Genomic DNA, 71,025 nt, shown 5'->3' on the forward strand with positions numbered 1-71,025 from the left:
ATAAATTCATAAAAAATCCTACAATGTGATTTTCTGGATTCTTTTCTTCTCATTTGTTGATGAAAATTACAGGCCTCTCTCATCTTTTTAAGTGGGAGAACTTGCACAATTGGTGGCTGACTAAATACTTTTTTTCCCCACTGTATATATATATATACACATATATATTGTGTAACCATTGCCTGATTTATGAAGGTCTACAGCCATTTGTCTCTCTTCATTTGTGAGTGCTTTGCCTTTCCCAATGGTGATGGATGATAAAGGGATTTTACATGTGTGTTACCTCATTTTTATACCCCACTGAAACAGGAAGCCATGGAAGATACAGTTCCTTAAACTGAGATTAATTTTTGTAAAAGTAGAATGTTAATGCAGATTTTATTTTGTTTGATTTTATTTATAAGAATCTTTAGTGGTGCCAATAATTGGGACACTGTCACGATCGTCTTGAGAAGAAGCGGGCCAAGGCGCAGCGTGATATGCGTACATAATATTTATTGAATGTACAACACAACGAACAAAACAACAAACGATATGAAACGTGAAGTCCTACGGTTACACAAACCAAACGGAACAAGATACCACACCAAAACAATGCCAAACGGCTACCTAAGTATGGCTCCCAATCAGAGACAACGAGCTACAGCCGTCTCTGATTGGGAACCACCCTGGCCAACATAGAAATACCAAACTAGAACACAAAACAATGAAAACTCACACCCTGGCTCAACATACAAGAGTCCCCAGAGCCAGGGCGTGACAGACACCTACAGTATCTTTTTGAGATTTTGTTTTACTTGGTAACCCTTTCCTGCAGTGAAATGACCTAGTGGCCTCATGGGTGGAATGTTATTAATATTTTTCATAATTTCATAATGAATCAACATAATAAACATCCAGTGTTTTTATGTCAAACGGTTTTGTTATATTTCAGTCTTCTGTGATGTATATAAAGTGTAATAATGGGATGCAAACTCAAAATGTAATACATTTCAACTCTATATCTTGTTTTTTTAAGCACATAACCGTGTGTGAGGTGTATACTTTTGTTTCAAAGTAGATTAATTTAAGACTACTACCAAGAAACACTGTGTGACCCTGATTTAGCCCACTGCAGTAAAAGGTTCAACAAAATCTCTTTCAACAGTATTAGTATAAAATAAAGTTTAAAAAATCTGAGCATACAATAGACCTCAGTATTTGTATTATTTATTTTATAGTCTTGTTTGCTCATCTTTGTCAAGGGCGCCAATAATTTGGGAGGTGATTGTATCTGTGGATTCAATTAGTATTATGTATTTATTTATTGGAATACATTTACAAAATTATTAAAACAAGGCATGTCTTTGAGACTGTTTTTCCCTAAATAAGGTTATATTCCAGTGATCCATCCCCATCACAACATGAGTCCTACTTTCACTGTGCTCAGCAGATTGTTATGAAAGAAGGTGTAACACCCAATAGTAATACACTCATATCACCCCAGACAGTTATCTTACTTCCTGTCTGAGATTGTCGAAGCAACTCCTCTGACTCATGTTCGTAACTCTGTGTGTCACTGCAAGCTATGGAGTTAATGGATTGCCCAGCAAAAGCACACGTGAATAAACAGCTCTATCCAAGTCAGTTTAAATTGTTACGTTCTAACTTTCTGGTACAAACTCCAGGCGGACACAAAGAAGGCTCAAACTAGATTTATTACACCCAATTGGATGCTTCAGCTGAATAACATAATGATACAGAGTCACACAGTCTTTTAACTACAGTACAGTACATGAGGTAAATATCACAGTAGGATGATCCAGGCTGGGTCAGATGGCGGTCTGGCTCTGTCCTCCCTTCTTGAGATACGATTCCGCTATCTGCATCCTGTTATCTTCACTCCACTCCCCAGCTACGACATTGAAAGCCATCTCCTCACTTCCCACAGAAACTAAACAGTTGGACAGTAACTTAACCGCGACCTTATCATAACCCAGACAGGTGGTTTCTATTAATTTCTGCAAAACATGTTCTAACCCCAGATAAATGGCTCCTATCCGACCCTTATGGAATCATTCTTGCACTCAGAGACAGGCCCCTTTTGTACTTTCCCTATGCCTAAATACAATACACATAGATTATTCAACCTAACCCATAACAGAATAATTACTACTGATATGCTAATCATACAAGAAAGGGTGCTCAGGTCATAACGGTCTCCAACAAAACTCACTGGGCAAATACATCAGACTAACGTCCAATTTAAATCGATATTAGACGTTGGAGTTGTCAACAAATGGGTGTTCAGTTTGAAATCAATCTGTTGATTTTTGGATAACAATTCTTTGATGTTGGTATTGATAATGGTAACAATGTTGACTGGACCAGTTGAGTCACTCACTCCTCATTCCTGACATTAGCACTGACAGATGATACGGAGCTGAAAAGGAAGTGACAGTTTAACATGCAGTCTGATGTGACAAATAACTGGTCTAATGAACTGAACTCTCCTCTCCTCATCAGAAACCTATTAGAGAGTCTGTATACAGTGGCTTGCGAAAGTATTCACACCCCTTGGCATTTTTCCTATTTTGTTGCCTTACAACCTGGAATTAAATTTGATTTTTGGGGGGTTTGTATCATTTGATTGACACAACATGCCTACCACTTTGAAGATGCAAAATATTTTTTCTTGTGAAACAAACAAGAAATAAGACCAAAAAACAGAAAACATGAGCGTGCATAACTATTCACCCCCCCAAAGTCAATACTTTGTAGAGCCACCTTTTGCAGCAATTACAGCTGCAAGTCTCTTGGGGTATGTCTCTATAAGCTTTGCCCATTCTTCAAGGCAAAACTGCTCCAGCTCCTTTAAGTTGGATGGGTTACGCTGGTGTACAGCAATCTTTAAGTCATACCACATATTCTCAATTGGATTGAGGTCTGGGCTTTGACTAGGCCATTCCAAGACATTTAAATGTTTCCCCTTAAACCACTCAAGTGTTGATTTAGCAATATGCTTAGGGTCATTGTCCTGCTGGAAGGTGAACCTCCGTCCCAGTCTCAAATATCTGGAAGACTGAAACAGGTTTCCCTCAAGAATCTCCCTGTATTTAGCGCCATCCATCATTCCTTCAATTCTGACCAGTTTTCCAGTCCCTGCCGATGAAAAACATCCCGACAGCATGATGCTGCCACCACCATGCTTCACTGTGGGGATGGTGTTCTCGGGGTGATGAGAGGTGTTGGGTTTGCGCCAGACATAGCGTTTTCCTTGATGGCCAGAAAAGCTCAATTTTAGTCTCATCTGACCAGAGTACCTTCTTCCATATGTTTGGGGAGTCTCCCACATGGCTTTTGGCGATCACCAAACGTGTTTGCTTATTTTTTTCTTTAAGCAATGGCTTTTTTCAAGCCACTCTTCTGTAAAGCCCACCTCTGTGGAGTGTACGGCTTAAAGTGGTCCTATGGACAGATACTCCAATCTCCGCTGTGTAGCTTTGCAGCTCCTTCAGGGTTATCTTTGGTCTCTTTGTTGCCTCTCTGATTAATGCCCTCCTTGCCTGGTCCGTGAGGTTTGGTGGGTGGCCCTATCTTGGCAGGTTTGTTGTGGTGCCATATTCTTTCAATTTTTTAATAATGGATTTAATGGTGCTCCGTGGGATGTTCAAAGTTTCTGATCTTTTTTTATAACCCAACTCTGATCTGTACTTCTCCACAACTCTGACCTGTTTGTAGAGCTCCTTGGTCTTCATGGTGCCACTTGCTTGGTGGTGTCAGAGCGTCAGTGAATGCGGTAGGCGAAGTCAAACGCAGGACACAGAGCTTACTGGAAACGTACTTTACTCGAAAGTAACCAGAGTATAAACAAACTCCACACAGGGAGGAAAATAACCCGCACACGAACTACTGCCGATGACGAATACAATCACACACAACACACACTGAAAGACAGAGGGTTATATAGGGAAGACAATACAACCTAATGGGAAACAGGTGTGCACAATAAAGACCAAACAAGTCAAACACAGAAACATAGATCGGTAGCAGCTAGTACTCCGGGGACGACGAACGCCGAAGCCTGCCCGAGCAAGGAGGAGGGGCAGCCTCGGCTGAATCCGTGACAGTACCCCCCCCCCCCTTGACGGCCAGGAGGATGCGGAGCAGGGCGAGTCGGATGAGTCTGATGGAAATCCCTCAACATGGAGTGATCTAGGATGTCCCTCCTAGGGACCCAGCACCGTTCCTCCGGACCGTTCCCCTCCCACTCCACGAGATACTGCAGGCCCCCCACCCAACGCCTCGAATCCAAGATGGAACGGACTGAGTACACCGGAGCCCCCTCGATGTCCAGTGGGGGTGGAGGAACCTCTCGCACCTCAGAGTCCTGGAGTGGACCAGCTACTACCGGCCTGAGGAGAGACACATGGAACGAGGTGTTAATACGGTAATTAATGGGAAGTTGTAACCTATAACAAACCTTGTTCAATCTCCTCAGGACTTTAAATGGCCCCACAAACCGCCGACCCAGCTTCCGGCAGGGCAGGCGAAGGGGCAGGTTTCGGGTCGAGAGCCAGATCCGATCTCCCGGTGCATACACCGGAGCCTCACTGCGGTGGCGATCGGCGCTCGCCTTTTGTCGCCTGATAGCCCGCTGCAGGTGGACATGCGCAGCGTTCCAGGTCTCTTCCGAGCGCCGAAACCACTCATCCACCGCAGGAGCTTCAATCTGGCTCTGATGCCAAGGTGCCAGGACCGGCTGATAACCTAACACACACTGAAAAGGCGTAAGGTTAGCTGAGGAGTGGCGAAGTGAGTTTTGGGCTATCTCTGCCCAGGGGATATACCCCGACCACTCCCCCTGCTGGTCCTGGCAACAGGACCTCAGAAACCTACCCACATCCTGGTTCACTCTCTCCACCTGCCCATTACTCTCGGGGTGAAAACCTGAGGTAAGGCTAATCGAGACCCCCAGACGTTCCATAAACGCCCTCCAGACTCTAGAGGTGAACTGGGGACCCCAATCAGACACCATATCCTCAGGTACCCCGTAGTGCCGGAAGACGTGTGTGAACAGGGCGTCAGCAGTTTGTAGGGCTGTAGGGAGACCTGGCATAGGAATGAGACGGCAGGCCTTCGAAAACCGATCCACAACGACCAAGATCGTAGTGTTCCCCTGTGAGGGAGGAAGGTCCGTGACAAAGTCCACCGATAGATGAGACCACGGCCGTTGTGGAACGGGTAGGGGTTGTAATTTCCCTCTGGGCAGGTGTCTAGAAGCCTTACACTGGGCGCACAGCGAGCAGGAGGAAACATAAACCCTCACGTCCTTAGCTAAAGTGGGCCACCAGTACTTCCCATTAAGGCAGTTCACTGTCCGACCGATACCAGGATGACCAGAGGAGGGTGACATGTGAGCCCAATATATCAATCGATCACAAACCTCGAGCGGCACGTACATCCGACCCTCTGGACACTGGGGGGGAGTAGGATCGGTGCGTAACGCCCGCTTGATGTCCGCATCAACCTCCCACACCACCGGTGCCACCAGACAAGACTCCGGAAGTATGGGAGTGGGCTCTATGGACCTCTCCTCGGTGTCATATAGTCGGGACAGGGCGTCTGCCTTAGCGTTCTGGGAACCTGGTCTGTAGGTGAGCGTAAACACAAATTGAGTGAAAAACATAGCCCACCTTGCCTGACGCGGGTTCAACCTCCTCGCCGCCCGGATGTACTCCAGGTTACGATGGTCAGTCAAAATGAGAAAAGGGTGTTTAGCCCCCTCAAGCCAATGCCTCCACACCTTCAGGGCTTGAACCACAGCTAACAGCTCCCTGTCCCCCACATCATAATTGCGCTCCGCCGGACTGAGCTTCTTAGAAAAGAAAGCACAGGGACGGAGTTTTGGTGGTGTATCCGAGCGCTGAGACAGTACAGCACCGATCCCAGCCTCGGACGCGTCCACCTCAACTTGGAATGTCAAAGAGGGATCCGGATGTGCCAGCACCGGAGCCGAGGTAAACAGGTCCTTCAGATGCCTAAAAGCCCTGTCCGCCTCAGCCGACCACTGCAGACGCACCGGCCCTCCCTTTAGCAGGGAGGTAATGGGAGCTGCTACCTGCCCAAACCCCCGGATAAACCTCCGGTAGTAATTGGCAAAACCCAAGAACCGCTGCACCTCCTTCACCGTGGTGGGAGTCTGCCAATTGCGCACGGCCGAAACGCGGTCAATCTCCATTTCCACACCTGACGCGGACAAATGGTGTCCCAGGAAGGAGATGGACTCCTGGAAGATCAGACATTTCTCCGCCTTCACATACAGGTCATGCTCCAACAGTCTACCAAGCACCCGCCGAACCAGGGACACATGTTCAGCTCGTGAGGCGTAGTATATTAGAATGTCATCGATATACACCACTACCCCCTGTCCATGCAAGTCCCGGAAAATCTCATCCACAAACGATTGGAAGACTGAAGGAGCATTCATCAAACCGTATGGCATGACGAGGTACTCATAGTGGCCCGAGGTGGTACTAAATGCTGTCTTCCACTCATCTCCCTCCCTAATACGCACCAGGTTGTACGCGCTCCTGAGATCCAATTTTGTGAAGAAGCGCGCCCCGTGTAATGACTCCGTCATACTAGCAATCAGAGGGAGTGGATAGCTGTATTTGATTGTGATCTGATTGAGACCACGGTAGTCAATGCACGGGCGTAAACCACCATCCTTCTTTCTTCACAAAAAATAAACTCGATGATGCAGGGAAGGGCACATCAACTGGAACAATAGGAATCCCTTACTTATAGGTAAACTGACAATCGATAAAATTCCCAGCTGCGCCTGAATCGACTAGCGCCTTATGCTGGGAATGAGGAGAAACCTCGGGAAACACAACATTAATACACATATGCGCAACAGGGAGCTCTGGGTGAGTTGGGTGCCTACTCACCTGGAATGGCTCATCAGTGCGCTGCCTACCGCCTCGACTCCTGGGAGACCCTCCCCAGCATCGACCAGCAGTGTGTCCTCTGCGGCCACAGTTGGTGCAGGGGACGGCCCTTCTCCTGGTCTCCCTCATACCAGCACCTCCGAGCTCCATAGGGGTCGGCTCGGAAGTGCTGGGGGATGGAATGGACGGCCCCGGAACCGGACGTCCGCGGGTAGCCAACAGGGTATCCAGGCGAATCGAGATGTCCACCAGTTGGTCCAGGCTTAGGTTGGTGTCCCTGCAGGCCAATTCCCGACGCACGTCCTCCCTCAAGCTACATCGGTAGTGGTCGATGAGGGCCCTCTCATTCCATCCCGCGTTGGCAGCCAGAGTCCTAAAGTCCAGTGCAAATTCCTGCGCGCTCCTCATCCCCTGTCTGAGGTGGAATAGACGCTCACCCGCCGCTTTTCCTTCTAGTGGATGATCGAATACCGCCCTAAAGCGGCGGGTGAACTCCGCATAGTTGACAGTAGCGGCGTCTATTCCCCCCCACTCGGCATTGGCCCACTCCAGCGCCTTGCCGGACAGACAGGAGATGAGGGCGGACACGCTCTCGTATCCCGAGGGGACCGGGTGGATGGTTGCCAGGTAGAGTTCGACCTGGAGCAGGAAACCCTGACACCCGGCAGCTGTGCCATCATAAGCCCTCGGGAGCGAGAGCCAAATCCCACTGGACCCCGGAGGTGAAGCGATGGGTATCGATGATGGTGGGGGTGTAATCGGAGAAGGTGTAGGCAGACCTCCTCTCTCCCATCGCTCCATGGTGTTCACTACACGTTCCATGGCGGTGCCGAGAGCCTGGATCACGGCCGCTTGTTGTTGTACACGTTCTTCCATTGATCCTGCTGGCACCGCTGCTCCTGCTGACTCCATGTCAGGTGTGTGATTCTGTCAGAGCGTCAGTAAATGCGGTAGGCGAAGTCAAACGCAGGACACAGAGCTTACTGGAAACGTACTTTACTCGAAAGTAACCAGAGTATAAACAACCTCCACACAGGGAGGAAAATAACCGAACTACTGCCGATGACGAATACAATCACACACAACACACACTGAAAGACAGAGGGTTATATAGGGAAGACAATACAACCTAATGGGAAACAGGTGTATACAATAAAGACCAAACAAGTCAAACACAGAAACATAGATCAGTAGCAGCTAGTACTCCGGGGACGACGAACGCCGAAGCCTGCCCGAGCAAGGAGGAGGGGCAGCCTTGGCTGAATCCGTGACAGGTGGTGCCCCTTGCTCAGTGGTGTTGCACTCTGGGGCCTTTCAGAACAGGTGTATATATACTGAGATCATGTGACAGATCATGTGACACTTAGATTGCACACAGGTGGACTTTATTTAACTAATTATGTGACTTCTGAAGGTAATTGGTTGCACCAGATCTTATTTAGGGGCTTCATAGCAAAGGGGGTGAATACATATGCACGCACCACTTTTCCGTTATTTATTTTTTAGAATTTTTTGAAACAAGTAATGTTTTTCATTTCACTTCACCAATTTGGACTATTTTGTGTATGTCCATTACATGAAATCCAAATAAAAATCCATTTAAATTACAGGTTGTAATGCAACAAAATAGGAAAAACGCCAAGGGGGATGAATACTTTCGTTTACAGTGTAGAGTGCCCAAACCCCCTGCTAGGAAAGTATGCAAAGTCACATGATCTCTAAGACTAAGAATGTGTTTGATAAATAAAACAACAATCTAAGACCTTGCATTCATCCCTTGGGTAATGAGAAAAGGCAGCTCCACTGAAACATCTATTTCTTCTGAGGGCTTTGAGATCCATTATACAGTACATGCAGTTGATCATGTATTCATTCATTCTGTGAGACTCCATAGAACTGAAGGCTGAACCTGAGTAAATGTGTGTGTTTGTGTAATCAATCATTTCGTCTCTGCAAGGCTTCAGTATCAATGGAGATTGCAATAGAGGTAAATCTCACTGCAGCAACAATGGACAGTGGTCAGACAGAACATTATCCATTCCAAACGAATATCTGACCTCAGTTAAAATTAATTGGGCCCTCTGCAGAGTATGTTTTAATAAAAAGCACAAATTAATCAATTCAAGTCAATGTGAGAAATTAATTTAGTGCATTTATTGGGGAATTGCCAGCTAATAAAATGTTGGAAGAGGGGATATTAATATTCTGTGAACCTAAATTGAGTCTGTCTACTCCCCTTTAGCGTATTAAAAATAGAGTTTGGCCATGAGCAGAAAGGAAAGTGCTTCAGGGCTTCAACCTCTGACTGGGTGACTCATGGCAGGGAAGCAGCCTTCTCCAATTGGTTGTTTTCTTTTTATTCTTGCTATTTTAAAACCCTTAACTAAACTCTGCACACAGAGAGGGTTGTCAGCGGTCAATGGTGTTGTCCTCGGGTAGAATGTAATAAGAATTATTTTTATATTATATTGTGTATAGTAATAACCTAATTGTCTTAGTTGATATTTGTTGTTAGGTCAAGCCAACCTGAGAAACCAGGACTTATGCTGCTTCATTTCCCCTATGCGCTTAACTCAATACTCCAAACAGTGGAAAATCACTGAAAAGTCCCCATAATTAAACTTGAAAGTGTTTTTTCGACGGTAACCTCACACATCACCAGGTGCGAACGTAATCGTCTGTGGCACCATAGGACCTTTTCACAAAAAGATTGTTAATAAGGAGCCGGTGGAGAACATTGGCAGAACCGGGGACAAACCCCACCTCCACCATCACTCCACTTTGATCAGGTAGCTAGCCTTGTCACTGCCATTCTACAGGGACCCATCAAATGTTCTCTCAAAAAGTACAGCACTGAACAAATCCCAGTTCTCAAGTGCGCAAACCTGTCATCCTATGTAGTGAGCAGTTTGAGCAGTTTGAGCAACTTTAGGCTTATGTTTACTGTGAACACTCGGGCTGTACCCTGCACCCATTCCTACACCGCCAGACATGTGGGTGACCCCTGTCTCTCCATCCCCTACTCTGCCACATACAAACTGCATGCCCCACGTCTGTAAACAGCACCATGCAGAGCTGAACACAAGTGGACTCTTTTAAAGACTACAGGGCCTAGCACCCATCCTCTGCCCTATCCCTACCTCAGAAGGGGGTAGCAGCCTGTATTGCCACCAGGGAGAGAGGGAGACAGAGCTGTCAAAATAGCTCATCATCGTCCACAGTCAGAGACGTTTAGTGGCGCTGCACAGTGACTCACCTAGCTGGGTCAGCTTGACACTCAGAATAAACTAATTCATGCAGCTACAGACACCTTAGATTAGAACCTCTCAGACAGCCATCTGGACAGGACAGGACACTCTGTGATGTGACTATGAACAAAACTGGAGTGCCACAGATCAAAGACCACTCTGATGTAGCATCTCCTCTCTTTGAAGTTATAAGGACTCTGAGCACAGCAGGCCAGTGGCAACTTAATTGGGGAGGACGGCTCATAGTAATGCCTGGAACGGAATCAATGGAATGGTATCGACCACATCGAACACATGGTGGTTTCCATGTGTTTGATACCATTCCATTCACTCCATTCCAGCCATTATGAGCCGTCCTCCCCTTAGCAGCCCCCTGTGACTCTGAGGGACTTATTCTGAACCACTTTAACCCAACTGGCACAGAGAGTAGGCATTCCACATAGTAATAATGTCACATAGAGCTTTGTACTGTTGGGCCAGTCCACTTCACACAGTCACCCCAACTCCCTTACATCCACTGGCAAAACACAGCAAGACAAAAAGTTATGCCAGGATTGACAAAAGCCTCAAGCTCCTGAGAGTTCCAGGAAAACATCCCATTGCAATGCTACAGATCTACACAAGACAACAGTGTCAAACAAGCATCCCTCTGCAGGAACCTGGGCCATGTTCTGCCAGCACAAAACTTGGGAAACTTCCTGAAACGGAGATTCCACTTCAAACTTAGTTGAAGTACACTTATTTTTTTTTATTTTCTGTTTGTTTCAAGGTATTTTCAAGGTCGTTGAATGAAACCCTGCTCCCTTGGCAATGGGTCCCTCAAGGCTTAGGAGACTAGTTTCTGTGGAGACAACAAACCCAGTTAACCTGTTAGAATGTTGAATGAGGATTATTGAGTGGGTTGAGACATCCTGTGTCTGTGTGTAACCCTTTACCTGCCTCATCCACTGAGGCATCCATATCAGTCAAGCTTCACTGTTCATGTAGTAATCTACCCTCTAGTGGCAGTACTAGCATCTACACTGCACTACCAACTGAGTTCCTTTGATTACAGCAGCACTGCTTCACTTGACAAGATATGACAACACCAAAACAATTACATCTCTCGGAAATTAGCCACACCAGAACTTCAATTAGAAATATGTCCTTTATTAGACAGAAAAAAACATAGGCTATTATCTGTTTTATGTGACAAGATATACACTTGCTAATCAAAGTTAGTATCAAACATTCTTCAAACAATCCTACAGCACACCTAAGAGGATGAGCAGTGAGCAGGTCACTGTACAGTAGTGTTAAAGCCATATTTTAGTATGGTGGAGTAGACAGGCCTAACTTCCATCCATTATAGATTGGTGAAAACAAGCTATAAGACAGGAACAGCAAATCCACCCCCTTTCTCTCGTTTATCAAAACGTCTTCTTCCATCACCAAGATTCAATACATTTTCATCAAATTAAAAAAACCTTGAACTAATTTTAACAAAGACTATATAAATTGAGAAATAGGCATGTTATGTGTACATCGTCTGAATATACTTATAGAACGGGAAGGCCTCTGATGATGGTCAATGCAGTGTGGTGCACAAGACACACATACATAGATAACATACTGAATCACACTATAAACCTCTCTTACACAAAGAGGAAGAAGAACCCATGACATTTTGAGGGACGTATTTACATCACAAACTTACATGGTCAAGTGGTTTTTCATATAGACTATAATTTCTGTCACCAGTCAAATCATGCATTCCCTTCGCCAATTCATTGCATGGGTTAGATTACACAAGCATGGAAAGTGCATGTATAGTGTTAGACTAAATCAGCTTTAAAACAATAAAAGTTAATTTTATTAGGAGAAAAAATACACCAAATTATTTCAAGTCTGATTGAATCCCTCCACCGCATGTAGGGTAACAGATAGGTCATAGAACAGGTTTCAGACGTCACCAAAGGTTCAGAGCCAGAGTAATGAGGGTAAAACCCGACATGGACAGGGTGCTACGGCCTTGAAACTGTCCTAGGCCTTAATACTTTCGACACAATGGGTGTGTGCCAGAAAACAGGTTTTTCTACTATGCGATTCAGTGACAGTTCAAAACCAGTTTCATGAAACTCACCAACAAGTAACGATTGAGATTCTGTATCACTCGATCCAGTCTCTGGACGAGAGACACGATTAGTTAAGACTATTTGATTATTAACCAAATATTGGCTCATACTGTGAGTCAAGGGGATACGTGACAACCATAGCAACAAGAACGCTCGAGAGGTTACATAGAATAGTAGTTACTATCAGGAAGGCCATTTTATATCCAAAGTGCTCATATAAAGATGACATCTATACGGTCCAGTTTTGATTGGATGTAGTCGATAATAAAATGTACTGTCAAATAGCCCTCTAAAGGGCCTTCACCTTCAGTGTGCCAGACAGACACGTGGTTGAATGAGGTACAGTTAATGTTAACATCAGTAAAAACTACACAGTGGAGAGTTTCACTGCAAAGGGTGCCAATACAAATATTTCAATATTTCCTGATACTGTAGCTGCGGTGACTGACAACACAGAGGAGCATGATGGGATACTGGAGGACTAGGTCTTCTTCTTCAGATCCTCAAAGCGTCGTGACAGGTCATCAAAGTCGATGTCATCAGAGCTCGCAGTGTTCCGTCCAACTCCAAAGGAGGAAGTGGGAAGCGTGTCGGGAACTGAGGGCAGCTCAGGGAGGGCGTTGTTATCGTAGATCTGGGATGAAGGCCCGGGGCCTTTGGAAAGAACATAGGTTTAGATTTACATTACAAATACACCCCAATGCAACTGTTATGCAAAAAGCAAGCAATACTATCGTTGAAGAGATTGACGTGTAGGAAAGGATATATTCATTGAAAACAACTTACCAGAGACCTGGGATGGACCAGAAGGTTTAATAGACAGCTCATCAATCTGAAAAACACACACGCATGTGTTAAGACGATCTCTCTACCCTGCCTGCATGTTGAAATGTTAAAGTTCTATAGATACATGAGAAGGCAGAGGAAAACAATGTTTTGTATGTTAGTATGTGATTGGGGAGGAAGAATCATTGAAGTAGTGCATTGCTGAGAAAGCCAACACCGCTGGGGTAAGAATGAGCAAAAAGCAAGAGCTAATAATATAATTCACCTCAAAATTGCATTCTTCACTGTGAAGAACTTTGCTTCCCTACTACATCCAGTAACATACTAGTTTGACAGCAAGCAGATCTCTCTTTCAGCATATTATACTCACTCAGAGCATTCAAAGACAGTCGTATGCAGTTCAGCACAAGGTTAGTGATTAGCAGTTCATACCAGCTATGGCCCGTTTCCACATTCTATCTGTTCTTATCCAATCCCTATCATGTCGCTGTAGCATAGCACTGTGCTGAAAAGAGATGGCACAAGCAAACTATAATGAACTCCTCTTCCCTGAAAGGTGAACTGGCCGTCTGTCCATCTGTCTGGAGAAGCAGAAGGTGCAGGGGGCTCTGACACTTACAGACTCGTAGGTGGGGGGGCAGCTCGGCAGCTCAGGGGGCTGCCCTCCTCTCATTGGAGGCTGGAAGTTGTTAAAGGCATCATAGGTGCCAACAGAGGGGCCGTTGAACCCTATGGGGCCGGGCATCTGAAGAAAAAAACGAATATAAATAAAAACATCCCATTCATATCAACATCTCTATTTTTCAGTCTTAAAGCTGGAATCCTTAATGGTGAAACAGCCATGTCTGTTAGCGATATTACAACAACAACAACGAAGTTACAGCAAACAAGTAACACTGTTTTCTTCCCCTCTGACATCATTGCACGCGCGATAGAAAAGCACAATATGTACTGCACTTTTTTTTTACCCTGCTGCACGAAGCACCTCGGCAACAAAAACAATAACGTCAGTGGCGTTGTTTCCCCCTACTGCGGACTCGCCAAACAAGAGTTAGGTGTCATTTATGCCACTATTGAAAAGAATGGTCTTACTGCTCCTTTGGGTGTTGGGTAGCTGAACGCTGATGGGGGGCCCATGGGCATGGCTCCAGCGGTGAAGCCGCCTCCACCACCTCCTCCACCGCCTGGCTTCTTGAAGTCAGAGTCCACGTCGATGAGGTCAGCCTCCTCGCCTGTACACACCTCTGGCTGCGAGGGGGAAATAAAAATCCAATGTTATTCATCACGATTCGTAAACAATAGGTGTAGACTAAAAGTTGGTGCATGGTCAATCCAACGTCTGCATTGGCCATGCAGCATTTATGGTGATACGGCCTCTGCAGAAGTCAGGGCATTCATACTACTTGCGCGTCGCGGAGCAGCGCAGAGCTGATGTCAAGGAAGTGAGTTTGTGTTTATAAAGGACCTCCCGCCCCCACATACCGTCAAACAATCATGTCAATGCGGAGCTATACGGAGCCCTCTGCATTGTTAAAAAATTCACGAGGCGCACAGCGATGCTGTACAGAACTTGATTTGGCCTCTGCATGCCTCCGGAGGCTGCACAATTGCGTCACACCCTCCATACGAAGCCTCCGACCACATTTTCGGATCAAGCATAAATTGGCTTTAACAGTGAAATGCTTACGGACCCTTCCCAACAATGCAGAGAGAAATAAAATAGAGAAAAAACTGAAAAGTAATAATCAAAGTAATAATGAATACACAATGAGTAACGATAACTTGCTTATATACACGGGGTACCAGTACCGAGTCGATGTGCAGGGGTACGAGGTAATTGAGGTAGAGATGTACATATAACCAGGAATAAAGTTACTTGGCAACAGGATAGGTAATGAACAGTAGCAGCAGTGTATGTGATGAGTCAAAGGTTAGTGCAAAAAGGGTAAATGCAGATAGTCTGGGTAGCTATTTTGTTAACTATTTAACAACCTATTTAGCAGTCTTATGGCTTGGGGGAAGAAGCTGTTCAGGGTCCTGTTGGTTCCAGACTTGGTAGTATATAAATAGTAGAGTCAGTCAGGGGGTCGGCACAGGGAGACAGGCACACAGGTGAATGGTGGGAGGCAGACTGGTTTCATCATCAGATACTCACTCTGACCATGGCGTCTGACTCATAGGGCACGTTGTAGTTCTTGGCAATCTCAATGAGGTAGCGCTCCACCAGGATCTTAGGAGGAGCCTCTACACTCAGTTTATGCATGAGCTATGGGGTAAAGTAGAGACAGAGAAATATATTTTAGGCACACAGAAACAAACACATCAACATATATCTTCAAGCAGGACATCTGAAAATTCATACCCTATCATTGACAGTCCCGATTTGGTTTGTCCTACAGAGCTTGCCATACTCCTTGCTGTATTTGGCACACAGCTGGTCAGACACCTGTATGGAGAAAGCACAGTATCAAGGATCATAATACAGCAAAAAGTGTACAAACTGCATTACATTTTTTTACTGAGGACTAGTTTCAAGCTTTATTAGTCGTATGTACGGAATACGCATCGTATACATGGTCCAACGAAATGCTTACATGCAGGTTCCTTCTTGACAAGGCAACAACAATAAGAAATAATAAAAGATAAGAATTCAAACAAAGTATATGGCAGTACAATAGAATAATACATTGTAGCATAAGTATAATACAGGAAGGCACAATTTCTAGTCCAATAGTTATATGTGTATTTGGGAAGGGGGGTACGCAAGTGTTTAAATTAGGCAGTATAATAAGACTAGTCCAAGCAACTAGGCATGCTATCTCCAGGGTCAACGCAGCAGCACATTGCATACTACTCACAATTTTGAGCTCGTTGACCTCAGACTGCAGACGTGGGGCTGCCCAGATGAGCGTGGACACAGCCTCCTGCAGACCAGGGTCCAGCTCCCTGTCAAGAAATAGACAAATAGGTGTTAAGGACAGGGCTTGACAGATTTTTTACTGTACAGGGCTTGACAGATTTTTTACTGTCTGAAAGCTCAAATAATTTTTCCAAAAATGAAAAATTGTCTGTAACACCATGGGCCAAAAGGGTGACTTAAAATGGTATTGTATGATGCAACGAACAACTTTACAAAATACAATTCTCATTAGAATACAGAGAATCAGAAAAATGTAGGCCACCCTCTGCCTATTGACTTCTATGCATATTCAGATTGTCTCAAAATAGAACACTGCCCCTTAAAAAAATACAAATATGTCTTCTTGTCACATACACCAGATAGGTGCAGTGAAATGTGTCGTTTTACTGGGTCAGCCATAGTAGTACTATGCCCCTGGAGCAAATTAGGGTTAAGTAACTTGCTCAAGGGCACGTTGACAGATTTCTCGGGTATTCGAACCAGCAACTTTTCGTTACTGGCTCAACGCTCTAACCTCTAGGCTACCTGCCGCCCTTTAAGGCTCTCCTGGAGGATGGTTGGCAATTCTTAAATAGCCTAAATAATATTTTTGCATTACAATTACAACCAAATATGTATGTCTTTATTAAATATTTTCCTTATTTAATAAATAAGGGATCAAATGGCTTAGGCAGGCTACTTCAAATCAAGGCTAAAATATTAAGGTTTTTGTGGAGATCTATTGACAGGATAGGAGGAATTTCACAATTAGGCTACTCTTAGGGCCGGGGCGATACCAGTATCGCGATACTCAGTAGTATTGTGGCAAGGAAACAAAACACTAAGCGGATTTCACTTCTTTAGGAAAACAGCCTTAATGTTGGAAACAAACATTATGTTGTCATCCAGAGTCACATTTATGTATTTTCCAAGCTATAGCACACAATATTTTACACATAGCAGGTTTTTAAAGGACCAAAGAGTTACTGGTATAGTCTCGGCCCTAGCTATTCTAAGAATATTTTTAACACTGTCAGAATGACATGTCCAATGTTGAATTGAGGGGAATAGAGTCAACTCCCAATTTTGAGTGCTTGACATGCGGTTTTTATAACTGGAGTAAGTTAACGCACCCGTTCATCAACTGTGTGTCGGTCATTTATTCAAGAGCGCTGGACAACATTTTTGGGGGATATCGGACATGACAATGACATTAATTTATGCTATTAGCTAAATACTTAACTACCAAGATAACTAGCCAGGCTACACGATATGTTTTGAACTGGCTAACTAGTCAGTCAATTAGTCTAACATTATTTTGTAGGCCATAGCCTACCTGCTGCAATATCTCTCCTCAGGCCCAATCACACTGGCATAAATGCATGGGATGCACACTTGACTTTTCCAGGATTTTCATGGCTGTATGATCCCTGTTTGCTAACCAAAAATGTACTGACTGCAAATAACTAACTAGCAAGGAATATCAACAAATATGCTCTGCGCTTTGATCATCTCGTGACCGCAAGACCACCTGTCAATGCAATAATTCTACTACGATGCGCTCTGCAGAAATTGGGAGAACAGTGCGCAACACATTGCTTGCGGAGGACACTGGTCCAATTCTGATCTGAGCAATTTTTGGATATAGGGATTTTTATTTATTTTTACTTGTCCATCCAGACAACTTACAGTAAATCTATATTCTTCTTGTCCAACTATTTGTCCGGGCCAGGTAAAACAAGCGTTAATGTCAAGCCCTGAAGGATAACCTCAAACACCCATAATAAGGCCAGGAGTTTTTCCTTGACTAGGAGAAATTCTGGCTCTTCTTTCAATTGTCTTTAATCGATTCCTTGCATCCGCTCTCGTCGCTGTCTCAAAACGCATGGGAAGAGAAGTCCCAAGGCTCCTCCCCTCTCTAACCTCATCCAATGTGTTTTGAGGAGGCGGCAAGGAGACATGATGCAAGGAAATAAACAATTGAGAAAGAGCCCCCTTGTCCGAGTCCTCTAGGCTGGCTCACTCACTTCATGGACTGGATGAGGCCAAAGCGAGCCAGCAGCAGGTCACAGTACAGTTCTAGGATCTCCATGGCCTCTACCAAGTAGTCCTCTCTGATGATGTGCTCCACACGGATCCTTGCTCGCTCATCCTTCCCTGTTGACAGATAGTCTGCAATCTCCTTCCGCGCCTTCTGAGCTAGCTCAGCTACAAAGAGACAGAAGATCCATTCTGTAAGCATGTATTTTAAAGACAACCCGAGACACAAACATTTCAATGAACAGAGACTAGGCTATAGCTTGCACAGTGTTTGTGTGTGTATGTAGTTGCCAGGCTCACTTTTCTTTTTCTCCATGAGCTTCAGGCGATTGATCACCAGTCTGAGATTGACCCGGAGTCTTTCTGCTTTGAATCCTCCCCCAAGCATGATGGCCAGCTAAGAAAACAAAATACGTTGGTATTGAAAAGAGGAGCCAATACATACTGGCAAGTCTGACAATTACTTTGCCACACTGACATGCTGTCATCACCCACCATATTGTTTTCACCTATCCTTTGTTCAGAGTAGTGATGGGTCATGCGCACAAGCATCGGCTCTGAGAGCCGGCTCTTTGTAGTGAATCAGAAGAGCCGGCTCGCATCGAGTGAGAGCCGGCTCCCAGTTTTTTGCCCATTCGCTGCTTAGGTTTCACTTTCACAGAGGTCTGTTATGATTGGCCAGCATGGCGACCAGCATGCGGCATTCACGTGAGAATTAAGGATGTGTAAACAGAGAGGGGGCGGGGCAGACACACCACTTGACTCCACTGCAAGTGAAGAGAGAGACAGAGCGGACTGAGGAGCGTGTGTGCGTCTTGCATTGTCGTGTCGTTTAACTATGAGTGACACTAGAAAGCGAAGCAGCATCTGGCTGCAGTTTAAAGATATTGGGAACAAGAAAGCAGAGTGCCTTCACTGCAAAACGAAGGTCACTATAAGAGCAGGTTCCACCACAAACCTGCATAGACATACAAGAACTGTCCATCCTACAGTGCAGTTAGAGGAGAGAGGGCAAGCCAGCTCACCATCTACTGATCCTGGTGTGTCTCATACCAGAACAACAGCTGCTGTAACGTCTACTGCCATCCCCATGCGTGCAAGTATAACCTCTCCTACTGCAACTCAAAGCAAAATAAGTCAGTTTTTACCTAAACTGATGACCCCAGCCAAACAGCACAGTATTGATGATGAGTTGGCTAAAATGGTAGCTTCTGATTTTCAACCCTTTTCCATTGTGGAGGACAAAGGAATGAAAAACTTTGTCAAAGCCCTAAATCCCACATACACTCTACCCAGTAGAAAAACACTTTCCCAAACAATGATCCCAAAACTATATGACACAGAACGTGCATTATGGCAAGAAAGGGTGACAAAAGCTCCATCAGTTTGCCTGACAACTGACTGCTGGACCTCCAGAACAACCTGCTCTTTCATGTCTGTCACTTGCCACTTTATTGAAGATTACAAGATGACATCTTGCCTTCTGGACTGCTTCGAGTTCACCGACAGACACACTGCAGAAAACTTGGCAGTGGAGCTACTAAGAGTGGCAAAAGAGTGGCAAGTAGAGGACAAAGTGGTGTGCTGTGTGAGTGATAATGCTGCAAACATCACCAAAGCCATAAAAGTTTTGAAGTGGACCCATCACCCATGTCTGGCGCATACACTAAACCTGGTGGTTAGAGATGCTCTGAAGGTGATCAAAACAACCGTGGATAAGGTGAAGGCTGTTGTGGAGTTTTTCCACAAAAGCACAGTAGCAGCACAGAAGCTAAAGTCCACACAGCGCCAAATGGGGATTCCTGAACTGAGGCCCAAACAAGAGTGTGCCACCAGGTGGAACTCAACATTTGATATGTTGAAACGAATGCTTGAAATAAAAGATGCCATCATCTCCACCCTGGCCCTCATCAACGCATCTATTGAGCCATTAAGCCAAGAGGAATGGGAGCTGGTGAAAGAGGTCTGCGCCGTCCTGCAACCATTCCAGGAGGTGACTGTGGAGATAAGTGCAGACAGGTACCTAGAACCATTGAAGCATTGTTTTCTCTACTACTATTCAGTCACTATTATACATTGCAAACACAACACATACAGTATAATGCATCACGTATAATATGCCACATACTTTTAAAAAACTAAATTCTAAAAGTTGCTGTTTTCTCTCCTTCAGCTATGTCACAGCCTCGAAAATGCTCCTGCTTTGCAAAGGTCTGCAGCTGGTGACAGCCGAGAACCAATGGACAGTAACTGTGCAGAAAGTGAAGGAATTAGTTGCAGCTCTTTGTTCAGCCATGGACCGCAAATTTCTGCGGATGGAGTACAACACTGTCCTTTCAGAAACTACCTTATTGGATCCAAGGTTTAAAAAACTTGCCTTCAGTGATCGTAGAGCTGTTGATGAAGCTCTTCAGAGGATTAGTGCAGCAGCAGCAGCAAAATGCACCCCCAGCAGCCAGCCAGCTCCACCATTACAGGGCCAAGTGGAGGAGGAGCAGCAAACCTCTGCTGTTTGGAGGCTTTTTGATGACAGAGCTACAGGAGATGCTTCAAGGAGAAATCCGACAGCTGATGCTATAATGGAGGTGAGGAGCTACCTTGAGGAGCCCCTCATCCAGAGAGCAGAAGACCCACTGAGCTGGTGGCAGGCCAAGGCCTCAGTCTTTCCACTCCTGGTGAAGGTGATGGAGGGGAGACTATGTATTGTTGCCACATCAGTTCCTTCTGAGAGAATCTTCTCCAAAACAGGGCAGATACTCACGGAGAGGCGAAATCGTATCAGGCCTATCAGCCCATCCAAGCTGAGGCATCTGATCTTCCTGAATGCCAACCTGCCCTGAGGACTAATGCTGTTTGCTGGAGTTTGGTTCTGGTTTTGATTCTGTTCTGTGGATTTGTTTGAAGTTTATTGTTAATTTGTGCAATAAAAAAGTTTAATTGAAATAAACAAATGTAAGAGTGGTTTTGTCACAGAATAAATGCACAGAATTAGGCATTATAAGGTCTCTCATAAAAACACTGAAAGCAAAAGGGTTTTCAACACATAAACCATGATTTTTTTTCAAAGTTAAGGTAAAATATAGGCTACAAAAGATCCTAAATAAAGAGCCGTTCGGGAGTCGAAAGAGCCGGCTCTTCTTTGGGAGCCGAGTCAAAAGAGCCGGCTCTCAGAAAAGAGCCGAACTTCCCATCATTAGTTCAGAGAACGTGAAGATGACGCAGATGAGGGAATAAGGAGAGGGAATAAGGAGAGGTTTCGACCCTAGTGAGTCATCACCATCATGTGAGCTGGTTGATGGCCACACCAGTAACTACAGCCAGGTAGGACTGAAGCGGACATATAAACAGACAGCCATTGAGCCATGTAGCTAATTTAGCTAGCTAACTAAACTGACAGTAGTATCCACCCTCTGAAACCAATACCACTGGCTAACTAGCTTACATAGCCTCTATCGGAAATACAGAAAGTACACACATTACTTTGTTGAATTAACTAAATCCATGTTGATGGATCACATAGTAAAGGAATTGGTTAGCTAACTAGCTAGTTTGCACAACCGGGATGAAGAAATCTAGTTAGCTAACTACTAGTAACGTTATGCTAGCTAACGTTAGCTAGTTTGATAAACAAAGCAGTGCTGTTCGATTCAAAACGTATCCAGCTAGCTACAGTAATGTTACCTGTAAAAACGATCAACCAATAAAAGCCATAGTATATATAATTTACATTTTATATCTAATGAATACAATTTTTTGACATTACCTGTTACGGTCGTCAGCTAGGTAAACAGCAACTTGTCGATTGTTTGACTTCCGTGAATGTGATCCCTTGCTTCTTCAATCACAAAAAGATTACTGAGTGACGTCACGGGAATCTTTCAAAACGTGGGCGGTTCACATCTGCTGTTTACACCACTAGAAGGCGATGGTGGATTGGAGAGCCATAAACTAGATTTTAAATAAATTAGACCCAATGCCAAAAATGTACAGTACGCTAGCTCCATAGCCAGTGATGTTTTGAGGAAGACGACCACAATATATCTGGTCAAACTGCACAGAGCAGCAAGGCTGAATTTCAAAACTACACCCCACAGCTAAATTTTTTAAAACCAGAAAAACCCTTAATACTCACATGAAAAATAAGCTGCAAGTAGTAGTGTGAACCTTCAACAATAATCACTAATTGAATCAACGATTTAGCTAATAATAATAATACATGTTTTTGTCACGTAAACCGGATAGGTGCAGTAAAATATGGTTTTACGGCATGGGTCTACTCATTCCACGGAGAGCCGAGTGTCTGCGGGTTTTCGCTCCTCCCTTGTACTTGATTGATGAATTAAGATCACGGATTAGTAAAGAACTCCCCTCACCTGGTTGTCTAGGTCTTGATTTAAACGAAAAACCAGCAGACACTAGGCCCTCCATGGAATGACTTTGGCACCCGTTTTACAGGGTCAGCCATAGTAGTATGGGGCCCCTGGAGCAAATTATGGTTGAGTGCCTTGCCCAAGGGCACATCAGCAGATTTTTCACCTGCTGCCCCAGATCGATTAGCTGAACAGATCAATAGTGTGAATCTAATTGGTCACAAAAAGTCTGAATAAATTACATAATGACAAGTCTTGCTTTTTTTATTATTGCAAATTACAAACTTGTGAGCACTGGTTAACATAAATTACAGCTTTCTCGTTTAAAAAATCTGTACAAAGAAATATGCATCATCATAACACATACATCATCATAACAATCTAAATTCCCACGGGGGCCAGTATGGAAAACCCCCGAAAAAAACATGTATGCACTAACTGTAAGTCGCTCTGGATAAGAGCGTCTGCTAAATGACTAAAATGTAAATGTAAATTTACAACTTGAGTTTGCTGGCTGAGACTTCTTTGTGTTTCTTCTTCTTGGAGCCCGGGTCCTTGGCTCCTTTGATCTGGCTCTTCACTTGGTCTTGTAGTTGGGAGAAGAAGGCAGAGGAGGAGCGGAGAGCTTTATCCTTCCCCTCATCCTTGAACAGAGAACAAATAAAAAAAGCTCAACATCTATTTTTAAGAAACTATTTGCAAGTGTGACTGACAGCTGAATCCTAGCTATTGTAATACTTACAAATGAAAATGTGTGGAGCACACAATGGCCTTATCAGTCTATATTGCTCACACAGAAATATAATGGAGGGGCTTGTATTTGAAAGACAACGTTAACTAAATATAAAAAACGAGACATGCAGAGAGAAAGAAAACACTGACCTTCAATAATGTTGCTTTGCCTCCCTTTGTGAGTTTCTTGAGGTTTTCTGCCACCTCTGCCTTTGATTGTTTCTTATTCTCTCCAGTTCTGTTAGCCTCCTTCAGTTTCTGTCTCTTCTCCTTCTCCTGGATCTTGATGCGCTTCACCTTCTTCTTCTTGCGTCTGTCTCGTTTCTTGTCTGTGGAGGTCTTTTCAGAGTCACCCAGCACGTCGCCAGCCTTGTTCTTCTCCTAAGATCAGAAAGGAAATGGTGTTACCCTGTCCTCAGAAGCATCTACTAAAAGGCTACTATGATGGACAGCACAGTAGTTCATTGGTTGTCTTCAACCCTTGAATGCTTTTGTATGCGTCAGTGTCCTCTACTAGAATATGATTTCCCATAACGCCTTCATGAAATGTTATGGAGAGGTATGCATGACAAACCTTGACTTCCTCTGGAGCCAATAGAGTGGCATTACTAGCACTGACTGGAGCGACTTCCTCCATAGCAATAGAAGGCAGATTGGAGACAACTTTCACTTCAGGAACAGGCTGCATGACAAAGAAAAAAACATCAATATTGTGCAAAAAGCGTTTCCACATTTGTACAAAATCCTTCATTATAAACTGGGTTGTTCGAGCCCTGAATGCTGATTGTCTGAAAGCCCTGGTATATCAGACTGTATACCACGTGTATGACAAAACATTTATTTTTACTGTTCTAATTATGTTGGTAACCAGTTTATAATAGCAACAAGGCACCTTGGGGGTTTGTGGTATATGGCCAATAAACCACGGCTAAGGGCTGTATCCAGCCATTCCACGTTGCGTCGTGCATAAGAACAGCCCTTAGCCGTGGTATATTGGCCATATACCACACCCCCTTGTGCCTTATTGCTTAAATATACCATCTTTAAAGACAAGCATAAATTCTGGTTGTCATGCAAATGCTAGTGTTTAGTTAGGGGCGGCAGGTAGCTTAGTGGGTAAGAGCGTTGTGCCAGTAACCGAAAGGTCGCTGGTTCTAATCCCCGAGCCGTCTAGGTGAAAAATCTGTCGATGTGCCCTTAAGCAAGGCACTTAACCCTAATTGCTCCTGTAAGTCGCTCTGGATAAGAGCGTCTGCTAAATGACTAAAATGTAAATGTAGTTTATTAGGATCCCCATTAGCTACTGCACATGCAGCAGCTACTCTTCCTGGGGTCCACATAAAACGTATAAATACATGACATGTACAGAACAGTAATAGACAAGAAAATCATAAGATATTACATTAAAAATAAGAGTTATATATAGGAAAGAGAGACGACAAAAATACTACTTACACACTATTCATATATACAGTACAGTTAAATTGGATCTTTAGAAAGAGGAGAGGCGCTGTGACACAATGTTTTTTTAAAGCTAAACTTGCTTTTTAGCATTCCACGATGACATGGTTCTATACATAACTGAGCGACGCATTAAATCTGTTTTTGGTTTGGGTACCGTGAAAAAACCTATAGTGGTGTGTCTGGTGGGGTATGTCTGTTTGAAGTGTATGCAAATAGATTATACAAGTGGTTAGGCATTTTCAACACACAACTGTTTCTTAAAAAGACTAGAAGTGAAGTAGTCAATTTCTCCTCAACCATGAAAGACTATCATGCATGTTGTTGATGTTAGTTCTGTGTCTGCAGTTAAGGGCAAGGGCAAGGCGTGCTGCTTTGTTTTGAGCCAGCTGCAGTTTTGCAGTGTCCAGGGCACAAGGAAACATTGACAGGAAAACTCACCGGTTTGGGTGTGAAGTGGAAGTTAGAGAGAGCGTCAAGTTTAAGGAATAGAGAATCCATGAGCTTTTGAATTTCTACATGGGCTGGGTTTTCTTCTTCCTCTGTCTTTTGCTGAAATACAAGGGAAATAGATCGAAATAATAAAAATAATAAATTCAACAAACAAAAAATGCATTCATTGCAATATAGAGAAAAGCCAAGTATGTTCACACTAAAATATAATGGAATAACTACCTGATTCTGCTTGAGGTACTCTTGCTCATAAACCTCTGCAAGGCTCAGCTTGCTCTTCTCATGGTCCAGAGTCAGCCTCTTCTTGTACTCAAACACCTCTTCCTTAGGCTTCTCCTTGCGCACCACATCATCCCACACCTTGGAAAAAAATACATGTCAGAAAATAAAAATTGCCTTTGAAATGTGCCAATGCGGTTACATCGGAACTAAATACTGGATAGACCTATATTTGTTCCACCCATTTACTCAGAATGAAACGATGATGACACATTCAGCTGGATCCAACTGAGAATAGTTGTTCAGTTTGTTGTCAAGATGGAGTTAACAGTCTCTAAAGACGCGTTAGCTGACAACGTCACGAAAATGATCCATGCGATTCAATGGTGCAGACGTTGGTGTGTTGTTGAGATTCTGAAGGGCCAGATACTGTAGCATTGACAAGAAGCTGCCATGTGGGGAATCTTAGGTGACTCTTCTCAGCTAGTTTGATCTTGTTCTTGATACTATGTCTTGTTTTTAGGTGTTTTGACTGATGTCATGTCTATGCTAAAATGGCTCAGATTCACTAGCTAGCTAACCAACAGCTATGACGATGTACTTGAAAGACAAGTTCTCATTGTGCAAATGTATGTTTTCAATAAACATTGGAGACATATAGTTTAAATGTTGTCAGCAATCTAAGCCAACCCGGTCTGTTTTGCCCCATAGTTGAGCATGCGTTGGTTTTGTTGCTATACACTGACCTGGTCTTTAATTCTCTGCTTGATGATGTCCTCCAGCTGCAAAGTGGTTTCCTCTGTTACAGCAGGGGCTGAGAGAAAACAGAGTAAATGTTACCTGACTGAACAAACCCCCTCTCTCTCTCACACACACAGCCGACACAAACTTGCAGTAAGTAAAATACTAAATAATCTCCAACAGGAATGACAGCTAAACTGAACAGACTGACAAGTATGTGGTACGTACCCATCCTGGAGGCCGAGTCAAATGCCACATCCACCTCCAGAAGGCTGTTCTCTGGACGAGTCTGAGCAGACACCTCTCCTGTCAGTTGCCATGGCTTCTCTCCCATGGCAGCCTTTTCCAAATCCTGGATCTTTTCAGCCATCTGTGTAAGGTAAGAATTTACCATTTCATTAGTGTGCTACATAAAGTTCTATATACGGCAGATGAAATGAGAGTAAATGAAATTACACCCAACCCAATTTAGATATTCTGAAACAACCCTTGAGGAAAAGCTTGCCTTGTCTTGTCGTTTCTCAAAGGATGATTTGGATTCAGGTTTTGTAGCATTTTGAGACTTTCCTCCAAAGATGTCCGCCATCTCTTCTCCCTCACTGTCGTCACTTTCTCCAGGTAGGTTAAAGGTCACCCGTTTCAAAGCCTCCTTGGCTTGTCTGCACTCTTCATCCTCAACGAAGTCCCTAAAACAGCAAAGGAACAAACACAACACGTATCTTAAGTACAAAATGAATATCCCTCCCCTATATTCCCTATTGATGCAATTCCAACCATGACATTAATATGAGATTCCTGCATCAGCCACTTACTCATTTTCTTCATCATCATCTTCATCTTGCATCCCATCCATACTGTTGTCCTCATCCTCTGCGTCTGATTGGTCAGCTGTTTGTGCAGGATCATCATCCACAGCATCAAAGAAGTCTTTGTACTTCAGATTCCTGGAACTTTTCAGCTACAGAAAGAACATAGTACATTAATAGGAATTTAATCAGTGTGTTGGTCTACAGTAATGACCAGAAACACCAAACACATGTAGCTGAACAGTAGCTAGGTCTGGCAGAGAGAAAAGCAATATGATACATACTGTGCTTGTCTTTTTGTTTTCTTTGGAAGAAACATTTTCACCGAAGAGGTCTATGTCTTCATCTTCATCTCCAGAGGGCAAGTCCTGGAAATAGTCTACATCATCATCCCCCTCCTTCCCCTCCCTTTTGTCCATATCGTCCAAAAAGGACTCCATCTCTGAGAGCTTGAAGAACCTGTCATCAACCTCTGATGGAGGACCCAGTGGTTTTGACTCTCTCCCCGCTGAGCATTTCTTCTGTTTAGCTTGTTTTTCTAATGCGTCCACATCAAAATCTACATCAGAGTCCTCGTCTGTGTTATCCCCTCTCAAGGCATCCATAGCAGTTTTAAGCATGGGTGGTTCTTCTCCTTCCCCATCTTCCAAATCCCCATCTCTCATCTCCTCTTCTATGTCGTCACCATCTTGTTCATCCCCTTCATCTGGCTCCTCGTCAGCATCCTCTTCATTAAACAGGATACTCAGAGCTGTATCCAAGGCAGCCTGACTCACTGCTGTCTCAAAGTGCTTCAGCACTGCAGTATTCTGGAGCTCCAGCTCCTGCCATATCTGTTCCTCATCAAAGTTCTCAACCACCAGCTGGTCCAGAGGGCTTCCCTTTGAGTCTTCTGGCTCATGGGTTTTGTGTAAATCATACAGGGTCTTAGTGAGAGAAGTGAAGTCTGTTGCCACTCCATCCTGAAGACTATACACACAAAGAAAGAATACAACTAGCAATGTTTGTTAACAGCATTCTTCAAGTAGTACAGTGGTTAGTAGCAGTCTTCTTCAACCAACCCTGGCTTTGAAAACCCACAGGGTGTGCATCGGTTTGTTCTAGCCCAGTACCCACACCTGGCTCAACTAATCATGGGTAGCTAAATTATTAGAATCAAGTTTATCGGTGCTGCTGGGCTATCTTTAAGAATATTTGATGACGTGTTCTAGCTAACTAGCTATCCAAACAGGGAATGCTTGCTAGATGCTAGCTAGCCTTAGCATTGTGTAACGATGGCAGCAAGTGAGTGAATTGATTTTAAGTTAAACATATCTGGATATTATTATAAAGATGTTGCACTTACCTAAGAAAATTTTCTGGATGTGCAGTTTTTATGTTTAGTAGGTTTAAACAGCTCTCCAACGTGTTACCTATTTCCCCGGTAGCCATCGTTTTTCCCTCACATGGGAACATGTGTGTAACAAGAAAATATGCTCCCCCCGGAAACAAACCTCTGTTGTGCTACAAAGATCCGGATAGCAGGTCCGGTTTAGATTTAGCTAGCTGGATAGACAACATTCATATCCCAAATAACTGTATTTACAAGTGCAACATACGTTTTTAATTGAAAAGCAATATACGTGTGCTCTATCCCATTGTCTTGACATTCAAACCGATTCGCTATCCTACGTTGCACGAATCTTCGAAAATATGGCGGCGTCCGTGTTGAAGGTTGCATGTAAGTATAGATATCTAGTAACTATCTGTTGTTGTTAGCCAGCTTGCTAACGTCAGGTTATAAATAGTGTTTCACATGTCAGAAACAGTCTCTTTAGACGTTTTTATCTCGGGCTACACAACAAAAGAAGCTAGATCCACCGTTGTTAGTGCAGAATTACTTTTAGCAAGTGTTCCCTGTTGCTAGCTACTTGACTTATCCAGGTAGCATATTCAATCAAACATGATCCGTACTCCGGAGGAGAAAAAAAAACGGTTTGGCAGTATGGCAGAACTAAACACTCTGTTTCTTTAGTTACAGGTCTCTCAAAGTGTGTTCGTCACACTTGTTCTCCAATGCTGAGGACACTTTCAACCTCAACACCACTCTGCCAAGGTATTCCAGGATCTGTCTGGAAACTGGGAAGGCTGAATCACATTGCTATAGCTGTACCAGACATGGAGAAAGCCACTGCTCTTTACAGAGATGTGCTGGGGGCTCAGGTCAGCGATAAAGTTCCCCTTCCTGAGCATGGAGTCTACACTGTCTTTGTGGAGCTGGGTAACACCAAGCTGGAACTGCTGCACCCACTCGGGGAGAAGAGCCCCATTGCAGGCTTCCTACAGAAGAACAAATCTGGTGGGATGCACCATATCTGCATTGAGGTGAGTCAGTCTTAGCAATGCTGCATGTGCTGTTCAGCCCACATGAATGGGCTGTATTCACTCACTCTATCCTTATCTCCTTGTCGGTTCTCTAATGTAATCATATTGTATGTTATTTTTGTGATTTCAGGTTGATGATATCAATGCGGCGATAGTGGATCTGAAGGCTAGGAACATAAGAACCCTGTCAGCTGAACCACGGATAGGTGCTCATGGGAAACCTGTCATGTTCCTCCACCCAAAAGACTGTGATGGAGTACTCGTGGAACTGGAGCAAGCCTGAATACCCACAGGTCTCATAAACTCTGTAGTTCACAATTAGCCGGTTTGAAAATTGATTCATTATTGCACTTTTTCCACCAGTAATAATGATAGCAAATGTAGATTTTTTTAAATATGTGTAATACCAGGGTTTTGAGCTTGGAAATATAAAACAGTGGGGAGAACAAGTATTTGATACACTGCCGATTTTGCAGGAGACGGAATCTAAAACAAAAATCCAGAAAATCACATTGTATGATTTTTAAGTAATTAATTTACATTTTATTGCATGACATAAGTATTTGATACATCACAAAAGCAGAACTTAATATTTGGTACAGAAACCTTTGTTTGCAATTACAGAGATCATACGTTTCCTGTAGGTCTTGACCAGGTTTGCACACACTGCAGCAGGGATTTTGGCCCACTCCTCCATACAGACCTCCAGATCCTTCAGGTTTCAGGACTGTTGCTGTCGCTGGGCAATACGGACTTTCAGCTCCCTCCAAAGATGTTCTATTGGGTTCAGGTCTGGAGACTGGCTAGGCCACTCCAGGACCTTGAGATGCTTCTTACGGAGCCACTCCTTAGTTGCCCTGGCTGTGTGTTTCGGGTCGTTGTCATGCTGGAAGACCCAGCCACGACCCATCTTCAATGCTCTTACTGAGGGAAGGAGGTTGTTGGCCAAGATCTCGCGATACATGGCCCCATCCATCCTCCCCTAAATACAGTGCAGTTGTCCTGTCCCCTTTGCAGAAAAGCATCCCCAAAGAATGATGTTTCCACCTCCATGCTTCACGGTTGGGATGGTGTTCTTGGGGTTGTACTCATCCTTCTTCTTCCTCCAAACACGGCGAGTGGAGTTTAGACCAAAAAGCTATATTTTTGTCTCATCAGACCACATGACCTTCTCCCATTCCTCCTCTGGATCATCCAGATGGTCATTGGCAAACTTCAGACGGGCCTGGACATGCGCTGGCTTGAGCAGGGGGACCTTGCGTGCGCTGCAGGATTTAAATCCATGACGACATAGTGTGTTACTAATGGTTTTCTTTGAGACTGTGGTCCCAGCTCTCTTCAGGTCATTGACCAGGTCCTGCCGTGTAGTTCTGGGCTGATCCCTCACCTTCACCTTTTATACAGGTAACGAGTTCAAACAGGTGCAGTTAATACAGGTAATGAGTGGAGAACAGGAGGGCTTCTTAAAGAAAAACTAACAGGTCTGTGAGAGCTGGAATTCTTACTGGTTGGTAGGTGATCAAATACTTATGTCATGCAATAAAATGCAAATGAATTACTTAAAAATCATAGAATGTGATTTTCTGGATTTTTGTTTTAGATTCCGTCTCTCACAGTTGAAGTGTACCTATGATAAAAATTACAGACCTCTACATGCTTTGTAAGTAGGAAAACCTGCAAAATCGGCAGTGTATCAAATACTTGTTCTCCCCACTGTATATATTGGTTTGTTTTCCTATTTTTAAGAAAATATTTATCTGCCTTAAAAGTTAGTGTCTATTTGCCTCTGCTCTGAAAAAATGCAATGATTGACTCTCTAAGCACTGTATGGTGTGTCAATTCACATTTATTAATTAATTTCACGTGCAAGTCAAATGTGAAATGTACATAGATAAATGTTTTTATGTGAAATAACTCAACATTTATTTTCAAACTGATTTAAGCTGAGATGATAGAGCTGCTGGGCAATGTTTATTAGGAGCGAATTCATTAATCATGCACCTTTCAGCTGGCTCTCAGGAATAGCCAGTCTCTCTCTCTCTCATTGTGAAGAAAAGCAAAATGGCCTTATGATTTGCAACTTATGGAAATCTAATTTGAAATTGCCATGCAACTGGACAAATGTCTTAATATAAAAATGTATAGACTGATATGATAAGCATATATTGAGTGTAAAGAGGTTGTTTCAGTGTACTAAAAGCATTTAAGCTTAATTGCATTGACATCTAAGCAGCCTGTCCAGTCTTGTCTTTAGTGTTGCAGCTTTTCTTATTTCCTCAGTGCCGTAGTTCTCCAGGCTGTTAGGAATTGGAGGGAATAACTGCAAAAGGAACTTCCTCACAGTTTCTGCATGAATATAAATTCATAGCCTTCAGCATATATTCCTAATTACATTAGTCAGGCTCTTGTTTTGGAACAACATTTCAGGCAATGTGTTTATGTCGCTGACTTTCTGCAGCGTTAAACATGTAATAGTTTAATTTGCTGTGAAATATGCACATTCAGTAGCTTTGCCCATAATGCGTCACCAGCCTGGTGCTTAGATTAATCTTTTTACTGAACACAGAAAATAAATTCCATCCTGTAAAATTGATACTTTCCAAATGCTGGGGTTAAAATATTTATTCCAATGTCACAGTTACCTTATCACTGTAGGAATGATTGAAAGCCAATTTGTTATGTCTGTTTTGGGACATATGTCTGGGCAATCGTACTGCGCCATCGTCAACCTGAACTAAAGGGAACAGGATCTTATCAGGACGATTCATGGGTGGTTGTATTTCAATATTGCTTAACATTTCAGCAATTTGTGTTGTCTGTCTGTCTGTTTCCTAAATAAAAGGATTCACTAAGATGGCAATCTTTGTTCAAATCACACACAACATAATATTAACCATAAAAAGGGGTAGTCCCTCTGACTGCATAGTCTCCCTTTATATACTGTACAGTGCCTTCAGAAAGTATTCACACCCCTTTACTTTTTCCATAAGCATTCCTCATGAAGCTGGTTGAGAGAATGCCAAGTGTGCAAAGCTGTCATCAAGGCAAAGGGTGGCTACTTTGAAGAATCTAAAATATATTTTGATTTGTTTAACACTTTTTTGATTACTACATGATTCCATGTGTTATTTCATAGTTTTGATGTCTTCACTATTATTCTACAATGTAGAAAATAGTAAAAATAAAGAAAAACCCTTGAATGATTAGGTGTGTCCAAACTTTTGACTGATACTGTAAGTATTCAACCCCCTGACAGTGATTACAGCTGTGAGTCCTTCTGGGTAAGTCTCTAAGAACTTTGCACATCAGCATTTGTTTTCCTATTTTTAAGAAAATATTTATCTGCCTTAAAAGTTAGTGTCTATTTGCCTCTGCTCTGAAAAAATGCAATGATTGACTCTCTAAGCACTGTATGGTGTGTCAATTCACATTTATTAATTCATTTCACGTGCAAGTCAAATGTGAAATGTACATAGATAAATGTTTTTATGTGAAATAACTCAACATTTATTTTCAAACTGATTTAAGCTGAGATGATAGAGCTGCTGGGCAATGTTTATTAGGAGCGAATTCATTAATCATGCACCTTTCAGCTGGCTCTCAGGAATAGCCAGTCTCTCTCTCTCTCATTGTGAAGAAAAGCAAAATGGCCTTATGATTTGCAACTTATGGAAATCTAATTTGAAATTGCCATGCAACTGGACAAATGTCTTGATATAAAAATTATAGACTGATATGATAAGCATATATTGAGTGTAAAGAGGTTGTTTCAGTGTACTAAAAGCATTTAAGCTTAATTGCATTGACATCTAAGCAGCCTGTCCAGTCTTGTCTTTAGTGTTGCAGCTTTTCTTATTTCCTCAGTGCCGTAGTTCTCCAGGCTGTTAGGAATTGGAGGGAATAACTGCAAAAGGAACTTCCTCACAGTTTCTGCATGAATATAAATTCATAGCCTTCAGCATATATTCCTAATTACATTAGTCAGGCTCTTGTTTTGGAACAACATTTCAGGCAATGTGTTTATGTCGCTGACTTTCTGCAGCGTTAAACATGTAATAGTTTAATTTGCTGTGAAATATGCACATTCAGTAGCTTTGCCCATAATGCGTCACCAGCCTGGTGCTTAGATTAATCTTTTTACTGAACACAGAAAATAAATTCCATCCTGTAAAATTGATACTTTCCAAATGCTGGGGTTAAAATATTTATTCCAATGTCACAGTTACCTTATCACTGTAGGAATGATTGAAAGCCAATTTGTTATGTCTGTTTTGGGACATATGTCTGGGCAATCGTACTGCGCCATCGTCAACCTGAACTAAAGGGAACAGGATCTTATCAGGACGATTCATGGGTGGTTGTATTTCAATATTGCTTAACATTTCAGCAATTTGTGTTGTCTGTCTGTCTGTTTCCTAAATAAAAGGATTCACTAAGATGGCAATCTTTGTTCAAATCACACACAACATAATATTAACCATAAAAAGGGGTAGTCCCTCTGACTGCATAGTCTCCCTTTATATACTGTACAGTGCCTTCAGAAAGTATTCACACCCCTTTACTTTTTCCATAAGCATTCCTCATGAAGCTGGTTGAGAGAATGCCAAGTGTGCAAAGCTGTCATCAAGGCAAAGGGTGGCTACTTTGAAGAATCTAAAATCTAAAATATATTTTGATTTGTTTAACACTTTTTTGATTACTACATGATTCCATGTGTTATTTCATAGTTTTGATGTCTTCACTATTATTCTACAATGTAGAAAATAGTAAAAATAAAGAAAAACCCTTGAATGATTAGGTGTGTCCAAACTTTTGACTGATACTGTAAGTATTCAACCCCCTGACAGTGATTACAGCTGTGAGTCCTTCTGGGTAAGTCTCTAAGAACTTTGCACATCAGCATTGTACAATATTTGCACATGATAATTTAAAAAATTATTAATGCTCTGTGAAGACATTTTCGTGTCTTGCCATAGACTTTCAAGCTGACTTAAGTCAAAACTGTAGGTAGGCCACTCAGGAACATTCAATGTTGTCTTGGTAAGCAACTCCAGTGTATATTTGGCCTTGTGTTTTTGGTTATTGTCCTGCTGAATGGTGAATTTGTCAACCAGTGTCTGTTGGAAAGCAGACTGAACCAGGTTTTCCTCTAGGATTTTGCCTGTGCTTAGCTCTATTCTGTTTCTTTTTATAAACAAAAAACTCCCTAGTCCTTGTCGATGCCACCACCATGCTTGAAAATATGAAGAGTGGTACTCAGTTGTGTGTTGGATTTGCCCCAAACATAATGCCCATATTCAAAACAAAGTTCATTTCTTTGCCACATTGTTTGCAGTTTTACTTGAATGCCTTATTATAAGCAGGATGCATGTTTTGGAATATTTTTTATTCTGTATAGGCTTCCTTCTTTTCACTCTGTCAATTAGGTTAGGAAGGACGCCTGTATCTTTGTAGTGACTGGGTGTATTGATATGCCATCCAAAGTGTAATTATTCAATGTCTGCTATTTGTATTTATATCCATCTACCAATAGGTGCCCTTCTTTGCGAGGCATTGGAAAACCTCCCTGATCGTTGTGGTTGAATCTGTTTTTGAAATTCACTGCTCGACTGAGGAACCTTACAGAGATGAGGTAGTCATGAAAAAATCATGTTAAATACTATTATTGGACACAGTGAGTCCATGCAACTTATTATGTGACTTGTTAAGCAAAGTTTTACTCCTGAACTTATTTAGGCATGCCATAACAAAGGAATTGAATACTTATTGACTCAAGACATCTCAGCTTTCATTTTTAATTAATTTGTAAAAATGTTTACATACATAATTCCACTTTGACATTATGGGGTATTGTGTGTAGGCCAGTGACACAAAATCTCAATTTAATCCGTTTTAAATTCAGGCTGTATCACAACAAATAATGTGGAAAAAGTCAAGGGGTGTGAATACTTTCTGAAGGCACTGTAATTCTTTCATAACTTGCCACTGGAGGCAAAGATTAATGGATTTTATTGCATAATATGAAGTATGATGGTTTCCAATCTCCTCCTCTTTCTGTTATGTAATGTCATTTAGCTAAATATGATCACTCAAGGAGCTGCACACTGATGCATTAGGAATAATTACTGGCTTATAGATACATTCACTCCCCATTCAGTGAAATCTCTTTAAGATCGTTTTTAAACAGAAATGTCACCCTGTTATGTGACTGGTTATCTTAGGTTAAAATATATATATAACCTCTCATATCCAATTATGCAACAATAACATTGTAGTCATTTTTGTCACTACCATAAAAGTGATTTGTAAATTGAAAAGTGCAGAAAATATGATTCAGATGTTTTTTTCTCCCATCCAAGCGTGATTTCTGTTAGGCTATAGATTGGCTATAGATTTGCTATAGCCTATTAATTGTGATCAAGCAAAAATAAATAGGATGCCCAATTATGGTGTTTTGTTTGGTCGCACTGTACTCTTTGTAAGGCTATTTTCTTTCTCTCCATTATCTTTTCCGTCTCGGTGGTCGGGTGGGGTTTGAGTCTATCGCCTCTGGTTGCCGCCACTCCACGGTAACGACGGGAGAACCACAGATGTTTTACAAACTGTGGGAGAACCCTTATGGGGAGAACTGCAGTAGGGTCTTTATACACGTTCCGGGGCAGCTTCAACTGGTACTTATATTTTGCAGATTCCGGGGCTGGTCCGCTTTCTCTCGATGTAATCTGATCCCGTGCAAGTGTCTTGGAACCATCATCAGCTTTCACAATTCTGAAAGGGAGGTGACTTGAGCGACCGAAGAACATACGTTGAATTCAGCAGGTAAGATAGTGTGGCCTTCATTTATCTACAAAGACATTTTAGATTTATCATTACCGGTGTGTCGAAAAGAAAGGTGCTTTTTGGTCCATTATTCCTAGAGCATCTTTTGAAGAGAGCAGACAGCAGCCATGGGATAGGCTGATCATCTGCAACTAACGTTAGCTAATTCACCAATATGTATTTTTAACTGCCTGCTCGACACACTTTTAATGCGGGTAAATGTGTCTAATTATCCAATAAATTCTGCATTCTCCTTTGCTTAAATGCTGGGAATATAAACCTAATCTGAACAAATCTATTGCAAAAATTGTATCTTTAAGTTATGGTGTTATATGGAGAAATACATTCTGTGGCCACATCTACCTCAGATGTTGTCATAATCGTAGTAGGCTGTGCGATAAAGTAGCCTAGCCACTGAAAATATTTTGTTGACTTGTGTAATTGTAAGGTGATCTATGCCTCTCTCTCTCTCTCTCTCTCTCTCTCTCTCTCTCTCTCTCTCTCTCTCTCTCCCTCTCTCTCCCTCTCTCTCCCTCTCTCTCCCTCTCTCTCCCTCTCTCTCTCTTACACACACACACACACACAGAGACCATGTGAATTTCAGATCACAACTGGTCCAAAAATAATTTAATCTCCCCCTTGACTGTATGTGAGATTCATTGTAATTGTGTAATTACATTACAGCATAATACAGAATTGACATGATATAACAGTTATGATCGAAAGCTTGGATTTCCCCTGATCTCTATGTGTTGGCTAGGAGGTTATAGAGTGCCTAATGAATAGGTGAAACACTCTTACCAGAAATGATTGTACTGGACTCCTTTGAAAAACAGATTTAATTGCAATTGTTACAGTAGGCTATGCTGTAGTTGTGCAGTAACCATAAATAGTTGTTACAATACTACTGTCATAGTCTGTCGTGACAGCTAGCTGATTTGGTTGTGGGTTCAGAGAATACCACTGTCATAACACAAGTGTTCATGCAAATGGGAAAACCGACTTGTTTTGTAATCTCTCTCTTGTCATTATGACAGGGTTATTGTTATTTGTTTATTGGTCTTATCATCATAACATAGAGAGGAAATGCCAGGTGCCACTTTAAAAGCTGAGTTTCATCATCATCTTACCAATACATAAACACACACCTGTCCTGCACCACACACGCACACACACACACACACATGCACACACACCAGCGCCACAAAATGGACTGCTAATGAGAACTGTCTGCTTTTGATGCTCTTAGGGTTGATTTCCTTTGTCTGTTGTGTACCACTCTGTTCCAGAGCTAGCCATACAAGAGGACAGAACAGACAGCCCACTCACTGTAATTATTTTTGGTGTATTGTTCTATAGAAACTCAAGGAGACATGTCAGGGTTTCTAAGCTCAGTGGAGTCAACTCGTGTCCGGTCTGTCTGATGCTGTTGCATATTGATAGAAATATATTTGAAAGCCTACATAAAAGCAAGCCCAACTAAATCTGAAATTGGCCTTTAAATTAGACAAAACCATGTTCTGATTACATGTTGATTGTCCTTTAATCAGGCTTGGTACAAATTATAACTGCTTCAAGACTGTAGAATTGAAAGATGACACACAGATGACAGCTTGATGACAGCATGTTTCACATTTTTGGCTTAGGGGCTTGATGCCAGTCTTAGCTCAATACATGTTTTATTCATATACACTATGTATACAAAAGTATGTGGACACCACTTCAAATTAGTGGATTTGCTGACAGGTGTCTAAAATCGAGCACAGAGCCATGCAGTCTCCATAGACAAACATTGGCAGTAGAATTGCCTTACTGAAAAACTCAGTGACTTTCAACGTGGCACCGTCATAGGATCCCACCTTTCCAACAAGTCAGTTCGTCAAATTTCTGCCCTGCTAGAGCTGCCCCGGTCAATTGTAAGTGCTGTTATTGTGAAGTGGAAATGTCTAGGAGCAACAACGGCTCAGCCGTTAAGTGGTAGGCCACACAAGCTCACCGAACGGGACCGCCGAGTGCTGAAACGCCTAGTGCATAAAAATCGTCTGTCCTCGGTTGCAACACTCACTACCGAGTTCCAAACTGTCTCTGGAAGCAACGTCAGCATAAGAACTGTTAGTCGGGAGCTTCATGAAATGGGTTTCCATGACCGCGCAGCCGCACACAATCCTAAAATCACCATGCGCAATGCCAAGCGTCGGCTGGAGTGGTGTAAAACTGGACTCTGGAGCAGTGGAAACACGTTCTCTGGAGTGAGGAATCACACTTCACCATCTGGCAGTCTGACGGACGAATCTGGGTTTGGTGAATGCCAGGAGAACGCTACCTGCCCGAATGCATAGTGCCAACTGTAAAGTTTGGTGGAGGAGGAATAATGGTCTGGGGCTGTTTTTCATGGTTCGGGCTAGGCCCCTTAGTTCTAGTGAAGGGAAATCTTAACGCTACAGCATACAATGACATTCTAGACGATTCTGTGCTTCCAACTTTGTGGCAACAGTTTGGGGAAGGCCCTTTCCTGTTTCAGCATGACAATGCCCCCATGCACAAAGCGAGGTCCATACAGAAATGAATTGTCGAGATCGGTGTGGAAGACCTTGACTGGCCTGCACAGAGCCCTGACCTCAACCCCATCGAACACCATTGGGATGAATTGGAACGCAGACTGCGGGCCTTATCGCCCAACGTCAGTGCCTGACCTCACTAATGCTCTTGTGGCTGAATGGAAGCAATTCCCCACAGCAATGTTCCAACATCTAGTGGAAAGCCTTCCCAGAAGAGTGGAGGCTGTTATAGCAGCAAAGGGGGGACCAACTCCATATTAATGTCCCATGATTTTGGAATGAGATGTTCAACGAGCAGGTGTCCACATACTTTTGGTCGTCTAGTGTATCTTGTTTCAGGATGACTGTAAATTAGAATACAGTAACATGATGACTGATTTTGAAGATGAAAAAATACCAACGTTTTTGGGGTTGTTTTACATAATACCCACTGCGCACACACTGGTTGAATCAATGTTGTTTCCACATAATTTCAATGTAATTATGTTGAACCAATGTGGAACAGACATTGCATTGACGTCTGTGCCCAGTGGGTAGTCTCAAATCATGAGCAAGTTCATCACCAAATTACATTTCAACTTCATTGTGATGTTACATTCATATTTGGAAATTCCACTTAGGAAATGGCCATTCTGTCCTAGATTAGTCTGGTTTAAAAAGGGCCCCCTGGGGAGCCTGGGGAAGGTGTGCAGCTCTGGAGGCACCTTGGTCCCCAGCAGGTGGGCTCACTCCACGCTCCACGTTCTGGCTGGCTGGCGCCTGGCGGCCTGCCTTCTCCTGACCCTCTCCCCTCTCCCAGCCGTCAGAGAGGGTGCTCCTCTGCTCGTTCCTGTTTTATGTGTGCCACAGGAGCTGAAGGACAAACACTGTGTCGCAGCAGCCTGCTGAGATCCTATTCATGCAGCAGCAGGAGAATCCTAAATTGGACTCTTGCGGATGAGAGAGAGCCAAGAGAGAGGTTGTTCATGGGGATCTTGTTTCCTTTCTGCTCAAGCTGACTAAGGTGATGATTATAACGACTTTGACAAGCGAATCTGCTAAGGCTAGGCTTGATCTCTGCTTTTTCAGATAAATGGCTATTACCTTATTTACAGCAGTACACTGTACACTTTATCAAGATAAGATAATTATATTCTGCTATGGTCCTGTGAATGACAGAAGCAAGCGATGTCTTCATAGTAGCCTAATTCAAATGTTATGTTTGAACAGAACCGTTTTCACCTCAAAAGCTACTGTCACACATAGCTGTTTATGATATATGATGTGTCCTTTCATTTATTTGCAAGCCAGTCATGTAGGCTACTGATGTCCAAGGACAGTCAGTTGCCCTCTGGCAGTGGGTTGTGTCCAAGATAAGATGTGTTGAAGGTTGGAGAACTCTCTCTACTGCCTCTTGTGGTGTTTCTAGACAAGTCTCTCAGCCTGCCGCGCTCCCAAGGAAATCAGTTTGACAGTTGATTAATGTAGGAATTCGTTTGAGAGTTTACAATTAGCACCCCAGTTATTGCATGGTATTACTTCCTGGAACATTAGTGTATTTTTGTAGCAGTACAAATGGAAACCTTTTATCAGTAGCTTTTCTATTTTAAGATAATGAAAATGTCATATGCTATCTCAAAATATAAAAAAATATGGTTCAGGAGTAATTTGGATAAAACAGGCTTTGTGATCAGATTTTTAGATAGCAATCCAGGTGAACCGTTTTCATGATTTGTAACTTGGCTCAGAAAGTAGCAAAAAATATGTTTTATTTAAGACACACAGACATCTCTGTATGAAATATGTCTGTGAGCTGATGTTTAAACCTGTGGTAATGTTCCTTTAGTGCAGGATGTTAACCTGCAGGAGAGCTGTCAGCCGTGTGCTATCACTGTGTTATGAGAGATGTGGCTGTGAATTAGGGATGAGGAGAGTATAATCAGAGGCTACTCTTTGATCTCATGGCATTGGGACAGCTTTTTATACTTTAAAACATCCCTTTGTGGCAATATTTATTTCCTTCTTTCAGTATAGCTTAACTGTTTAGGGGGAATCCATCACCACTTTGTGTAGTGTAGTTGCTTGTCCACAGTTAAAATGCTCTGGAATTTAGTGGGATTGGTGTGGGTGTTCACTTTCCATTGTGGTTGTAGTATGTCATCAGGACGTGTATGTTGAAAAGGGGATTTGCATGTTTTCTATAAGTCGTGAATCACAGGGACAAGCTGTGTGATTACAATCTTTCATGTTTTAAATTTTGCATTTTTTTGCTGGGGAACTCAGCCAACATCCAGCTCACCCTTAGTCATTTATGCTGTGATGGCTTCAGAATACTCTGCTCATCTTCCTTCACTAAAGTGACATAACATTTTACATTTTAGTCATTTAGCAGACGCTCTTATCCAGAGTTAGCGAGTGCATACATTTTCCATACTGGCCCCCCGTGGGAATCGAACCCACAACCCTGGCGTTGCAAGCGCCATGCTCTACCAACTGAGCTACACGGCACACAACAAACTCTCCATCTCAGTCTAATGCTAAAAGAGAAGAGAGAAATACAACTTTGGAACATCATTAAAGAACTCAAAGTAGGATTATTTCCATCTTTGATCAGAATCGTTCATTCAAAAACTGAAGCTTGCGGCTATATATTTGTCTTTGAGGCACTGCTGTTCATTAATATAAAAGCAAAGTTAAAAACAGCAAGTCATCAGGCGTTTGAAATGCTCTAGTGATTAGTGAATGATGATGGCAGCCACCATTATGCCCTGCTAGGAACACTAGGTAATTAGCAGGGCCACCTGACCTACCTGCTGTGGAGGGATGGGAGGGACGCCGGTTACATATTTTTAGACACTGCGTTTACCCTTCCTTACACACTAAGTGTTCAGTTAGCACAGTCTAGTCTAATGAATGATGGGACTCGTCAAGGGGAAATCATTTCTCGGTCCACATAGAGGTTTGATTGTTCAATCAAAGTCATAGCAGGAAGGATGACTTACTACCAAGTCGTGATACCTGAGACTATAGGTCTTTCTCCCCCCAGATCTTTTACTTTGTGTTGAGGATGGCGAGGGCCCAAGGCAGTCAAGGCAGGCTTGGTTAGTGGCATATTGATTCAGCACCCATCTCGTTGATAATTTGTAGCAATCATTCTTCAAAACCTGATGCCTTCTTTAAAGTGTGCTGTTTATCTGCAGGGATGAGAAATGAGGAGCGCTCTGATATTCAGCCTTTTGAGGGTTTCATAGATAGGGTGGAAAGCCTTTTGATGTGAGCTGAGCAGTTTTCTGGCAGAGGGAAAACACAGAGAGCCAGCCCTCCTGCATGTGAATAACTCCCACAGTGTGTGTGACTCATATCTGTCTCTAGTAGAGAGCATGTTCCTCCTCAAACTCCTGCTCCTCTATCAATAACCACTTTACACTGCTTGCCTGCCACGGTTATTTCCCTTCCGTCTGTTGTTGGCGTCACACTGAACGTAATCACACCCACCTACTCTCCCCGACCCGCCGGCCGAGTGTGAAGTATGAACAGAGGGTGCTGCTGGAGGAGAGGGGTCTGTCTTGTCAGTGACCTCTAGCCTTGGTGGATGACCCAGATGAAATGGTTTTCAGCTATGAGAGATGTGGATGTCTGACAGTCCTCATTGGGTCATATAGGCTTTGCTGAGTGTGCTGAATGATGCTGAGACATTTACTTTAGTTTGGCTACCTGGAAATGGCACTTTAATCTTTAGAGCAATAAGGGTATGCTATACAGCTGGAGAGAGTCACACACTGTATGGACTGAGAATTTAGATGAGTGTATGTATGTATGCTATGTATTGTAAGAATTTGAAACCCTTACTAGATATAATATTAAAGAATTGGTTCACTATTTCTGAAGTACATTTCCATTTTTATGTTAATGTATTGCTATAGAAGGGTGCAGCCACTTCTTTTTTCAATTCCACTTGTTTTTGGGAAACTTACCCCAGCCATGATAGACTTCCTAATTGCTCGTTGTGCAGTGTGGGGGCGTCCAAAAAACATCAACAACAGCTCCTAAAACACCCAAATACTGTACGTCCTTTTAGACATTATCCGCAATGCTATATTCCATTTTGTGTGACTTGAACTGTTTCCCCTACACAGCTGTGCCATTCTCCATGAAGCCTGCTGCTAGACTGGACAGAGAGTTATTGCTTGAGTTGCAACAAAATAAGAAAAATATAACATGCGATAAAGTTCGGAATGACACAATTTAATGTGTACAACATCTAAAGACCTGCATCACTATAGCGTGTCCGTTTCTAAAAGGATGTATTTGGGTGGTTTTGGAGCTTTTGTTCATGTTTTTTCAACTCCCCCACAATGCACAATGAGCAATGAGAAAGTATATTGTGGCTGGAGTAAGTTTCTCAAAAACAAGTGAAATCGCAAACAAAGTGTCTGCACACTTCTATAACATACCGTTTACATCAGAAATAGAGATTTACTTAACCAGTAGTGAACCACTCATTTAACTCCATTTGACATGTTGTTAACTACAGTACATTATAGGGCTGGCACAATTATTGTATAACTGTGTAACCGACGGTTATGGATGAAGACCACCATGATTTTTGACCGCGTCACAACCGTAGTACATTATATTATTTGCTGGTTTTATTGCCAAGTATATCTGTGTAATGTAGGCGGAACGAATGCTTCTGTTGAATTATCTGAGCTTTAAGGAGCCCTGATTCAAATCTGTAGACATTATGTCAATGGCGAGCTGGTGTCTCTCAGAATCAGTGAGGTGATATCTGTATGTCATTTCCAGATCCCAGGACATTAGCATTTAAATGAACTAAACCCAATTACACTTTCAGAGGCTGAATGAAGCCACCTTTGGAAAAAATAAAAATTGGCAACAAAAAAACCTTGAAACCCCTAGAGAAAGCCCCATTCACGCCTGTATAAATCATGGGTGGCCCTAAGAAAGCTTATTAACACCCCAAGAGGGAGGCAAGGAGAATTCTCCTGTGCCTTTTCAAATACCTTCAATTGAGCAAAGCGTGGAACTAAAAGCATGCAGACCGACAATCCATATTACTCTTTCATCTCAGTTCGATTATTTCTTTTGTAAATAGCCTAGAGAGGCATCATTTATCATTAGTAGTGACGGCAGATTTATGACAAGTGTGAGAAAAACTTTAGCTGCTGCATACATTTAGTCTGAAAGACCCTGTTATCTACATACTCTTGTTTCTCATAGTAGTTAGTATGTCTGTCTGCTTCTATTTGTCCTTGTGAATATGTAGGCCTGCAGTATGTAGTAGGCTTAAGCTTAGGCTGCTACATTGTGTGTAGGAGGGCATAGTGAGGCTGCAGGTGTGTGTGTGTGACCTTGCTATACCTATTACCAGTCGTCCTGTGCATTGCTGCAGTGTTGTGGTTCAACAAAGCCCACCTTCGTCTTTGTGTGCTTCCTACGTTATGTCATTATTACTACTTTGGCTCGACTGTATTCAGTGGGCCTGCTCATTAGCCACTGTGTTTCTGGGAGGATTGCATGACATTAGCATTTTAAATGTAGAGGAGAGAGGGCTTCGGCTATCTGCTACAATGCACTGCTTACTGGCCACACAGCTGGATTGCTTTCTCTCTCTCTGCAAGAGAAGGATATTAGAATGGAAAACAACCATTTCTACAGCAGTCATGAAAACATTGACTTATTTTAAGTTGTGATTTAACATGATACATTTCACTGCAAAGGCTAGCCTGCAATTGAATCGTATGTGTATTTAAAAAATGTTCTTTTATTTATTCTGGTCGACATGTTGTTGTTGTAGCTCTTGTATCTTGGCAGTTTGAGACATTTCAGATGATGGTTAATCAATGCCATGATGGATTTAATTTAGAAACAGCAGCTGAGGGAGTTTGATCTATGGCATACTCTGGAAAAGCTCCAACAGCTTCTGCATGACAGAGAGAGAGAGATAGAGAGACAGAGAAAGAAAGAGATGTCAAACGAGCTATCACTTCCACTGTTACAAGCAGGCAACCTCTCCACCGCGCAAATTGAGTTAGCCTAATAAAACAATCCCCATAAAAATCTGTCAGTTTAAGCTAGAAATACACTACCGGTCAAAAGTTTTAGAACACCTACTCATTCAAGGGTTTTTCTTTATTTTTACTATTTTTTACATTGTAGAATAATAGTGAAGACATCAAAAGTATGAAATAACACACATGGAATCAAGTAGTAACCAACAAATTGTTAAACAAATCAAAATATATTTTATATTTGAGATTCTTCAAATAGCCACCCTTTGCCTTGATGACAGCTTTGCACACTCTTGGCATTCTCTCAACCAGCTTCACCTGGAATGCTTTTCCAACAGTCTTGAAGGAGTTCCCACATATGCTGAGCACTTGTTGGCTGCTTTTCCTTCACTCTGTGGTCCGACTAATCCCAAACCATCTCAATTTGGTTGAGGTCGTGGGATTGTGGAGGCCAGGTCATCTGATGCAGCACTCCATCACTCTCCTTTTTGTTAAAATAGCCCTTACACAGCCTGGAGTTGTGTTGGGTCATTGTCCAGTTGAAAAACAAATGATAGTCCCACTAAGCCCAAACCAGATGGGATGGCGAATTGCTGCTGAATGCTGTGGTAGCCATGCTGGTTAAGTGTGCCTTGAATTCTAAATAAATCACTGACAGTGTCACCAGCAAAGCACCCCCACACCATAACACCTCCTCCTCCATGCTTTACGGTGGGAACTACACATGCGGATATCATCCACACCGCGTCTCACAAAGACACAGCGGTTGGAACCAAAAATCTCAAATTTGGACTCCAGACCAAAGGACACATTTCCACCGGTCTAATGTCCATTGCTCGTGTTTCTTTGCCCAAGCAAGTCTCTTCTTCTTACTGGTGTCCTTTAGTAGTGGTTTCTTTGCAGCAATTCAACCATGAAGGCCTGATTCACACAGTTTCCTCTGAACAGTTGATGTTGAGACGGGTCTGTTACTTGAACTCTGTATAGCATTTATTTGGGCTGCAATTTCTGAGGCTGGTAACTCTAATGAACTTATCCTCTGCAGCAGAGGTAACTCTGGGTCTTCCATTCCTGTGGTGGTCCTCATGAGAGTCACATTAATAATATGCATGTCAATCTCTCCTGGCTCAAAGTGGAGGAGAGATGGACTTCATCACTGCTTGTGTTTGTGAGAGGTGTTGACATGTTGAAAGCACCGAGCTGTCTGTTTGAACGACTGGCACACAGCTCAGACACCCATGCATACCCCACAAGACATGCCACCAGAGGTCTCTTCACAGTCCCCAAGTCCAGAACAGACTATGGGAGGCGCACAGTACTACATAGAGCCATGACTACATGGTACTCTATTCCACATCAGGTAACTGATGCAAGCAGTAGAATCAGATTTAAAAAAAGAAGATAAAAATACACCTTATGGAACAGCAGGGACTGTGAAGCAACACAAACATAGGAACAGACACATGCATACACACACATGATAACATACGCTCTTTACACACACACGTACACATGGATTTTGTGTTGTAGATATGTGGTAGTGGAGTAGGGGCCTGAGGAAATTTGTTATGAATGTATTGTAATGTTTTTGGCAGCAGCAAATGGGGATCCATAATAAATACAAATACAAATACAAATACATTTATGACAGAATGACCGACTCAAGAAAACGGGAGGCAGCAGGACATCCCGACTTCTCCGCTGTAGGAGCTCCTACAGCATGACTCGTGCCTGGAGCACCTCGGGACTGCCATGGAAGAGGTGATCCGGACCGTACGCCAACTGCAGGCTACACCTCTACCTTCCCAGCTCCTCACGGTCGTTCCAGCCACCCCACCACCATCTACATCACCCGGTCCGATCAGCAACGTCCACCTGCCCCTCCCCGAGCTGTTTGATGGCACCCCAGCTCACTGTAGGGGGTTTCTCCTGCAGTGTGACCTCCACCTTGCACGTCATGCTGGGACGGCCTCCGAGAGGGACAAGGTGGCCTTGGTGATTTCAGTGCTGAGAGGCCGGGCTCTGGAGTGTGCGCACACCGTGTGGGAGAGGGACGGTCCAGAAGTACAGTCCTATGAGCGCTTCACCCAACTCTTCCGTGCAGTTTTCGACTACCCAACAGAGGGCCGAGAGGGAGGTGAGCGTCTCCTCCATCTGCGCCAGGGGTCCAGGACAGTGTCTGAGTTCGCTCTGGATTTCCGGATGGTGGCTGCGTCCACTGGCTGGAAAGACCAGGTCCTGTTGACGGTTTTCCGCAGTGGGCTACAGGCGGACGTCCAGACCGAGCTGGCCTGTCGCGATGAGGACCTCACGCTGGACCAGCTCATCGCCATGGCCATCCGCCTGGATTATCTCCAGGAATCTCCAGTGAGACTGAGCCCATGGAGGTGGGCACAACAGACCTTCCCCCAGAGGAACGTCAACGCCGCCGTCAACAGGGTCTCTGCTCCTACTGCGGGGAGTCGGACCACCCCTGGAACACCTGTCCCAGAAGGAGAACCAGGCGAGGAAGCGACAGGCCGAGGAGCGCTCCTGCACCTTCACAGGTAGGTGTGGACGTGCCTTGCTCCTCTCTGTCCACCCAGCCCGTCCTCCTCCCTGTCACCTTCCCGGACTATCCTGGTCCCCCACTGAGTCCTGCCCTAGTGGACTCAGGTGCCTTATCATTACGCATCCCTCTAGTCCCTTTACAACCCCCTATCCCAGTTCATGCCCTAGACAACCGTCCCCTAGGAACAGGACTGGTGAGCCAGACCACGATTCTCATTTCCCTCACAGTTGGATCACAACTACCATGAAAGCATCACATTCCTCATCTTAGACTCTCCTGCACACCCCATAGTTTTAAGTCTCCCCTGGTTACAGTTGCATAACCCCAGTATATCGTGGACAGAGAGGAGGTTGTTGGGTTGGTCGCAGGAGTGTCAGGGGAGGTGTCTCTCGGTGTCTATCTGTGCTACCTCCTTGGAAAGTCCGGACCAGACCACCCACGTCCATATCCCGGAGGAATACCAGGACCTACAGGTGGCTTTTTCGAAGACTCGTGCCACGTGCCTGCCCCCTCATCGCCCATGGGACTGCACTATCGACCTACTGCCTGGTTCTACCCTCCTGCGGGGGCACATCTACTCTCTCTCGCATGCAGAGACCGAAGCCATGGAGGTCTACATCCAGGAGGCGCTGGCCCAAGGATTCCTCCGTCCGTCCACTTCTCCGGCCTCTTCCAGCTTCTTTTTCGTGAAGAAGAAGGACGGAGGTCTCCGCCCCTGTATCGATTACCGGAGAGGGCGATGAATGGAAGACCGCCTTCAGCACCAGCACCGGGCACTACGAATACAGGGTAATGCCCTACGGCCTGACAAATGCACCCTCTGTGTTCCAATCCTTAATTAATGAGGTGTTTAGAAACATGTTGGAGCGCTCTGTAGTGGTGTACATAGACGACATCTTGGTGTACTCCACTACACGCGAGCAGCATGTCTCTCATGTCAGGTTTGTTTAGGAGAGGCTGAAATGGCATCACCTGTACACCAAGGCGGAGAAGTGCCTTTTCTTCTAGCAGGCGGTCTCCTTCCTGGGCTATCGGATATCCACCGTGGGAGTGGAGATGGAAGAACGGCGGGTCAGTGCAGTACGGTCGTGGCCTGTTCCCGCCAACATCAAGGCGGTGCAGTGCTTCCTAGGGTTTGCCAACTATTTCAGCCGCTTCATTAGGGGTTTCAGCACAATGGTGTCCCCTCTCACCTCCCTCCTGAAGGGAGGTCCTCGACAGCTGCGCTGGACTGGGGAGGCCAACGAAGCCTTTCGTGTGCTCAAGGAACGGTTTACGAACGCACCGGTTCTCGCTCACCCTGACCCGTCTCTGCCCTTCATTGTGGAGGTGGACGCCTCCGAGGTTGGAGTAGGGGCTGTTCTCTCCCAACGTACTGGATCGCCGCCTAAACTCCATCCATGCGCCTTCTACTCACGGAAGCTGTCTCTCACAGAAAGGAATTACAACGTGGGGGATCGTGAGTTGTTGGCCGTCAAGAAGGCGCTGAAGGCATGGCGGCACTGGTTGGAGGGTGCTCAACACCCATTCCTTGTCTGGACGGACCACCGGAACCTAGAGTACATTCGAGCAGCGTAGAGGCTGAACCCGCGTCAGGCCAGGTGGGCCCTATTCTTCACCAGGTTTGACTTTACCCTCTCCTACCGGCTGGGATCTAAGAACGTTAAGGCCGATGCGTTGTCCCGGGTGCATGACACAGAGGATCGGAGGGAGGAAGTGACACCCATTATTCCCCTGTCCCGCATTGTGGCTCCTGTCGTGTGGAATGTGGACGTGGACATCCGTTGAGCCCTGCGACAGGAGCCCTCACCTGCCCACCTGCCCACTGTCCCGGGACCGTCTCCTCGCCTGGGTACACACAGCACCTGTGTCGGGGCTCCCGGGTATAGCCCGTGCTATCGACTGTCTCTCCGCCAAGTACTGGTGACCCACCTTGGCCCGGGACGTCCGGGTTTACGTCTCTTCCTGCTTCACCTGCGCACAGAGCAAGACACTGAGACACCTTCCCTATGGCAAACTCCACAACGACCCTGGTCCCATCTCTTAGTGGACTTTGTCACAGACCTTCCCCCCTCGGAGGGGCACACCACCATCCTGGTCGTTGTGGACCGGTTTTCCAAAGCCTGTCGTTTGATTCCTCTGCCTGGTCTCCCTACGGCCATGCAGACCGCGGAGGCTCTCTTCTCTCACGTCTTCCGGCACAGCGGATCCCGGAGGACATCGTGTCTGACCGTGGTCCTCAGTTCACCTCCCGTGTCTGGAAGGCCTTCATGGAACGACTGGGGATCACGGTCAGCCTCACCTCTGGGTACCGTCCCCAATCAAATGGGCAGGTGGAAAGGGTAAATCAGGAACTGGGTAGGTACCTTCATAGTTACTGTCAGGACCGGCCGGAGGAGTGGGCTGCGTTTCTGCCTCGGGCAGAATACGCACAAAAATCCCTCCGTCGCTCCTCCACTAACCTTACACCCTTTCAGTGTGTTCTAGGCTATCAGCCGGCCCTTGCACCAGAGTCAGATCGAGGCTCCTGCGGTGGACGATTGGTTCCAGCGCCGAGGAGGAATGGAACACAGCGCACACCCGTCTCCAGCGCGTCGTCCTTCGGCAGAAGGCGCAGGCCGATCGTCACTGCAGTGTGGCCCCGGTCTTTCACCCCGGTTACAGGGTCTGGCTTTCTACGAAGGACCTGCCCCTCCGCCTGCCCTGCCGGAAGCTGAGCCCGCAGTTTGTGGGGCCGTTCAAAGTCCTGAAGAGAATCAATGAGGTGACGTACAGATTACAGCTCCCCGTCAATTACCGTATCTCACCCTCATTTCATGTATCTCTCCTCAGGCCGGTGGCAGCTGGTCGCTTGGCTAATGCTGGACCCCACGACGCACCTCCCCCTCCCTTGGACGTCAAGGGAGCCCCGGTGTACTCTGTCAGCAGCCTGTTGGACTCAAGGCGTTGTGGGGGGTCTCTCCAGTACCTGGTCGACTGGGAGGGGTATGGTCCTGAAGAGCGGTGTTGGGTTCCGGCGCGGGACGTCCTGGACCGTTCTGTCATTCGGGATTTCCACAGGCGTCGTCCCGACCGATCCGCACCGCATCTCCGGGGTCGTCCCCAAGGTCTAGCTGCTGCTGAACCTGCTGATGGCTAACGCCCTTCACTCATCAACCCCGTACTTGTCTCGTCATCATTACACACACCTGCTTCTAATCCCCACTCTATCACTGTATACAGTGGGGGAAAAAAGTATTTAGTCAGCGACCAATTGTGCAAGTTCTCCCACTTAAAAAGATGAGAGAGGCCTGTAATTTTCATCATAGGTACACATCAACTATGACAGACAAATTGAGATTTTTTTTCTCCAGAAAATCACATTGTAGGATTTTTAATGAATTTATTTGCAAATTATGGTGGAAAATAAGTATTTGGTCACCTACAAACAAGCAAGATTTCTGGCTCTCACAGACCTGTAACTTCTTCTTTAAGAGGCTCCTCTGTCCTCCACTCGTTACCTGTATTAATGGCACCTGTTTGAACTTGTTATCAGTATAAAAGACACCTGTCCACAACCTCAAACAGTCACACTCCAAACTCCACTATGGCCAAGACCAAAGAGCTGTCAAAGGACACCAGAAACAAAATTGTAGACCTGCACCAGGCTGGGAAGACTGAATCTGCAATAGGTAAGCAGCTTGGTTTGAAGAAATCAACTGTGGGAGCAATTATTAGGAAATGGAAGACATACAAGACCACTGATAATCTCCCTCGATCTGGGGCTCCACGCAAGATCTCACCCCGTGGGGTCAAAATGATCACAAGAACGGTGAGCAAAAATCCCAGAACCACACGGGGGGACCTAGTGAATGACTTGCAGAGAGCTGGGACCAAAGTAACAAAGCCTACCATCAGTAACACACTACGCCGCCAGGGACTCAAATCCTGCAGTGCCAGACGTGTCCCCCTGCTTAAGCCAGTACATGTCCAGGCCCGTCTGAAGTTTGCTAGAGTGCATTTGGATGATCCAGAAGAGGATTGGGAGAATGTCATATGGTCAGATGAAACCAAAATAGAACTTTTTGGTAAAAACTCAACTCGTCGTGTTTGGAGGACAAAGAATGCTGAGTTGCATCCAAAGAACACCATACCTACTGTGAAGCATGGGGGTGGAAACATCATGCTTTGGGGCTGTTTTTCTGCAAAGGGACCAGGACGACTGATCTGTGTAAAGGAAAGAATGAATGGGGCCATGTATCGTGAGATTTTGAGTGAAAACCTCCTTCCATCAGAAGATGAAACGTGGCTGGGTCTTTCAGCATGACAATGATCCCAAACACACCGCCCGGGCAACGAAGGAGTGGCTTCGTAAGAAGCATTTCAAGGTCCTGGAGTGGCCTAGCCAGTCTCCAGATCTCAACCCCATAGAAAATCTTTGGAGGGAGTTGAAAGTCTGTGTTGCCCAGCAACAGCCCCAAAACATCACTGCTCTAGAGGAGATCTGCATGGAGGAATGGGCCAAAATACCAGCAACAGTGTGTGAAAACCTTGTGAAGACTTACAGAAAACGTTTGACCTGTGTCATTGCCAACAAAGGGTATATAACAAAGTATTGAGAAACTTTTGTTATTGACCAAATACTTATTTTCCACCATAATTTGCAAATAAATTCATTAAAAATCCTACAATGTGATTTTCTGGATTTCTTTTTCTCATTTTGTCTGTCATAGTTGACGTGTACCTATGATGGAAATTACAGGCCTCTCTCATCTTTTTAAGTGGGAGAACTTGCACAATTGGTGGCTGACTAAATACTTTTTTCCCCCACTGTATATATACTCCCTCTGTCATTTGTATTTGTCGGTCATTGTATATGTTGCTTGTTTTCATGAGAGGAATCTCTCCTACTATTACCTGAGTACTTTATATTTTGCACTGTGGGTTTAGTCCCGCTTTAAGCTATGGTCCTTTAATAAATTCAGTAGTTCTAAACCTGCGACTGCCTCCTGCCTACTCTCTACACTTGTGACATTATGGAAGTATACATGGAGACTGTTTAGTGACAAAAATAAGGGGTTAAATACATGTACAAATAAAAGTGTTTCCTGATCTTTCTTATAGCTCTCAGATATAGGACAGACACTTCAGAACAAACTTCCTTTAGATTTGTTTGGGGGACTATCTCTTCCATGTAGTGAATCTGTTATTCCATTTTTTTTTTATACTTCAAGGGTTCTTAAAATTCAAAATCAAATAGCAAAATTATCCTTGGTATGACCTTTTTAAAACAATTCCATATAGCTTAGTATTTTTTTGCTTCGTCAATAGTCCAGTTTATGAAGTGCACCATGTTATCCATATGCTGTTCAGCACCTTGGACAGTCCCTTTCTGGAGTCAGTTGTAAACACCTTGCGTTGTATCTGATATCCTGGTGGAACAGCTGCTTTGAACTACTGTCTGGTGAAATATCATTAGGTTCCTCACTGGGACGATGGGCAGATAGATACCCCCTGAATTGTCACACAGATGTCAGATGTTGAAGGATGACAAACAGCAGACACATCAAAACCCCAGACACATCAGGGTTCCTGATATCTATTTCCTGTTGTGTTTTCTTTGTTTTCAGGAGGTATTACTGTGTAAGCTAACCCTCCGCTATCACAGCTCACACATTGATATGTGATACTGCTCCTTAATTGGTATTTTCTCAGTTTCATTCGTTGTAGTGACTGGGTTAAAACACTCATATCAGGGTATGTAGGGGTATGTAATGGTAAAGGGGATGTAATGGTAGAGTAGAAACAAAGACGGATATTGCAAATATGCACAAACGTTTTTATGTGAACTCTATATCACATCAAATTGATTTATTCCATCTCGGCGTTAAGTTTTGACTGAACAAATGTTATGCATCATTATTTTTCTACTGTACGTATCTGATGCATCGCTGTGGTTGGGAATAAATTACATTTTACATTTTAGTCATTTAGCAGACGCTCTTATCCAGAGCGACTTACAGTTAGTGAGTGCATACATTTTCATACTGGCCCCCTGTGGGAATCGAACCCACAACCCTGGCGTTGAATGAATATCAATTGAAAAGTCTGACATGCCTCTGTCTTTCTCGCAGAAGTAATTATTTGTATCAACATTTTAGTGAGGTTTTAGGTCTGACTTAAAAGTGCCTCAGCCGATGTTCTTCTCTCTCTCTCTCTCTCTCTCTCTCTCTCTCTCTCTCTCTCTCTCTCTCTCTCTCTCTCTCTCTCTCTCTCTCTCTCTCTCTCTCTCCTGCTCAGAAGTCTCACACTGAGAGGCATCACACAATGAATGGAGAACAATTAAGGCATAGAACCCTGAGAAGTCTCAGCTTCACTTGCAATGCTGTAATTTATATGCCCTCCAACTGACTCGTCATGTGTATCAGTTATCAAACTCTGCTGACTGATATAGGGGGAGACAGGAGGGTAGATCTGACATAGAACTGTCTTTGGGCGCTGAAGTAAGATAGTCGAAATATGAGGATGACAAAGGATGAACAAGAAGAGTGGCACTTCTTGACTGGGCATTCTTAGTGGTGCTCCTTAGTTTCAGAATCAGAACATCAGAATAAACTTGCTTTGTTTTTGCCATGGTGAAGATGCCAGCTCATGCATTCTAATGAGGGAATTAAGAGAAGGCGTTTGGAGGGAAGAGATAGTGACTGAAATAATATTACAAGCTCTAGTGTCAGCACTTACAGCGTTGAACGTACCCGACCTGTTTGTCACCGCTGGTTTAATTGTAATCACATTCACTGGAGCAAGATGTTAATAGCCAGCCTCTAACCTCTATAATGTCTTACCGGGTGTCGCAGAGTCATACTGCCTGGCCATGTATATACCGTAGCCTCCAGGCTAAGGGGAATTCATCTGGAGGTCAATGCGTACTATTTTGACCAATAACCGTGTGTTTATCACAGTTCTTCCCTCAAAGCCCTTTAATTTCCTTTCCCGCTGATTGCTGCCGATATGTGTCTGCAATATAGAGGAGAGTCCAATGATTGCTTTGGGATGCAAGGGCACAGCATCACAGAGGTGGGAAACCTTGTAAAAGGTTGATTGGGTGTAAAGTGGCCTTGGAAAAGCTTAGCAAGCCTTTAAAATGAAATGTCTGCTGTAAGGGAGAGGGTAGAGGAGATCGATGGGAATTGATTTCCTTCTGGACCTCACCTGTTGTTCTGTTCTATGCTGTGCGGTGTGTGTGTGTGTGTATGCGTTCCTCTGGACAGCAGAGATGTCCATGTGCAGAGTCAGACCTTATGTAGAGGATAGTGTATTTTCACTCATTCACCCATTTACAATGGAGAATATTTCTGTGCATGCAGAGCAATTGAAGCCCTGTGTGTGTAAATAATGATGACTGATTGCATATATTCCTGTGATTTGTCTGATTAATCTAATGGAGTGGACTAAATGTTACGGCAGAGATCAACGAGCATGGAGGATGTGTAATGTAATGTAACTTAAGGGATGTTGGCTCCTGGCATATGATTCAGCTAAGAGTAGTTATTGACAGACAGCAGTGTGCTCCTCAATGTCTTATCTCCTAGAGGTGTCACCCACGCCGCTGCCTATTGTAGGGTCTTAACATTGTCTGCAGAACACTGGGAAAGGATCAAAACATAACCTGTCTGTCACCTTTCTCAAAACGGATAAGAAGTGCAAATAAACAGACAATGACAAGCTACTACACTGACTCATACCACAGTCATCACTTCCTAAGGACAGTATACAATATGTACAACCATGTACAGAAGTAGGATCTTAATTTGAGGCAGTTTGCTACAGCAGGAAAATAATCTGGCAGCAACAGGAAATGTTTTAACAGGTTAAACATAGGGCTGGGCGATATGGTCTAAAAATCATATCTAAATTTTTTCAAACTTATGGGCGACTCATGATATATATTAAAATAAAATAAAATCTCTAGATAAGCGTTGTTATACAATTAAAGGTAAAATTGTGATGGATGATTTGAAGGAGTCAGGCGCAGGAGGGTAAATCACAGAATACAGAATTTATTCCAGAATACAGAGTTACGCAGAAATGCGTCAAACAGTCCAGTGCGCAAAACAGGCGCACTGGAACCAAACAGGCACACAGGGAAAAATACCCCCTCACAATAAACAATCACACACAAGGACAAGGGGGCAGAGGGAACACTTATACAAGTACTAATGAGGGGATATGAACCAGGTGTGTGTAATAAACAAGACAAAACAAATGGAATGATGAGATGAGGAACGGCAGTGGCTAGAAGGCCGGTGACGACAAACGCCGAAGCCTGCCCGAACCAGGAGAGGAGGCAGCTTCGGAGGAAGTCGTGACAGTACCCCCCCTTGACGCGCAGCTCCATCAGCGCACCGACACCAGGACGGCCAGGAGGACGCGGAGCAGGGCGAGCCGGATGGCGACGGTGGAAATCCCGCAACAGGGAGGGATCGAGGATATCCCTCACCGGGACCCAGCACCGCTCCTCCAGACTGTACCCCGCCCACTCTACGAGCTACTGAAGGCCCCCCACCCGACGCCTCGAATCCAGGATGGAATGGACGGAGTACGCCGATGTCCAGAGGAGGCAGAGGGCCTCCCATACCTCAGACTCCTGGAGCGGACCAGCCACCACAGGCCTGAGGAGAGACACATGGAACGAGTGGTTAATACAATAATCTGGTGGGAGTAATAACCTATAGGTAACCTCGTTTATCCTCCTCAGGACTTTGAACGGCGTCACAAACCGCGGGCTCAGCTTCCGGCAGGGCAGGCGGAGGGGCAGATTCCGGGTCGAGAGACAGACCCGATCACCCGGTACGAAGACCGGGGCCTCACTGCGGTGGCGGTCAGCGTTGGCCTTCTGACGACGCAAGGCGCGTTGGAGGTGGACGTGAGCAGCGTTCCAAGTCTCCTCTGCGCGCTGAAACCAGTCATCCACCACAGGAGCCTCGATCTGGCTGTGGTGCCACGGTGCCAGAACCGGTTGATAACCTAGAACACATTGGAATGGCGTTAGGTTAGTGGAGGAGTGACGGATAGAGTTCTGGGCATATTCGGCCCATGGCAAGAACACCGACCACTCCCCCGACCGGTCCTGGCAGTAGGACCGCAGGAACCTACCCACATCCTGATTCACCCTTTCCACCTGCCCTTTAGACTCGGGGTGGAAACCAGAGGTCAGGCTGACCAAGACCTCCAGACGTTCCATGAACGCCTTCCAGACCTTGGATGTGAACTGGGGACCCCGGTCAGACACTGTCCTCTGGTACCCCGTAGTGCCGGAAGACGTGTGTAAACAGGGCCTCCGCAGTCTGCAGGGCCGTGGGGAGACCGGGCAAAGGAAGGAGGTGGCAGGCTTTGGAAAAGCGGTCCACAACGACCAGGATGGTGGTGTTACCTTGAGAGAGGGGAAGATCAGTAAGGAAATCAATACTCAGGTGAGACCATGGACAAGAGCAGGCACGTACAGCTGGACACTGAGGTGGAGATGGCTCTGTGCGTAACGCCTGCTCTATATCCGCGTCCATTGCCCATACTACCGGCGCCACAATGCAGGAGGCTGGGAGTATGGGGGTGTTGTCTCTGGGCCTCTCCTCTGTGTCGTACAGCCATGACAGTGCGTCTGCCTTCACGTTCTTCGTACCCGGGATGTATGATAGTGTAAAATCAAACCAGGTGAAGAATAGGGCCCACCTGGCCTGGCGAGGGTTCAGCCTCCTCGCTGCCTGGATGTACTCCAGGTCACGGTGGTCCGTCCAGACGAGGAAAGGGTGTTTTGCACCTTCGAGCCAGTGCCTGCACACGGTCAGGGCTCGGACAACAGCCAACAGCTGCCGATCACCAACTTCGTAGTTCTGCTCGGCCGGGCTGAGCTTCTTGGAGAAGAAGGCACAGGGGTGGAGCTTGGGTGGCATGCCCGAGCATTGAGATAGGACCGCGCCTATCCCTACCTCGGACGCATCCACCTCCACTACGAACGGTAGTGATGGATCGGGGTGGGCCAGTACCGGGGCTGAGGTGAACAGACCCCTCAGGTTACTGAAGGCCCTGTCAGCCTCAGCAGACCAGCGGAGCCGGGACGGCCCACCCTTCAACAGAGATGTGATGGGAGCTGCGACCTTGCCAAAGCCCCGGATAATCTCCGATAGTAGTTGGCAAAGTCAATAAAGCGCTGCACCTCCTTTACCGTGGTTGGAGTCGGCCAATTACGCACGGCTGAAATGCGATCTCCCTCCATCTCCACACCTGAGGTGGTAATGCGGTATCCGAGGAAGGAGACGGACTGTTGGAAAAACAGACACTTTTCTGCCTTGCCAACTCTTTGCGAACCAGGGACACATGCTCGGTGCGTGTAGCGGAATACACCAGAATGTCATCGATGTAGACCACTACACCGCGACCAAGCATGTCCCGAAACACGTCATTCACAAAGGACTGGAAGACGGATGGAGCATTCATCAAACCGTAAGGCATCACCAGGTATTCCTAATGCCCCGTGGTTGTGCTGAATGCTGTCTTTCTCTCGTCCCCCTCTCGGACACGCACCAGGTTGTACGCACTCAGGAGATCTAATTTTGTGAAGAAGCGCGCCCCATGCATTGACTCAATCACAGATGGAATGAGGGGTAGAGGATAACTAAATCGTATCGTCCCCTTGTTCAGTGATCGGTAATCAATGCAAGGGCGCAGACCGGCGTCTTTCTTCTTCACAAAAAATAAACCAGAGGAGGTGGGCGAAGTGGAGGGATGTATAAACCCCTGGCTCAGGGACTCTGAGACGTATGTCTCCTTAGCCTCCGTTTCAGCTTGTGACAGGGGATACACATGACTCCTGGGAGGCACAGCGTCTACCCGGAGGTTTATCGCGCAATCCCCCGCCCGATGAGGTGGTAATTTGGTCGTCTGCGTTTTGGAAAATGCGTGCACCACATCGAGGTATTTGGGGGGAATGCGCACGGTGGAGGTACGGTCTGGACTTTCCACTGTGGTTGCACCAAGGAAACACAGAGACACCTACCCTGACACTCTTGCGAACACCCCGTGAGAACCCTCTGGGACCGTGAAAAGGTGGAGTTGTGGAGTGCTAACCAGGGAATACCTAACACAACAGGGAAAGCAGGAGACTCAATAATAAAAAAAAGTGACTTGTGTAACCATAGTGACTGGTGCTGTAACCTCCCTAACAAACCCGGACCCTAATGGTAAACTGTCAAGTGCTCTGATGGGGAGTGGAATGGATAGGGGAACCAATGTAATGCCTAGACTGTGTGAAAATGACCTGTCCATAAAGTTCCCAGCTGCGCCTGAATCGACCAGCGCCTTACACTGGGGAACTACAATGTAATCAGGAAAGTGGATGGGTAGGGTACAGTGCACAGCAGAGGGCTCTGAATGAGTGTGGGTGTTCGATACCTGGGGTGACGCGAGAGTGCCCTGCCTGCCGCCTCCAGACCCAAAAGAACGCTGACGACATCGTGCAGTGAAATGTCCTTGCGTGCCACCAGAGTGACAATGGTGCTGTCGTCCACCGCTCTCCCGGATCGCCGCTCCACCCAGCTCCATCAGCTCGTGATCTGGGTCGAGCGGGGTTGGAATGGGCAGGCCCCCTCCAGGACGTCCTCTGGCCGCCGGATGGCCATGTCCACCAGTTGAGTGAAGGACAATATGGTGTCCCGGCAGGCTAGCTCCCTTCGGACGTCCTCCCGTAGATGGCACCGGAAGTAGTCGATGAGGGCCCGCTCGTTCCACCCGGACCCAGCTGCTAGAGTCCGGAACTCCAGGGCGAAGTCCTGCGCGGTCCTCGTCCCCTGCCTCAGGTGGACCAGCCACTCGCCCGCCTCTCGACCCTCGGGCAGGTGATCGAAGACAGCCCGAAAGAGGCGAGCAAACTCCCCGTAGTTGTCCAACGCAGCTCCTCCATCATTCCAGACCGCGTTGGCCCACTCCAGGGCTTTTCCCGAGAGGCAGGAGACGAGGGCGGACACCTTCTCCCGCTCCGATGGGGCCGGGCTGATGCTGGAATAGTAAAGCTCCAGTTGGAGGAGGAATCCCTGGAAGAGAGCAGCTGTCCCGTCGAAATACTGTGGTCGGGATATATGGATCCCTCTGGGTGATGGGGTGTGGGTGGCTGGATCCGGTCGCCTAGCTGGTCCCGACAGATCTAATCCTCTCCTCTCCAGGCGTTGGACGACCTGGAGAACCCGATCCATCGCTTCTCCCAAGCTGGCTAGCATCGTCGAATGCTCCTGGACCCGCGCCACGACTCCAGGCATGCGCTCCTCTCCTGCTGACTCCGTGGCGGGTGTGTGATTCTGTGATGGATGATTTGAAGGAGTCAGGCGCAGGAGGGTAAATCACAGAATACAGAATTTATTCCGGAATACAGAGTTACGCAGAAATGCGTCAAACAGTCCAGTGTGCAAAACAGTCCAGTGTGCAAAACACTGGAACCAAACAGGCACACCGGCAATACAAAATACACAGAGCTCAACCGAGCTACACTCTCCTCACAATAAACAATCACACACAAGGACAAGGGGGCAGAGGGAACACTTATACAAGTACTAATGAGGGGATATGAACCAGGTGTGTGTAATAAACAAGACAAAACAAATGGAATGATGAGATGAGGAGCGGCAGTGGCTAGAAGGCCGGTGACGACGAACGCCGAAGCCTGCCCGAACCAGGAGAGGAGGCAGCTTCGGAGGAAGTCATGACAAAAATAGACTGCATTTCAAACAGTCAGCAATAATCAAATGAATTCAGGGCTTGTGAAGTTAGACCTAGGCTAAATATAAGCCTTCCACAACCAGTAGACCCACTAATAATTGCATTATTTTATCAAAATAGTTTAACCTGCTTTTTTTTTCAATAATCACTGATCTGGCTTTCAAGTCTGTCTATGAAAATGCACTTTTTTGTTACAAATGTAACTAGATGTCACGATCGTCGGGAAGAGAGGACCAATGCGCAGCGTGGAAGGTGAACATACTTATTTATTAGAGTCACCACACGAACAAAACAACAAACGATAACGTGACGTCCTTGGTTACCCTACACAAAACCAATACGGAACAAGAAACCACACCAAACGAATGCCTAACAGCTACCTAAGTATGGCTCCCAATCAGAGATAACGAGCTACAGCCGTCTCTGATTGGGAGCCACCCTGGCCAACATAGAAATACAAAACTAGACTATCACCCTAGCACACAAAACACAAAGAAACAACACACCCTGGCTCAACATAACAGAGTCCCAGAGCCAGGGCGTGACAGTACCCCCCCCCCCAAAGGCGCGGACTGCGACCGCGCCAAACATAAACCGAACAGGGGAGGGCCGGGTGGGCATTCCTCCCCGGAGGCGGTTCCGGCTCCGGGCTTGACCCCCACCCTCCAACCAAGCCCCCAAAGCGCCCCTGGTCCGGTCTGGCCCTGCTGGCCGGAGCTGGACTGAACACTGGTGGAGCGGATTGCTCTAGCTCCGGAGTGGAGCAGCTGACAGGCACGGGCTGTGCCGGACTGACGACGCGCACCACAGGCTTTGTGCGGGGAGCAGGGACGGGCCGGACCGGGCTGACGACGCGCACCATTGGCTTGGTGCGGGGAGCAGGGACGGGCCGAACCGGGCTGACGAAGCGCACCACTGGTTTGGTGCGGGGAGCGGGAACAGGCCGGACCGGGCTGACGACGCGCACCATCGGCTTGGTGCGGGGACGGGCCGAACCGGGCTGACGAAGCGCACCACTGGCTTGGTGCGGGGAGCAGGAACAGGCCGGACCGGGCTGACAACGCGCACCATTGGCTTGGTGCGGGAGCAGGGACGGGCCGAACCGGGCTGGCGACGCGCACCACAGGCTCGGTGCGAGGGACAGGAACAGGCCGGACCGTACTGGGGACACACACCACTACGCGGGGATCAGGAACGGGCCGGTAACACACCCCAGTACCTCTCGCCGTGCCTCTACACTTTCCTCCCCTTTTGTGACCAGTGGCCCCCGTAACCTGGCGGCCTCCTCTACTAACCGCTCCATCGCGGCCTCCTGCTGCCCCGTCGTCCACGGCGTGAGCCCCCCCCTAAAAAATGTCTGGGTGTCTCTCCTCCCCGTGGACCAGGCCTCCATAGTTCTCGCCCAACTCTCGCTCTTCTGCTTCCAACTCCAGCCTCTCTCCTCCTCACATGGCTTGACCCAGTCGAGGTGGCACAGGAGATCCGCTAGAGATTCCCCCGGCGATGGCTCCTGGACACGCTGCTTGGTCCAGTTTTGGTGGTTTCTTCTGTCACGATCGTCGGGAAGAGAGGACCAATGCGCAGCGTGGAAGGTGAACATACTTATTTATTAGAATCACACCCTGGCTCAACATAACAGAGTCCCAGAGCCAGGGCGTGACACTAGAACCATGCATAATGCACATGAACTAATAATGACTAACTTCTTATAGCAGGCATTAGGCTATAGACAATGAACACAGGTCTCATCAACAATCTCTCAAGCCCACGTGCTAGTGATTAGCCAGCTAATCTTTATATTTCAACATCAAGTTTAGCCAACTTGGATCTATTTGCTAGCTAACAAGGTTGAACAGTTGAATTGTTATGAACACACCCTTCTGTCTGTCTCATTTTACATTACATTTTAGTCATTTAGCAGACGCTCTTATCCAGAGCGACTTACAGTTAGTGAATACATTATTATTATTTTTTTTATACTGGCCCCCCGTGGGAATCAAACCCACAACCCTGGCGTTGCAAACGCCATGCTCTATCAACTGAGCTACATCCCTGCCGGCCATTCCCTCCCCTACCCTGGACGACGCTGGGCCAATTGTGCGCCGTCCATGAGTCTCCCGGTCGCGGCCGGCTGCGACAGAGCCTGGATTCGAACCAGGATCTCTAGTGGCACAGTTAGCACTGTGATGCAGTGCCTTAGACCACTGCGCCACTCAGTCTCCAACTGTTTGAAAAGCATGTTAGCCTGTCCACTTTGTTCAGATGTTGAAATCAAGTGGCCTACCTTATTTTCAGAATGAGAATGAGTTGCCAATTCCTTAAATAATTGTATTTTATGCTTATTGCACATTTATAAAACACAGACTAGACAGCTAGTATAACAGTCTGTGGCTAAAATGCTGCTAGCGGTATGTGGTACCCCAATGCTGCGCACGACAGAAACTGAGCATTCATTTTCCAGAATCAATGTTCATTGATACTGTAGTTTTAGTAGTGTCTGCTCTGCGTGCAATTTGATAGTGGAGACATAAAAAGGGTATCGTTAAAAAAGTTAACTTCTCCTCTATTACAGTAAAATAATGTCTCAATGTGTTTTGGTGTCCAGATGACTGATTCTGCAAATGCAAGTAGCGAGTTGAAACCGCTTGTCAGAGAGGAAGATGTGATCTCTCAACTTTGTTGGCGTGAGAGGCAAAGAGAGGGGCTTGGTGTGTGTGTAAACCATAGAGGAAGAGGTGAAGTGAGAGGTTTCACTCTCGCTAAAATCTATCCAAAATAAAGCCAATGCGTTTCTATGGGTTTATTTTGGACCTAAGCTTGTCGCCTGCCTTCCTGCCTTCCCGCCATTGGGACAACGACTCCCATTGTTAGGTTGCAGACGTGCATCTCGTCATTATATTAAGATCTCTGGTTTAAATGGTGAGGTGCACACAGCACAGAAGGAGCGAAAGAGACAAGACCGAAAATACAACACGAGAACAAGCGGACATAAACGAAAAATAACAAAACATTGATTCTTGCGATACAGGCATTTGGAATATAACGCAAAAACATCAATTCAAATTAATCAAATTAATGTGAGCCCAGCCCTAGTTTAACATTTACATTTACATTTTAGTCATTTAGCAGACGCTCTTATCCAGAGCGACTTACAGGAGCAATTAGGGTTAAGTGCCTTGCTCAAGGGCACATTAACGTCATTTAGCAGACGCTCTTAGCCAGAGCGACTCGCAAATTGGTGCGTTCACCCTATAGCCAGTGGGATAACCACTTTACAATTTGGGGGGGGGGGGGGGGGGGGGGTTAGAAGGAACACTTTATCCTATCCCAGGTATTCCTTAAAGAGGTGGGGTTTCAAATGTCTCCGGAAGGTGGTGAGTGACTCCGCTGTCCTGGCGTCATGAGGGAGCTTGTTCCACCATTGGGGTGCCAGGGCAGCGAACAGTTTTGACTGGGCTGAGCGGGAGCTATGCTTCCGCAGAGGAAGGGGAGCCAGCAGGCCAGAGGTGGATGAACGCAATGCCCTCGTTTGGGTGTAGGGACTGATCAGAGCCTGAAGGTACAGAGGTGCCGTTCCCCTCACTGCTCCATAGGCAAGCACCATGGTCTTGTAGCGGATGCGAGCTTCAACTGGAAGCCAGTGGAGTGTGCGGAGGAGGGGGGTGACGTGAGAGAACTTGGGAAGGTTGAACACCAGACGGGCTGCGGCATTCTGGATGAGTTGTAGGGGTTTAATGGCACAGGCAGGGAGGCCAGCCAACAGCGAGTTGCAGTAGTCCAGACGGGAGATGACAAGTGCCTGGATTAGGACCTGTGCCGCTTCCTGTGTAAGGCAGGGTCGTACTCTCCGAATGTTGTAGAGCATGAACCTGCAGGAGCGGGTCACCGCCTTGATGTTGGCGGAGAACGACAGGGTGTTGTCCAGGGTCACGCCTAGGCTCTTCGCACTCTGGGAGGAGGACACAGCGGAGTTGTCAACCGTGATGGCGAGATCATGGAACGGGCAGTCCTTCCCCGGGAGGAAGAGCAGCTCCGTCTTGCCAGGGTTCAGCTTGAGGTGGTGATCCGTCATCCATACTGATATGTCTGCCAGACATGCAGAGATGCGATTCGCCACCTGGTTATCAGAAGGGGGAAAGGAGAAGATTAGTTGTGTATCGTCAGCGTAGCAATGATAGGAAAGGCCATGTGAGGATATGACAGAGCCAAGTGACTTGGTGTATAGGGAGAAAAGGAGAGGGCCTAGAACTGAGCCCTGGGGGACACCAGTGGTGAGAGCACGTGGTGCGGAGACAGCTTCTCGCCACGCCACTTGGTAGGAGCGACCGGTCAGGTAGGACGCAATCCAGGAGTGAGCCGCGCCGGAGATGCCCAGCTCGGAGAGGGTGGAGAGGAGGATCTGATGGTTCACAGTATCAAAGGCAGCAGACAGGTCTAGAAGGACAAGAGCAGAGGAGAGAGAGTTAGCTTTAGCAGTGCGGAGAGTCTCAGTGACACAGAGAAGAGCAGTCTCAGTTGAATGACCAGTCCTGAAACCTGATTGGTTTGGATCAAGAAGGTCATTCTGAGAGAGATAGCAAGAGAGTTGGCTAAAGACGGCACGCTCAATAGTTTTGGAAAGAAAAGAAAGAAGGGATACTGGTCTGTAGTTGTTGACATCAGTGGGGTCGAGTGTTGGTTTTTTGAGAAGGGGAGCAACTCTCGCTCTCTTGAAGACGGAAGGGACATGGCCAGCGGTCAAGGATGAGTTGATCAGCGAGGTGAGGTAGGGGAGAAGGTCACCGGAGATGGTCTGGAGAAGGGAGGAGGGGATGGGGTCAAGCGGGCAGGTTGTTGGGCGGCCTGCAGTCACAAGTCGCAGGATTTTATCTGGAGAGAGAGGGGAGAAAGAAGTCAAAGCATAGGGTAGGGCAGTGTGAGCAGGACCAGCAGTGTCATTAGACTTAACAAACGAGGATCGGATGTCGTCAACCTTCTTTTCAAAGTGGTTGACGAAGTCATCTACAGAGAGAGAGGAGGGGGGGGGGGGGGGGGGAGGATTCAGGAGGGAGGAAAATGTGGCAAAGAGCTTCCTAGGGTTAGAGGCAGATGCTTGGAATTTAGAGTGGTAGAAGGTGGCCTTAGCAGCAGAAACAGATGAAGAAAATGTAGAGAGGAGGGAGTGAAAAGATGCCAGGTCGGCAGGGAGTTTAGTTTTCTTCCATTTCCGCTCCGCTGCCCGGAGCTCTGTTCTGTGAGCTCGCAATGAGTCATCAAGCCACGGAGCTGGAGGGGAGGACCGAGCCGGCCGGGAGGATAGGGGACACAGAGAGTCAAAGGATGCAGAAAGGGAGGAAAGGAGGGTTGAGGAGGCAGAATCAGGAGATTGGAGGGAGAAGGATTGAGCAGAGGGAAGAGATGATAGGATGGAAGAGGAGAGAGTAGTGGGAGAGAGAGAGCGAAGGTTGCGGCGGCGCATTACCATCTGTGTAGGGGCAGAGTGAGTAGTGTGGGAGGAGAGCGAGAGAGAAAAGGAAACAAAGTAGTGGTCAGAGACATGGAGGGGAGTTGCAGTGAGGTTAGTAGAGGAGCAGCATCTAGTGAAGATGAGGTCAAGCGTATTGCCTGCCTTGTGAGTAGGGGGGGACGGTGAGAGGGTGAGGTCAAAAGAGGAGAGGAGTGGAAAGAAGGAGGCAGAGAGAAATGAGTCAAATGTGGACATAGGGAGGTTGAAATCCCCCAAAACTGTGAGGGGTGAGCCATCCTCAGGGAAGGAACTTATCAAGGCGTCAAGCTCATTGATGAACTCTCCAAGGGAACCTGGAGGGCGATAGATGACAAGGATATTAAGCTTAAATGGGCTAGTGACTGTGACAGCATGGAATTCAAATGAGGAGATAGACAGATGGGTTAGGGGAAAAATTGAGAATGTCCACTTGGGAGAGATGAGGATTCCTGTACCACCACCCCTCTGACCAGATGCTCTCGGGGTATGCGAGAACACATGGTCAGACGAGGAGAGAGCAGTAGGAGTAGCAGTGTTTTCAGTGGTGTTCCATGTTTCCGTCAGCGCCAGGAAGTCGAGGGACTGGAGGTTGGCATAGGCTGGGATGAAGTCAGCTTTGTTGGCAGCAGAACGGCAGTTCCAGAGGCTGCCTGCGACCTGGAACTCCACGTGGGTGGTGCGTGCAGGGACCACCAGGTTAGAGAGGCAGCAGCCACGCGGTGTGGTGCGTTTGTGTAGCCTGTGCAGAGAGGAGAGAACAGGGATAGGCAGAGACATAGTTGACAGGCTGTAGCAAATGGCTACAAAAATGCAGAGGAGATCGGAATGAAATGAGCTAAGCATCTGGGAGCGGAGAGAGCAGGGCCTCCCTCACCAAAAACGTCTACCTCAGAAACTAAAATTGTTTAACTGAACCACCCGAACAAAAACTCTCCCAACTTCCGCCTTTTTAACAGGTTAACATTCACAAGGCCGCAGGGCTTGACGGATTACCAGGACACGTACTCACAGCATGCGTTTACCAGCTGGCAAGTGTCTTCACTGACATTTTCGCACCAACTGTTGTCACCTTCTCACCAAGCTGCTTGGCGATGGTCTTGTAGCCCAATCCAGCCTTGTGTAGGTCTACAATCTTGTCCCTGACATCCTTGGAGAGCTCTTTGGTCTTGGCCATGGTGGAGAGTTTGGAATCTGATTGATTGATTGCTTCTGTAGACAGGTGTCTTTTATACAGGTAACGAGCTGAGATTAGGAGCACACTCTTAAAGCACACTCTTAAACATCTCCCTACCACCCCAACAGATCCACAAATGACGCAATCTCTATTGCACTCCACACTGCCCTTTCCCACTTGGACAAAAGGAACACCTACGTGAGAATGCTGTTCATTGACTACAGTTCAGCGTTCAACACCATAGTGCCCTCCAAGCTCATCATTAAGCTAAGGACCCTGGGACTGAACACCTCCCTCTGCAACAGGATCCTGGACTTCCTGATGGGACGCCCCCAGGTGGTGAGGGTAGGCAACAACACATCTGCCATGCTGACCCTCAACACAGGGGCCCCTCAGGGGTGCGTGCTTAGGCCCTTCTTGTACTCCCTGTTCACCCACGACTGCATGACTCTAACACCATCATTAAGTTTGCTGACGATGGTGGTAGGCCTGATCACCAACGACGAGGAGACAGCCTATAGGAAGGAGGTAAGAGACCTGGCACTGTGGTGCCAGGACAACAACCTCTCCCTCAACGTCAGCAAGACAAAGGAGCTGATCGTGGACTACAGGAAATGGGGGGCCGAGCACGCCTCCATTCACATCGATGGGGCTGTCGTGGAGCGGGTCAAGAGCTTCAAGTTCCTCGGTGTCCACATCACTAAGGATCTATCATGGTCCAAACACACCAATACAGTCGTGAAGCGGGCACGACAACGCCTCTTCCTCCTCAGGAGGCGCAAAAGATTTGGCATGGGCTCTCAGATCCTCAAAAAGTTATACAGCTGCACCATTGAAAGCATCTTGACTGGCTGCATCACCGTTTGGTATGGCAACTGCTTGGCATCCGGCTGCAAGGTGCTACAGAGGGTAGTGTGGACGGCCCAGTACATCACTGGGGCCGAGCTCCCTGCCATCCAGGACCTTTATACCAGGTGGTGTCAGATTAAAGCTCTACAAATTGTTAAAGACTGCAGCCACCAATGGCATAGACTCTCTGCTACCGCATGGCAAGCGGTACTGATGCACCATGTCTGGAACTAACAGGACCCTGAACAGCTTCTACACCCAAGGCATAAGTCTCCCGAGTGGCGCAGTGGTCTAAGGCACTGCATCGCAGTGCTAGCTGTGCCACTAGAGATCCTGGTTCGAATCCAGGCTCTGTCGTAGCCGGCCGCGACTGGGAGACCCATGGGGCGGTGCACAATTCGTCCAGGGTAGGGGAGGGAATGGCTGGCAGGGATGTAGCTCAGGGTTCGATTCCCACGGGGGGCCAGTATGAAAAATTTAAAAAATAATGTATGCACTCACTAACTGTAAGTTGCTCTGGATAAGAGCGTCTGCTAAATTACTAAAATGTAAATAAGACTGCTAAATAGTTAACCAAATAGCTACCCGGACTATCTGCATTGACCCTTTTTGCACTAACTTATTTTGACTCATCACACACGCTGCTGCTACTGTTTACTATCTGTCACTTTATTCCTAGTAATATGGACATACTGTATCTACCTTAATTACCTCGTACCCCTACACATTGACTCGGTACTGGTACCCCTTGTACACTGAGTATACCAAACATTAGGAATACCTTCCTAATATTGAGTTGCACCTTCTTTAACCTGTCTCCTCCCCTTCATCTACATTGACTGAAGTACATTTAACAAGTGACATCAATAAGGGATCATAGTTTTCACCTGGATTCAGCTGGTCAGACTATGTCATGGAAAGAGCAGTTCTTAATGTTTTGTATACTCAGAGTATATAGCTAAGTTATTGTTACTCATTGTGTATCTATTATTACTTTTGTTATTACGTGTTTTACTTTGAAATTATTTCTCTAATTTTGTTCTCTCTGCATTGTTGGAAAGGGCCTATAAGTAAGCATTTCACTGTTAGTCCACACCTGTTGTTTATGAAGCATGTGACGAATACAATTTGATTTGAATTATTATGTGGATTATAATTAATGGATATTTTGTTGTAGGGTTTGATACATTTTACATTAGGGCAAATCAAGTCCGCCATTTTTAACTTTAGAAGCCTTTTTAAACCTTGAATACACTACACGTTTGCATATCCTGCTGTGCAGGAAAATTCTCATCAACAAAAGAGTGATCAAATTAAGATCCTACATCTGTAGCTAGCTACTATATTCTGCTACATGTCAAATGTAAATATTTGACAGGCCTACTTATACTGTAAGTTTGGCACAGTATTTTGGTTTTTCATATTGCAGTAATGTACTGTAATTGGCTATTGCTAGATAATGTATACATATTGATTGTGAGTTGTTGCAGGTGTTGGTAACTGTCCTCCCATCAACAGAACACGTGTCATTTGTTGCCGTCTCCGGCGACTGATCTGAATGGTCCTATGCAGAGAAGTAGAAGCTGCAGTGTACTGCAGTGTGAGTGGGGCCTCTGGGACCAACCGTAGCCCCAGGGCGTGAGATGATACTGCAACCAAAGCACAATGTGACTGCCTGGCTGAGCGGGAGAGACAGTGGTGTCGCTGACACTCTTTATCTGTCTGAGAAAAGGAGAGCGAGTGTGTGTGTGTGTCTGCATGCTTGCGTCTGTTTGTATTGTATGTGTGTGCGTGTGTGAGAGCGCAGGACACATTGCAGTCGCCAGACTAGGCGACTGCAGGCTGATTGTTTTGTGCCTTGAGAAGTTGAGGAAATGTCCCAGCTAAGCTTCTAATACCTGAAGAGGTGATAATAGATTCTGCTCTGCCTCCTAACTGGCACTGTGTTCTCAGTAACAAGCACAGTTGGTTGTTTTCACTCTGTCTTTTTCTGCAAAACTGTGTCTTCCCCCTGGAGGATGAGTCACACAGCGCTGCTTACTATCGGTTCAAAGCAGTTTCATCCTCAGATGGAACATGGGCATTGTTTGGTAGATAGCTCAGCTGTGTGCTACCTGCTCATATATTTATCACCTGGGATAGAGCAATGCCTCTTCTGGCACTATCAGTTCTCCTAAGCATTTCGATTTGCAGCGCTAATGTTATTGCTCTTGATCATGACTTTGGACACAGTAAATTAAATCTTTCTGGGTGCTACACATAACAATTATTTATTTATACTCTGTCTTAAAACTAATTATGGTTGATCATTGAAATGGCTGAACAATGCGATTTTGCACAGGTATGGGGGCAGGGGGGTACAGCACAACACTTAGGTGTGCTGGTTAGGAATGGTCTATCAGACTCTGGCAGGATTTTTGACATGGGGTAATAGCAGGAGTGGGCCCGCATGGCCCCTGAGGACCCATGATGGCTGCCTGACAGTGAACATCAGCACTCAATAGTCTTGGCATCTCCCACATGCTCGTTGAGTGACACTCAACTCTCCATGCTGTCAGCAGGCTCTCCTCATCCCTCCTCTTCCCTCCTCATCTCTCCTCTCCCCCCAACAGACTAACTGTCCCTCTGAAGCTGGATGGATCCTCTCTAGGCTCTAATTGTGGAGTGGAACATGAATGTGGATGTGGAAGCCTTCCTTCACAAAGAGGATGTGGGGCTGAGATTTACACTGGCTGGACTCTGCTACAGTAGCCTATCGGGCACAGCTTGTGACTCCAGCCATTTGTCAAGATTTGCGGGAGAATCTGCCCTGTTTCCACCCAGACTGAGACTGAGCTTAGCTGCAGATGGCAACCTCTCCTGGAAGGCAAAGTAGGATGCAACCTGTTAGAATGCAGTAAGCCTATTCCCTGTATCCGAGATGGAGGCACAAACATCCCAGAAAACAATTCTGTCACTTCACACTTAGAGCCCAGGAGATCAGTCTTGTTTGCCCTGGTGTTGTTGTTTTTCTTTGAAGCATCTCTCCCCTTCAGTATCAGCTGATGTTGGTAAAGGGAGACAGGATGTTTTAGGACATCAAAGAAGCAGCCCGCCTTTAATCAGCACTCCAGCCTGAGCACGAACAGAAGCAGGTAGTAGGTAGGTTACTTTATGCCTTAGGTCTGTCTATGGATAGGAAGATGTGGTAAGATAACATTAGCGTCTCTGTGCTGTGGTGTAAGGTATCTCCTCGGCGAGGTTGGCGTGTCCAAATGGGTCTCAGTAACAATACGATGTGCAAATCACGTCCAGTTCCACCTGAAGCCTTGAGGGGAGGAAGGATGTGTCAGCACAAGGCTTATCATGCAGAAAACATCTGGCCAGAGGGATGAGTGTTCCTGAAAGAGACAGCATTATGTGAGAGGGAGGGAGAGAAGGAGAGAGAGAGAGAGAGAGAGAACAGTCAGCAGCAGCATCCTCTTCCTGTGCTGCCTGTCTCAATTGGCAATCCCCCCTCTCTCTCCTTCTCTCCCTCCATTTCTGCCTCTCTCCCTCCCTCCGTCTCTGCTCCCTCTCCCCATTAGGGTGCCAGCAGAATAGAGCTACTTAATGAATCAGAATCTTTGTGAGCCCGTACTCAGTAATCACATCACACTAAACTGAGAGACAACTTTTTTCTCCTGTTAG

The 71,025-nt window shown here is 45.6% G+C and overlaps 4 protein-coding genes across 7 annotated transcripts; 2 read left to right on the forward strand and 2 right to left on the reverse strand.

Annotated features, from left to right (window-relative positions):
- Nucleotides 1–11,308: 11,308 nt before the first annotated feature.
- LOC311128270 (IST1 homolog) lies at nt 11,309–21,880 on the reverse strand. 3 transcript variants are annotated; one of them, XM_084160326.1, is made up of 11 exons: nt 21,783–21,842; nt 20,397–20,905; nt 18,320–18,416; nt 18,007–18,187; nt 15,939–16,026; nt 15,443–15,526; nt 15,236–15,346; nt 14,173–14,328; nt 13,700–13,825; nt 13,081–13,126; nt 11,309–12,948 (listed from the first exon to the last, which is right to left on the reverse strand). In XM_084160326.1, the coding sequence occupies exons 3-11, from the start codon at nt 18,405–18,407 to the stop codon at nt 12,776–12,778; spliced, it is 1,053 nt and encodes a 350-aa protein (XP_084016452.1). In that variant the 5' UTR covers nt 18,408–18,416; nt 20,397–20,905; nt 21,783–21,842; the 3' UTR covers nt 11,309–12,775. The 3 variants fall into 3 exon arrangements, with proteins under 3 accessions (XP_084016452.1, XP_084016450.1, XP_084016451.1); XM_084160324.1 differs by lacking the exon at nt 20,397–20,905 and adding an exon at nt 18,515–18,533 and having other exon boundaries at nt 21,783–21,836; XM_084160325.1 differs by lacking the exon at nt 20,397–20,905 and having other exon boundaries at nt 21,783–21,880.
- On the forward strand, nt 19,360–20,859 carry LOC311128269 (E3 SUMO-protein ligase ZBED1-like; the record flags this gene model as incomplete). Its single annotated transcript, XM_084160323.1, has 2 exons — nt 19,360–20,038; nt 20,193–20,859. Exons 1-2 carry the CDS (start codon nt 19,452–19,454, stop codon nt 20,857–20,859), a joined length of 1,254 nt encoding a protein of 417 aa, XP_084016449.1. The 5' UTR covers nt 19,360–19,451.
- Nucleotides 21,881–22,632: 752 nt separating the features above from the next.
- LOC311128268 (U3 small nucleolar ribonucleoprotein MPP10-like) lies at nt 22,633–28,254 on the reverse strand. The gene is made up of 11 exons (XM_084160322.1): nt 28,147–28,254; nt 27,086–27,770; nt 26,808–26,953; nt 26,501–26,681; nt 26,224–26,365; nt 26,001–26,068; nt 25,258–25,395; nt 25,024–25,134; nt 23,696–23,803; nt 23,272–23,502; nt 22,633–23,033 (listed from the first exon to the last, which is right to left on the reverse strand). The coding sequence occupies exons 1-11, from the start codon at nt 28,230–28,232 to the stop codon at nt 22,884–22,886; spliced, it is 2,046 nt and encodes a 681-aa protein (XP_084016448.1). The 5' UTR covers nt 28,233–28,254; the 3' UTR covers nt 22,633–22,883.
- On the forward strand, nt 26,290–29,538 carry LOC311128271 (methylmalonyl-CoA epimerase, mitochondrial-like). 2 transcript variants are annotated; one of them, XM_084160327.1, is made up of 3 exons: nt 26,290–26,374; nt 28,816–29,165; nt 29,296–29,538. In XM_084160327.1, exons 2-3 carry the CDS (start codon nt 28,857–28,859, stop codon nt 29,446–29,448), a joined length of 462 nt encoding a protein of 153 aa, XP_084016453.1. In that variant the 5' UTR covers nt 26,290–26,374; nt 28,816–28,856; the 3' UTR covers nt 29,449–29,538. The 2 variants fall into 2 exon arrangements, with proteins under 2 accessions (XP_084016453.1, XP_084016454.1); XM_084160328.1 differs by lacking the exon at nt 26,290–26,374 and adding an exon at nt 28,392–28,521.
- The last annotated feature ends 41,487 nt before the right edge of the window (nt 29,539–71,025 follow it).

This window comes from Coregonus lavaretus (genome assembly GCF_964263955.1).
Source record: "Coregonus lavaretus genome assembly, chromosome: 4".
In the NCBI taxonomy this organism is placed as follows: domain Eukaryota; kingdom Metazoa; phylum Chordata; class Actinopteri; order Salmoniformes; family Salmonidae; genus Coregonus; species Coregonus lavaretus.

What these genes read in the sequence shown, in the direction of transcription:
- LOC311128270 (XM_084160324.1), bottom strand. An exon ending in GGCCTCATCCAGTCCATGAA is followed by an intron (nt 16,027 to 18,006) that starts GTGAGTGAGCCA and finishes ATTTCTTGACAG; the next exon opens with GGAGCTGGACCCTGGTCTGC. An exon ending in TGGTCCATCCCAGGTCTCTG is followed by an intron (nt 12,949 to 13,080) that starts GTAAGTTGTTTT and finishes TTCTTTCCAAAG; the next exon opens with GCCCCGGGCCTTCATCCCAG.
- LOC311128268 (XM_084160322.1), bottom strand. Translation starts at nt 28,232, where the DNA reads ATGGCTACCGGGGAAATAGGTAACACGTTGGAGAGCTGTTTAAACCTA. An exon ending in AGCAGAGAATTAAAGACCAG is followed by an intron (nt 25,396 to 26,000) that starts GTCAGTGTATAG and finishes TTTTTTTCCAAG; the next exon opens with GTGTGGGATGATGTGGTGCG. An exon ending in TCCACTTCACACCCAAACCG is followed by an intron (nt 23,804 to 25,023) that starts GTGAGTTTTCCT and finishes TTTGTCATGCAG; the next exon opens with CCTGTTCCTGAAGTGAAAGT.
- LOC311128271 (XM_084160328.1), top strand. Translation starts at nt 28,494, where the DNA reads ATGGCGGCGTCCGTGTTGAAGGTTGCAT. An exon ending in GTCCGTGTTGAAGGTTGCAT is followed by an intron (nt 28,522 to 28,815) that starts GTAAGTATAGAT and finishes CTGTTTCTTTAG; the next exon opens with TTACAGGTCTCTCAAAGTGT. An exon ending in TGCACCATATCTGCATTGAG is followed by an intron (nt 29,166 to 29,295) that starts GTGAGTCAGTCT and finishes TTGTGATTTCAG; the next exon opens with GTTGATGATATCAATGCGGC.